The 60,948-nt window shown below is 41.3% G+C and overlaps 2 protein-coding genes across 2 annotated transcripts; both read left to right on the forward strand.

The window, feature by feature from the left end:
- Positions 1-6,904: 6,904 nt before the first annotated feature.
- LOC127583233 (uncharacterized) lies at positions 6,905-8,471 on the forward strand. The gene is made up of 3 exons (XM_052039003.1): positions 6,905-7,030; positions 7,751-8,399; positions 8,456-8,471. Exons 2-3 carry the CDS (start codon positions 7,798-7,800, stop codon positions 8,469-8,471), a joined length of 618 nt encoding a protein of 205 aa, XP_051894963.1. The 5' UTR covers positions 6,905-7,030; positions 7,751-7,797.
- Positions 8,472-8,594: 123 nt separating this feature from the next.
- Positions 8,595-60,717, forward strand: LOC127583471 (tetratricopeptide repeat protein 34-like). The gene is made up of 7 exons (XM_052039502.1): positions 8,595-9,470; positions 11,823-12,048; positions 30,135-30,327; positions 37,154-37,320; positions 45,647-45,917; positions 47,260-47,474; positions 59,068-60,717. The coding sequence occupies exons 1-7, from the start codon at positions 8,704-8,706 to the stop codon at positions 59,587-59,589; spliced, it is 2,361 nt and encodes a 786-aa protein (XP_051895462.1). The 5' UTR covers positions 8,595-8,703; the 3' UTR covers positions 59,590-60,717.
- Positions 60,718-60,948: the final 231 nt, after the last annotated feature.

A 60,948-nucleotide genomic window follows, 5' to 3' on the forward strand; every position in this document is an offset into this window, starting at 1 on the left:
CACCTCATCTCAATTCTAAAGGGATGTCCTTCTATTGAGGTTGTGCCCTCTGGTGCTGGACTCTCCCACTACTGGAAACATCCTCTCCACATCCACTCTATCCAAGCCTTTCAATATTTGGTAGGTTTCAATGAGATTCCCTCCTCATGCTTCTAAACTCGAGTACAGGCCCAGGCTCATCAAATGATCCTCCTACATTAACCCTTTCATCCCAGGATTGTTGTTGTAAACCTCCTCTGGACCTTCTCCAATGCCAGCACATCCTCTCTTCAATATGCGGCCCAAAACTGCTCACTACTCCAGATGCCTTGTAAAGCCTCAGCATTACATCCTTGCTTTTATAATCTAGTCCTCTCGAAATGAATGCTAACATTGCATTTGCCTTCCTTAGTACCAACTCAACCTGCAAGTTAACCTTCAGGGTATCCTGCACTAGGACTCTCAAGTCCCTTTGCACCTCTGACTTCTGAATTTTCTCCGTTTAAAAAATATCTATTCCTTCTGCCAAAGTGCATGACCATACACTTCCCTACGCTGTAGTGCACCTACCACTTCTTTGCCCATTCTCCCAACCTGTCCAAGTCCTTCTTCGGATTCCCTACTTCCTCAACACTACCTGCCTCTCCACCTATCTTTGTATCAACCACAGACTTGGCCACAAAACCATTAATTTTGTCATCAAGATCATTAACGTGAAAAGTAGCGGACCCAACACCGACCCCTGAGGAACACCACTAGTCACCAGTAGTCAACCAGAAAAAGCCCCCTTTATTCCCACTCTACCTTCTGACAGTCAGCCAACCTTCTTTCCACACTAGTATGTTTCCTTTAATGCCATGGGCTCCTATCTTGTTTAGCAGCCTAATGTGCAGCACCTTGTCATAGGCCTTCTGAAAATCCAAGTAAACAACATTCACTGACTCTCCTTTATCTATCCTGTTTGTTACTTCCTCAAAGAATTTGAACAAATTTGTCAGGCAAGATCTCCCCTTAAGGAAACCATACTGATTTTGGTCTATTTTATCATGAGCTTCCAAGTACCCCGAAACCTCATCCTTAATAATGGACTCTAACATCTTACCAACCACTGAAGTCAGGCTAACCGGCCTATGATTTCCTGTCTTTTGCCTCCCTCCCTTCTTAAACATTTGCGATTTTTTTTTCCAGTCCTCTGGAACAATTCCTGACTCCAGTGATTCTTGAAAGATCACTACTACTCACTTCTACTTGTGAATGACATGGCCTACTTAATGTAGCCTGTTGCATGTGTCATGGGCTCAATGCTCAGATGTTGGCCTGGGAAAGGATATTGACATCACTTGGCTTATTCTTCCAGTGAGGATTATGTAAAGTGTGGTGGTACCCTTCCAGTGCCTGCTGTAGGTAATCAATGTCTCAGAAGTGTATAGGAAGATACGGATTCTCTACTATCTTTTCAGGCAATGAGTTGCAGAGCTCCATCAACTTCAGGGTGAATTTCTTCCACCCCACCAGATGTATTCTCTTCTGCCTAACCCTTCTACCAATTACTTTAAATCAATGATTCAGTTTCTACCCCTCCCATGAGAAATGAGTCCTTCATATTTACTCCACCTAGTCTCCAATCTTGTGTACCTCAAATTAAGTCACTGCTCAGCTTCCTTAATTCCAATGAAAACAATACTTATCCAATCATTCCCCAGAGTGACTATTTTACAGCCACTCCTCTGTATTGTGGCCAGTGCAAGCACATCTTTCTCTGTATTGGCTAAATGGGAAAGTACCCCTCATGCCTTCCGTTTCTGCTTTAAAACTTCTCCCATTTTGCTGAAACCTGGTGAGCCTCCTCAAGTGAAAGTTATGCTTTGATCTTTACTTCCTCAGTGGGTTACTACTGGCTCTCCTCACTTTGCTTTTGGTCATTTAAATCAATTGACTGATCAGAATTTGCTACGTCTAACAGGGTGGAAGCTTTTTATCATAAGCAAGCTCACTTTGGAGACATGAGACTACAGATGCTGGAATCTGGAGCAAGAAACAATCTGCTGGAGGAACTCAGTGGGTCGAGCAGCATCTCTGGGAGGAGGAAAAGGTCCCGTGCAGGGTTTGACTCTTGCTCCTTTAAGCTTCCTTCCATGACCACTTTTTCTGTTTCTATGTAGACTTTGCTACTTCACTTTCCTCCTTCAAAAACCTCTCTCTTAAAATCTGAATCCCCTTAGTCCCAATACAAAGTAAAATATAGTTCCAATTCTGAGTTTAACTGCACACTCACTCAGAGCAATGGAGGTTAATCCAATCTGAAAGTCCTTGTCATCATCTGTTATGTTTGTCTAAGTTGGAGCAGTGGTAGGGGTGGGTTCATCAGTGAATTTGCTAACATAAAAATTCCAATTGCATTTAAAATCAGATGATTTCATTCAATCATTTGTTTTCTGCAGTATCAGTGTATATGACTGAGAATAATCTTTTAGCAGATGAGCTCTCTCCTTGCCAATCGTTCTGCAAACAATAAATTCTTTGCATGTGAAGCATCCTGACAACTTTCATTTACAGTAAATAAAATATTCTATGTAACTTTAGGAGCCATCTGTTTCTTATAGAGCTTATCTAGTACTATCTCAGACAGGTCTGCTATGCTTATGGACATTGTGTTCATTTACTGTACAAGTTAATGTACAGAATATGTGTGAAATTACTGCTCTATTAAAAGTTAATTAAATCTGTCTATGCTAAACTGCACACTTCTGGCATATTGTAGTTATTTGTGTTAAAATTTGCATTAAAAGGGAATGATTAGAGTAATTAAGCAGAGATGAACGTTGAACGAAACACTTTACATTTTCATACAAGCCTCTCACTCCATTGGGGTCCATTGTGTGGTTCTGAAGAAATTGTCAATATAATTGAGTGTTTGAGGAACTGAGCACTTGGCTTAATGATTTACAATTTCCCCCACAACCCTTTTGCTAGCCACCATCACAATGGAAAAACAAAAGCATCTTCACGTTTATTTGTAGCATTATCATCTGCAAAGTTGATAAGATTTAAAGTAATCAGAGGTGCAGCATTTTCATGTGTTGGGTTTCAGATTAGAATAGAGATGAACAAACTCTACCACACAAGCTAAATTTGCCCAAATAGGAACTTTTATTTTAGCCTGTTAAAGGGGAAACAGGCAATCCACCACATACAAGATCCAAGATACTGTGAACAATGGAATAGACACTTTGCAATCTCCGGTACTGTGGAGATTGTTGACGGAAGGTTGAGAAATGGGAGGGTTCAGGCAGACCAGGTTGAGGAGTAACCAAAGGCAATGACAACTGGGATGGGTCTGAAGTGGGTGTGGTCAGAAACAATGTCAAAATGGAAAAGGGCATCATCCTGGAGGGGAATGGATGCTTCTCACTCAGGGCTGCAATCCACGTGGGGTTGTACTTTTTAACTAATTTGGAAGCAGACTTTGGTCCTCTAGTTAAGGTCTGCTTCAGTGTCCTTGTGGAGTTTAACCATGTTGTAGGATTTTGTGCAAATGATGTCAAACTAGTGTTATACACTATTTGGTATCACAATGTGTGTCCAATGGCCTTCATGCATGCAGAAGTACCAGCAATAATTTCGGTCCCAATTTGAAAATGGCTCCCTAAATCCAAAAGGTTGGGCACCTCAGGATTAGAGATCTAAACATTGTCACATTGGCTGATTCTGCTAGTTGTTAGATTCTTTGTTAGCACTTGAAGAACAGGCCAGAGTTCTTAGTGTGCTAGGTAAGTAAGCAAAGAGGGCCTTGGGTTAACAGAAGCCTCCTCATTTTTTTTTAAAAAACTGAATCTTTGCATGTAGTTTTGGCAACATGATTAGATAGCAACTAAATTCAAATATCTATAAACTGCTTGTATTGCTTTATTTTCTCTTGTCACCTCAAGGGCCTTGTTATCAAATTAATTGTGAAAACCACCCTAACAGTATGTCTCTATCTGAACTCCACCTCCTGGCAGCATGGGGGTGCAGCAGTTAAAGCTGCTGTATCACAGCTCTGGGGACTCGCATTTGATCCTGACATGAGCTGTTTTGGAGCTTTCACATTCTTAAGACCACATAGTTTTCCTTTGGGTGCATCAGTTTCCTCCTACATTCCCAGCTGGCTACTATAAATTGCCCTTTGGTGAAGGCAAATGGCAATAGAACAAAAGGAGTAAATTGATGGGCATATGATAGACAATAAATTGCAGGGTTAGACAGGAATAAGACGAAGGGGAATTGGATTGATGGAATTTTTCTTCTTGGAGCTGACATTAACTTGATGGGCCAAATGGCAGCCTCCTGTACTGTAATGTGTGTAACCAAGTATACACCATCATGTGCCTTGTATGATAGAGAGCACAGATATCTCCACTAATGTGTATACCATTACATCGCCTTGCTGGATAAGACTGACCTGGGATAACCCTTCAAGAAACAACATCATGGGCCCAATATATCTCACATAGCTGTATAAAGTTAACTAAAGCACTTTAACCTTTTCTGCCCAAATTGTCTCCAGGTGTTTGGTACCTTTTTTAAGCACACATGAAAATGCCTAGGTTTATTTCCTGGAATCCTAACTTGAAACTTCATTAGTCGGAGCTTGCAAATGTCAGAGGTTGACAAGAGGTGACCGGACTTGGAGGAATACAAGTCTGATTAGTTGAAAGTGATGCCGGAGGTGACTTTATATTTCTTGTTTGAAGAAGTCCATTGCCAAGGGCATTTGATGGTACACTTGTCAGCTCCTAATATATGAACCTATTACAGAGACAATTGGAAACAGGTTCCAATCATGCCTAATGTACAGATGCATGAAGATGATGTAGGACTTGGTTACTGGGAGGAGCAGTTGATCTCCTTCACTGGAGGCGTACACACAGTATATGTACCCCCATGTAGTCAGTGATTATTCATGGCCCATAGACAATACAATGGAATTAGGTAATCTGATCAGAGATGTGATTTACAAAACATTCGGCAATCTTTTTAAAGATGGAGAAAGACTGGAAGGTTGGTGTACCACTCTCAGCATGTACTGTAGTAATGGAATTCTCAGTGTGACAAATATCATCCACTTGTCACAGGAAATTTGACCAAATTACTTTTTCTGGCTTTTCCAACATGAACAAAGAGCAGCAGGAATAGGCCACGCACCCCTTCCAATCTGCTCGGTCATTCACTATAGTTGTAGTAGATCTGATCTTGGCCTTGACTCCATCTTCCAGCCTGAGTCCCATAATTCTGGATTCCTTTATAATCCACCTTTCCCAGTCTTGAACACAGCACAGCACTCAGCCTTTAATATCGCTCTGCAGTAGGAAGTTTTCAAAAGGTTCACAACTATTTGAGAGTTCTTCATTTCATCTTAAACGGGCAACTGTTTATCCTATGACAATGCCCCTTGGTTCTAGATTTTCCTACTGGGGAAGTTAGTGCACTGCTTCGATATTGTCTAATTCATTCAGAATCTTGTGCATCTCAATAAAGATCACCTTTCATTGTATGTAATGTCACAGCTTCTAAAGGATCAACATTTGCATTTTGCTGCATTTTTAATATTTATAAGCTTGTGATGTTTTCATATATACTTATTTACTCTCAAATTTAATTCCACCTATATCAATTTTTCACACATTCTTTGTCTAACATTAAGTTGGCTACCACATTTATTAGGAAAACAATTTAGAAAAGAGCAGTTTCATAAATTAGCAAGGATATTGATTTTAGTTTGTAATCATAGAGCTGGAATACATTCAAGATTCATGTTCCAAAAGTGGCATAAAATTCATTGAAGTTTTAGAAATATGCTTGCTAAGGGATTAATAAACTAGACTAGTTGAGGTTTGTGTTCAGCAAATTTTGGGGATCTTGCGCTAGAGAATTAAGCAAGTTCCTGTCCAGAAAAGTAGAGCAAAATTAAGTGGCAATAAAACCACGTGCATCGACAGATCATCACCTTCACCTAAATGATCCAAGAATATTTCATTTCCTGCTGTGGATGTTGAATAGTTTGAGACAAGAAACTAAAAATGTTGTAAATGCTCAATAGGTCAGGCAGCAGCTGAGGAGAGAGAAACAAATTAATGTTTCCAGTCAATGGCCTTTACTAGAACTGGGGAAAATGAGAAAACATGTTAAGTTGTGGAGAAGGGTGGTGTGAACAAAGGGAATGTCTGTGCAGACCAAGAGTATTCAAACGACAGTTTCAAGAGAGGGTGGTAGGAGTTTATTTTGGCCGCTCTGTCTGGACACACGATGAATGAACAGATGCAGAACACAAAAGTTGCTGGAAACCTTAAAAGAAACACTGTTTGAATATAAAATCATCATCCTGTAGTGGATTGTCTTTTCACAGATGCTACCTGACCTGCTTCAATGCTTGTTGTTTTTGCTTCATTTAGTACGCTGACGTTGGTTCTTTATCTTCCCAGCTGATATTTAAGATATTTCGAAGACAGCGTTGATGGAACTTTTCAAGTGCCTTCAGATGTCGTCAGTATGTTGTCCAAGTTTCTGATACATACAGGAGCGTTGGGATCACCATTGCTTTGTACACTAACATTTTAGTGGCTGTTTGGATGTCCTCGACCTCAAGGGATAGCCATGACAACATGACCTGCTGTGTCAATCAATGCCTTCATGGACTACCTAGGGATGGCCAATAGACTTTGCTAGCTTCAAACCTATAATCAAGATTTTAAAAACAAAAACCTCTACAGCTGCTACAGATGTCCATGATAACATTTGTAGAAGTTGCCTTTGTGCCCAGTCCTTGTGGAGACAAAGGCCATCTTCACAAAGAGGACACCCTCCATGGTGTGGCATACACTCCCGACTAGGAAATATCACAGGTCCTTTTGTTGTTGGATCTAAATCCTCCGTATCCAACAGCATTCTGGGATTAGCTTCACCGGAAGGGCGATAGCTGTTCAAAGTGGTATCTCTCTACTACTATCTAATGGGCAATATGTGCTAGCCTTATCTATGAAAGTATGTGATTGAGATCAAACCTCCTATCCTGGTATGTATTCAAACCAGTAGCAAAACTTGTTTAATTAGTTAATAAGTAACTTAACGATTAAAACTTTGGTTACCTTTAAAGTGGTCCAGCTTCATTTAGGGGCCTTTCTGATGGTTATGTCTTTTTTTTAAAATCTCCAATATCTGACATACAAAAATGGTTGCGTCTCCCACTCTAGCCAGTAATTTTGCTAGTTATCAGCTCCAAATAAACTACCTCCTCCCTACGTTAACATTCGATATACGGCTATTTCCTATTCTCTCAATATCCCAACAGTTGTCACACAACAGCATTTTCAGAATATTTTTCGTCACTCGCCTCCCTCCCAAATCCATCCCAAGAAACTTCGCCAACAGAAGTGCGGGTGTTATGATGCCCACGAGTCTAGCAGATATTGCTTCTGCATAATAATAGGTTCCTGAATCGGATTATAATATTAATCGAATTGGGGCGATGGTAAACTCACTGGAGCTTGTAGGAGACAGACTGTAGAACCTACCCAAAACTACTCAATTGGGAGTAAAATGAGACCCAATGCAAAACTATTTTGCCGAATGGTACTGCTAAGAAAGTGGCCATGACGATCGCCAAATAGATTACCTTGATAAATGTTCGCGATACGACGGAAGAAATTTAGTTGTGTTGACCCCTGGTTTGAAATGGCCCTGATGATTAGTTAGACAAATGTAATTTGTAGAATTTCGATGTTTTTTTCCCCAGACGTGGCCTTATTCAGCGGTGGGAGATGCCAGCTCGGAATCACCGTGATGTCTGAACAACAGCTGCCCGACCGACTCTGCACTGACGGTGACCGGCACCTGGCGGGCGGCAATCCAACCAAAGCCGCCGCCTGTTACAGCGCGGCTTTCAGTCGGGATGCCGAGGCGGCAGTCCGCCACGTACAGTCTCTGGGGGACGTCGGCCTGGCCAGCATCGTGGCCGTCCTGGAGGGCTGGTGCGCCGGCCACACGTGGGTGCCGCTCCAGGTTGGGGTCGAGCCGGCTGGCGAGGCTCCCGTGAGCGCCGGGATGGCCGCCGGCTTCCTCTTGCTGTTGGACCCCAGTAACCTGATAGCCTCGGTGCTGAGAGTGGACACGCTGCTAAGGAGCGGGCAGCACGACGAGGCTGTGAGCCGCTGCAACGCCCTGCTCAACGCGCACCCGAAGCACGCGTTGGGCCTGCTGCTAACCCGGGCCCTGGCCTGGGTCCTGTCCGACAGGCACTCGGGCAACGGCGTGGTGGACTACCTGCAGGCCTTCGCCAAGCGCCGGGAAGAAACCGTGGCGTTCGTGACCACCAGGCAGACGGCCGACCTGCCACGCATCGTCGACGCCTTCAACCACTACGTGTCTCAGCACCAAAAGAGCGCGCAAGGCGACCGCGCCCACGACCGCTTGCTCGGCGACTGCCGCCGTTTCATGGCAGCCGTGGCGGCCTCTGACGGCGACGCCCCTCGCGCGCGCATCGCGCGCCCCCGTGACGGCGACGCCCCTCGCGCGCGCATCGCGCGCCCCCGTGACGGCGACGCCCCTCGCACGCGCGCCGTGCGCCGGATGGAGGGGTGGCGGGTGGAAGAAAGCGCGGGAGGTGACGGGCCAGTGTCCGGCCTCGCCGGCTCCAGCCCCCAGTACCGGACCTCCGGCCTCATCAGCCGGGCCACCGCCCACTTCGTCATGGGCAATCACCTGAGGCAGGTCATTCATGACCTGGCCTTGGCCTTCGAGAACAACCCGGTACTCGCCAGGAAACACTTCGAGCGGCTCTTCTCTCCGCCCGCCGCCCTTCTCGAGCAGACCAAACGCTTCATCGAGGCCCAACTCGCCGACTACCGGGAGACGGTGCGCCGCCGGCCTGACCTCCGATCGGACGCCGGCGCCGACCTCCTCCTGCCCGTCCTCGAAGCCCTGCAGCTGCAGATCCACGTCGACGCCCAGGCCAGCCGTGACACACGGATCCGACTGGCCGACTGCAGGCTTCTGACTGGGGACGTCCGCGGCTCCCTCGCACTCTGCCGGAGTTTGGCCTCGTCCGATGGGGCCGCCTACCCCAACACCATCCTGGCCCTCCGCGCCATCTGCCACCTACATGCTGGCGATCATGGGCAGGCTCTCGCCGACTTCCAGGCCATCGTGGAGCACGAGTTGCCGCACCCGGACAGCTGCGTTCGGGCCATGTGTGGCCGCGGCCTGCTGAGGTTGCTGGACGGTAAGCCCTATCTCGCCACTTTGGACTATATCACTGCTAGTAGGCTGCGGCTGGACGAGACTGCGTTCTTCGTCAAGGCCTACGTGCCGTGGAACCAGCGGGGCCTCTTGTACAAGGTGCTTCAGGAGGAAGGGGAGAAGATGGTGCGGAAGAAGCTGTGCTGTCCATCCTCTGGTGCCAAGCTCCGTAGGAAGGCGGCAGAGTCGGGAGACCAAGGCTGGTCCAACAAAGAAAGGTCTGGTCCCTCAGTTGAAACAAACTCATTGCATTAAAACCAGCGTAGGTTAACTGGATTTCTTTTGGAAATTAACCTTTTTGGGGTGCAAGTTCAGAGTAATTTTGGACAGGATATGGCAAGTTAAGATTAGTCCAGTAAATTGTTCAATAATTGATATACATTTGTGAGTAGCCGATCCTTGTCAGTTGTTTGCCAATCCGAAAATGACTGACTTATTCCCGTTTCCTATCGAGTCCTCGTTCAATACTAATATATTGCTTCCAATCTAATATGTTCACGATCTATTATAGCACCTTACCAGTGTGATCAAAATGCTTTTTATACATACCGAAGTCGGGCTTCCCTTCATGCTAGTTTGCATTCTCGAGTCTGGGATTGGGGATGGATGACTTCCATTCAGGATTTTTTTGGATTCTGAGGTAGCTGATGAGACAAACATAGGAACCACAGACTCCCCCACATATGGGTCAGGTGATAGCTGTCTGAGCAGGTGGGTAGCATGTGAGATGGTCTCCTTTTGCCAATTACTTGGGGGACTCGGGGTGGGGGAGTGCTGTGTATTTCCAATGTAATGACCTTGGGATTCTCAATACCATGCCAACTGCTTTGAGTGATTGTGGACTAGGGATTTCCAAGTGGGAATGTGGCAATACTTTAAGGAGGCTTGAGCATGTCATTGAATCTTTTCCTCTGTAACCTTTCTGTAACAGACCTCAGAATGGAATTCTGTTTCAGAAGGTGGTGATGGGCATGCAAATAGCATGGCCTGCACAGTGGTGCTTATTGACCAACGGGGATATAATTGCCAGGGATGTTAGCCTGGGGGAGGTCACTATCAGTTAACTTTTCCCTTCCAGTGAATTTGGAGGATTTTGCAGAGACAGTGTTGGTGTTGTTTTCCCAGTGCCATGAGGCGCTTGCTACATGTGGTCCAGATTCTCAGACCATGTAAGAAAGCAGCGATCTCTTGTGCCCAGTAGACCATAAGTTATGTTGTCATAGTCATAGCATGGAAACCTGGCTTTTTGGCCCACTGTGTCCATTTTGATAACTAAGCACCTGGTGCACTAGTTCTATTTATGCTCTGAAATGCCCATCAACTGACACCCACGGTAATAATTCTTCTGCACCCATCTATACCAAAGGGCAACTTGCAATAGCCAATTAAACAGCCAGCCAGTTTGTCTTTGGCATATGGGAGGAAAGTGGAGCACCCGGGGTAAACTTGCATGGTTAAATAGAGAACGTGCAAACTCCCCACAGATAGCACTGGAAGTTTGGATGAAATCTAGATCTCCAGAGCTGTGATGCAGCAGCACTAAGCGGTTCACCACTGTCAGGTCAGAGGTCCTAATCTTCATTTATTTTTCTTTTAACAGAGGATTCATTAGGTTACTGCACAAGGGTAGGGTGCATAGCATTGACAACATTGTATATTAGCATGGACAGCAGAATAGTTAACTAACTGAAATCTAAATTGGGGTTAATGGGTCATTTTTGGATTGGCAGTCAGCAACTAGTAGGGTGCCATAGGAATCCATACTGAGAGTCAACTATTTACAACATGTATTAATGATTTGGATGAAGGGACCGACTGTATTGTGATCAGAGTTGCTGATGATACAAAGGACCACCTCACTCCTCCGATTCCTTTGTACCACAAGACTTAGGAGTCACTGCACTTTAACAAATTGCTTCTTCATTTTTTTTCGTTCTTCCAAAGCGGATAATCTCTCAATTTCCTCTTATGTTCCATACCACAACTTACCTACTCACTTTACCACTATGTATCTCTTTGTAGGCTCTGTGCCCTTCTCGCAACTTGCTAACCTACCTATCTTTGTATCATGAGCAATATTCTTGGACCCTTGATCCAAGTCATTAATATAGATTGGTTTTGTTTTTCTCCCTTTGCAGGATAAGAAGTTGGACAGTATGGGCATTTGACATTGGGTTCTTGGATCTTGAATAAAGTACGTAGTATACTAAATCTCTGAAGGCATGTACAGAGTCTCCTTTATATGTATGATTATCTCCTGAGGAATTATTACTTGACGTAGACAGTACTGTCATGTCTTCCAAGCATTAAGTCTTGGCTGCTGAGAAAGCACTGAATATGTGCTGCTAATTATTTACTATCCCTTTAAGGGAAGAAATTTACAGGATTGTTTCTGTGAAGATCTTATTTGTTCTCGCAGCTAGTTGGGGTTAATACTCAAATATTCAGTCTTCTGAACTTGATCCAAGGCTAGTAAATGTAAGGGCACATTGCAAAAAAAACTAACATGGTATTTGAGGTTTAAAGGAGAATAACTGATTAAAAGCAAACACATTTTCCTTTTTCCCTAGAGACGCATTGGGTGTTCATTACTTGGCCTTGCTGCTGTTAGAACTGGACCCAACAGATGAGGTTTCCCGAATTTTATACGCAGATGCTCTTTACCAACTAGGCCGAACGGAAGAGGCACATAAAACATTGCTGGTATCATTTGGCAAGAACCCTTGGTGTTCTTCAGTGTTGGCTCGGCTCACCCTACTTCAGTTGAAGAAAGGCTGTTTATATGAATCCAACCAGGTACAATACTTGATGCACAGGTTCCTAGATATTAGAACAATTGAAAGGTAATTGCCTTGGCCTTGTGTCTTCTTTGTACCTACATTGTTGATGGAGTTGTGCCTTGATCTCTGAACGTTCACTCTCTTGCTCACAACATGTTCTGCAGCCAGTCGGAGGCAACGTGCCTTCTTGGATGCACTTACCCGCAACTGCAAAAACTCCTGCAGTTCAAGTCATCAACATGAGGTTTTTAGTGGGAGAAGAATGAATGGAATTGTGGAATGAGATCTCAAACTTGCCTTAAAATCATTTGAAAATGTATGTGATTAAAAATTTTTTGATTTTCTTTGGTTAAACCAGGAGCTGGAGGGAGAACCTGAGGAGTGATGGAGTAATTCTTACTAAAGAATAAGATCAATGTAGTAGTGAGAAATTGTATTAGCTTGGAAGATCATCATCTAGAATCAGTTGGGTGCAGATGAAAAATAGCAAGTGAATGGAGCCATTGTAGGATTGTCAGACCCACAGCAACCTTAAATTAGGAAATCTGTATAGAGAATTAATGGGAGCTTATAAGAAAGGGACTGCAATGATTGGCTAATTAACAGCAGCCAATAAGAAGAAGGTAGGGTTAAATGGAGCAGCCATTGCTGGAGTGGACCAGTGTTAGAGTGGGAAACTGAGGCTCTGGCTCAAAAGGCTTCAGTGAGAGGAGGCGGAGGCTAAGGCAAGTCTCTGGTAAGTTTCTTTCTTCCTTTGATTTTTCCTTTAGTGCCAAGCTAGAGTAGTTAGAATGGCTCCAGGGCCAGTGGTGTGTTCGTCTTGTGAGATGTGGGAGTTCTGGGAGACTTCCAGTCTCCCTGATAGCTACATCTGCACGAGGTGCATCCAGCAGTAGCTCCTTACAGACAGTGTTAGGGAACTGGAGCTGCAGCTGGACTGCCTTCGGATCCAACGGGAGAATGAGGAGCTCATAGATGAGAGCCACAGGGAGGCAGTCACTCCTAAGTTGCAGGAGGCAGTTAGCTGGGTGACTGTCAGGAGAAGGAAGGAGAGTAGGCAGGTAGTGCAGAGTACACTTGTGGTGGTACCCCTGAATAACAGGTATACCGCTTTGGATACTGTTGGGGGGGGTGACCTACCGGGGAAAGCTGCAGTGACCAACGAGAGGGGGAGAAGCGAGCGGTAGTGATAGGAGATTCAATGGTAAGTGGGGCAGACAGGAGATTCCGTAGACGTGAAAGACACTCCCGGATGGTATGTTGCCTCCCAGTGCCAGGGTCAGGGATGTCTCTGATCAGGTCCACAGCATTCTGAAGGGGGAGGGCGAACAGCCAGAAGTCGTGGTACGTATTGGTACCAATGACTTAAGTAGGAAAAGAGATGAGGTCCTGAAGAGGGAATATAGGGAGCTAGGTAGCAAGCTGAAAAGCAGGACCTCAAGGGTAGTAATCTCTGGATTGCTGCCTGTGCCACGTGCCAGTGAGGGTAAAAATAGGTTGACTTGGCAGATGTATGCGTAGCTGAGGAGTTGGGGCAGGGTTTCAGATTTGTGGATCATTGGGATTTCTTCTGGGGACGGTATGATCTTTACAAAAGGGACAGTTATACCTGAACTGGAGGGGGACCAATATTCTTGTGGGCAAGTTTGCTAGAGCTGTTGGGGAGAGTTTAAACTAGTTTGGCAGGGGGATAGGAACCTGAGTGATGTTAGAGGTTGGTGCATTTAGTGTACAGGTAGATGCAGCATGTAGAGAGACAATGAGGAAGGATAGGCAGTTGAAAGGGCAAAATTGCAGTCAGTTGGATAAGCTGAGTTGTGTCTACTTTAATGTGAGAAGTACCAAGGAACAACGATGATTAACTTAGAGCATGGGTAAGTACATGGACTACGATGTTGTGGCCATTATAGAGAGTTAGCTGTCACAAGGGCAGGAATGGCTGCTGGATATTCTGGGGTTTAGACGTTTCAAAATGGATGGGGAGGGAGGTAAAAGAGATGGGGGAGTGGCTTTGCTGATCAGGGACGGTATCACAGCTGTATAAAGGGAGGATGTCCTGGAGGGATTAGCAGAGACACTGAGGAGCAGATTGGGAGAGAGATTTTGGAAAGGTGCAAAAATAACAGGGTTGTTGTCATGGGTGATTTCAACTTCCCTAATATTGATCGGCACCTCCTTAGTGTAAAGGGGAAAGATGGGCCAGTGTTTGTTAGGAGTTTCCAGGAAGGATTCCTGACACGATATGTGGACAGGCTGATGAGAGGAGGGGCCAGACTGGACCTGGTACTAGGCAATGAGCCTGATCAGGTTTCAGATCACTCAGTGGGTGAGCATTTTGGAGACAGTGACCAGTCGACCTTTACCATAGCCTTGGAGAGGGATAGGAGCAGACAATATGGGAAAGTATTTAATTAGGGAAGGGGGAATTATGATGCTATTGGGCAGGAACTTGGGAGCATAAATTGGGAACAGATGTTCTTGGGGAAGTGCACAGTGGAAATGTGGAGCTTGTTTAGGGAGTACTGGCATGGGGTTCTGATAAGTTTGTCCCATTGAGGCAGGGTAAGGATGGCAGAGTGAAGGAACCATGGTTGACAAGAGACATAGAATAGCTTGTCAAGAGAAGGAAGGAAGCTTACCTAAGGTTTAGAAAGTAAGGATCGGATAGGGCTCTGGAGAGTTACAAGGTAGCCAAGCAAGAGCTTAAGGATGGATTTAGGAGAGCTAGATGGGGACATGGGAAGGCCTTGGTGAGTAGGATTAAGGACACCCCCAAGGTGTTCCCCACGTATGTGAAGAATAGGAGGATGATGAGTGAGAGTAGGACTGATCAGGGATAAGAGGAAAAGTGCCTGGAGTCGGAAGAGGTAGGGGAGGTCCTTAATGAATACTTTGCTTCAGTATTCACCAGTGAGAGAGACCCTGACGTTTGTGAAGATGGCGTACAACAGGCTGATGTGCTAGAGCATGAAGAAAGAGGATGTGCTAGAACTTCTGAAAAACATTGGGATAGATAAGTCAAGGGGGCCAGACGGGATATATTCAAGGTTATGATGGGAAGCGAGGGAAGAAATTGCTGTGCCTTTGGCAATGATCTTTGCATCCTCACTGGCCACAGGAGTAGTGCCAGATGATTGGAGGGTGGCAAATGCTGTTCCTTTGTTCAAGGAAGGGAGTATGGATAACCCCGGGAATTATAGACCAATGAGTCTTGCTTCAGTAGTGGGCAAATTACTGGAGAAGATTCTTAGAGACAGGATTTATGAGCACTTGGAGAAGCATAGGCTGGTTAGGGACAATCAGCATGGCTTTGTGAGGGGCACGTTGTGCCTTGCAAGCCTGATTGAATTCTTTGAGGATGTGACAAAGCACATTGATGAAGGTGGAGCAGTGGATGTGGTGTACGTGGATTTTAGTAAGGCATTTCATGAGGTTCCTCATGGAAGGCTCATTCAGAAAGTCAGGAGGCATGGGATCCAGGGAAACTTGGCTGTGTGGATTCGGAATTGGCTTGCCCGTAGAAGGCAGAGGGTGGTTGCAGATGGAGCACATTCTGCCTAGACGTCAGTGTTGTGGATAGTGTAGAAGATTGCTGTAGGTTACATCAGGGCAGTGATAGGATGCAGAGCTGGGCTGAGAAGTGGCAGTTCAACCCGGAGAAGTGTGAAGTGATACACTTTGGAAGATTGAATTTGAAAGCAGAATACAAGGTTAATGACAGGACCCTTAGCAGTGTGGAGGAACAGAGGGATCTTAGGGTCCACGTCCATAGATCCCTCAAGGTTGCCGCGCAAGTCAATAGGGTTGTTAAGAAGGCATATGGTGTGTTGGGCTTCGTTAGCTGGGGTATTGACTTCAAGAGCTGTGAGGTAATGTTGCAGCTCTACAAAACTGGTCAGACCACACTTGGTGTCTTGTGTTCAGTTCTGGTCGCCTCATTATAAGAAGGATATGGAAGCTTTAGAGAGAGTACAGAGGAGATTTACTAGGATGTTGCCTGGATTGGAGAGCATGTCTTATGAGGATAGTTTGAGTGAGCTAGGGCTTTTCTCTTTGGAGTGAAGGACGATTAGAGGTGACTTGATAGAGGTATATAAGAGGGATAGATTGAGTGGACAGTCAGAGACTTTTTCCCAGGGCAAAAATGGCTAATGCGAGTGGACATAATTTTAAGGTGATTGGAAAAAGGTATGGGGGGCAGATGTCAGAGGTAAGTTTTCTTTACAGAGTCGTGGGTGCGTGGAACACACTGCCGGCAGGGGTGGTGGAGGCAGATACATTAGGGACATTTAAGAGACTCTTGGGCACATGAATGATAGAAAAATGGAGGGCTTTGTGGGAGGGAAGGGTTAGATAGGTCTTAGAGTACGATGAAATGTCGGCACAACATCGTGGGCTGAAGGGCCTGTACTGTGCTGTAATGTTCTATGATCATGGGTGACTTTAATCTTCATTAGTTTAAACAAGTTTGTTGAGTGCATTTGGGAAAGTTTCACAAAATATTATTGAAATAAACCTACTAAAACAGGCTTTTTGAGATTTGACCATGTGTAAATCTAGGGTGGTGAGATTATAGCATGATAGAATTTCACATTCAATTTGAGAAGCTTTGCTCTGAAACTGGTATCTAGTAGTTAAAGACAGGTTTGGTTGAAGTGAATTGAGGAAATGGATTACAAGATGGTTTTGACTTCCATTGAGAAATTAAAATGGAGAAGGATGATCCACCCATAGTTGAATTGTAAGAAGAAATACACAACGTTGCAAAAGTTAGTAGTAGGCAGAAGTTTGGGAAAAGTTTAGAAACTAACAAAGGACGACCTTCAAAAAAAAAAGTAGATTGAGAGTAAACCAGCAAGAAATATGAAAATGGATGAGAGCTTCTGCAGTTATAAATGGAAGAGAACAGTTAAGTGAATGTTGGTTTCTTAGAGGAGGAAACTAGAGAGTTGATGGGAAATATTGTGATCTCTATGTAGTAGAAAGCATCCAAAGAATAGTAGAAAATCAGGAGAAGGGTTGTAAAAGGGAGAGAGGAACTTGTTAGCAATAAATGCAAATTAATTGAACTGAAGGTCGACAGTTCTGGACCTGATGGTTTATACCTTGGATTCTCAAGAGTAGGGGCTTCGTGAATGATAAATGCATTGATTATGATTTTTCCAGTTTTCTAGTTAGAGAAAGGTCCCAGTGGACTGAAAAGTTGTAAATGTAACACTCTTATTCAAGAAAGGAGAGAGACAGAGAGCAGGAAACTACAGACAAGTTGGCTGACATCTGTTGTTGGGGGAAAATGCTGGAATTCATTATTAAGGAAGTAGTAGCAGAATGTTTAGAAACATAGTTTTATGAAAGGGAAATTGTGTTTGACAAGTTTATTAGAATTCGTTGAGGATGTACCAGCCAGGGTGGATAAAGGGGAATGTCAAAAGGCAATTACTTAAACTAAAGTTAAAGAAGGGGAAAAATGACATCAGTGGAGGAAAAAAATTGTTAACTTCATTATTTAGTCCCTGGTTGTGCAGTGTATTGAGAAAGTGAGATACTGTTCTTTGAGCTTATTTCGGGTATCGTAGGATCAGAGAGCGAGTGGGACAGAAAATTAAAGTGGCAGGAGACTGAAAGCTCGTAGCTTTCTTTGCAGACTGAATGGAAGTGTTTTGCAAACCATCACCCAGTCTGCCTGGTTTCCTCACTGAATGCAATAAACTAAATTGGAAGAAGTGCAAGTGATTTCCTTCTCCATCTGGAAGGATTGTTTGAGTCACTGGATAGTGCAAAGGGAAAAGGTAAAAAGGCAGGGTTTTTACCTCCCATTGCTGTTTGGGAAAAGTTCCACGAGAAGGGTGTGGTTGGTGGAGATGGAAGAGTGGATCAGGGAGTTAAGAAGGGAATTGTCACTTTGGAATGCTGAAAAGAGGAGGGAGGGAAAGAGGTATCTGATGATGGAATCTATTTGAAGTTGGTGGAAATTAGAGGATGATCCATTAGATGTGGAGGACAAATTGGGGGTGAGAGCAGAAGAGTGGGAAATAGAGAAGATACAATTGAGAGCAATGGCACAGCAGGAAATTATGGATGGCTTAGCCTGACATTTGATATTGGGGAAAATGCTGGAATTCATTATTAAGGAAGTAGCTGCCTCACAGTTCCAGTGGTTTGGGTTTGATCCTAACTTACTTTGTTCATAGATTCATAGTCATACAGCATGGAAGTGGGCCCCTCGGCCCACCAATTTACTCTGACTATCAAGCACCCATTTTATTCTGCTCACATTCTCATCTTCCCCCAAAATTCTACCGCTCGTCTACACTCGGGGACAATTGACCTATCAACTTGTGTGTCTTTGCGATATGACAGAAAACCAGGTGACATAGAAGAAACCTATAGCCACAGGGAGAACATGCAAACTTCACACACAGTCCTGAAGGTTAGGATTGAACCCTAATTGCTGGAGCTGTGAGGGAGATGGCTGTGCTGTCTATGTGAAGTTTCTAGGTGATCATGCGAGTTATCTCCAAGTGCTTTGGTTTTCTCTCATAGCTCAAAGACCTGCTAGTTGGTAGGTTAGTTGGCTACAGTAAATTGCCCCTAGTGTAGGTGGGCTGTAGGAGAATCAGGAGAGAATTAATGGACATTTGAGAGAGAATGAGTTTCCAGGAAATAAATGGGAGGAGGGGGAGGAACTGGCATAGATTCTGGGCCAAATAGTCTCCTTGTATGTCATTCTGAAATGTGGAAAAATAATGAACAATGGTAAGTGGTAGGCCACTTAAGGAAAAAGGAAAGCAGAAAGAAATGCAAAAGCACTGATGTGGAAAGACACAGAAACTGGCAGAATGGAATGAAGTCTTTACAGGAAGCAGTGTAGCAGGATGTGCATTGAAGTCAGCTGTGGGAATTGGGCCTATAATCAACGTTGGTAACATTTCTTGATAGGGAAGAGTCAGAAATGTTAGTGAAAGTGGGAGAAGGGTGGAAATTTGCAGCAAGGTAATGGAGTACTATAGAGGGAAATGTGAGGTTATTGGAGAGAGACTAAAGAATGCTGCTGTACATAAGGATCTGGGTATTCTAACACATTAAGTTAGAAAATACAACAATTAGGAAGGCAAATGAAGGTCAAAGGGTATGGAGTATAAAAGGATGGAATTTCTTGCTGCACTCGTTGGCGAGACTGAACCTGGAGTGTAGTGTACAGTTTTTTTTAATTTAAGGTAGGATATACATGTATTGGAAACAATTCAAAGAAGGTTCATTAGGTTAGTTCCTGGTATGAAGGGGAATGGATAGATAACCCTTTAGATTGGGCCTATACTAAGTGAGCTCAGAAGAATCTGGCCATCTTAACATAGAACACTACAGCACAGTACAGGCCCTTCAGACCACAATGTTGTGCCGACATTTTATCCTGCTCTAAGATCTATCTAACCCTTCCCTCCCACATAGCCCCCCCATTTCTCTATCATTCATGTGTCTATCTAAGAGTCTCTTAAATGTCCCTAATGTATCTGCCCCCACAACCTCTGCAGGCAGTGCGTTCCACACACCCACCACTCCCTGTGGGGGAAAAAAACACTTACTCCTGACATCTCCCTTATACCTTCCTCCAGTCACCTTAAAATTATGTCCCCTCTTGTTAGCCATTCTCGACCTGGGAAAAAGTCTTTGACTGTCCACTCGATCTATGCCTCTTATCATCTTGTACACCTCTATCAAGTCACCTCTAATCGTCCTTCACTCCAAAGAGAAAAGCCCTAGCTCACTCAACCTATCCTCATGAGACATGCTCTCCAATCCAGGCAACATCATGGTAAATCTCATCTGCACTCTCTAAAGATTCCACATCCTTCCTATAATGAGGCAACCAGAACTGAACACAATACTCCAAGTGTGGTCTAACCAGAGTTCTATAGAGCTGCAACATTACCTCACGGCTCTTGAAGTCAGTACCCCGACTAATGAAGGCCAACACTCCATATGGCTTCTTAACAACCCTATTGACCTGCGTGGCAACCTTGAGGGATCTCTGGACCCAGATCCCAAGATCCTTCTGTTCCTCCACACTGCTAAGAGTCTTGCCATTAACCTTGTCTTCTTGAAACACTTAAGGTTGAGGCATCTTGATAGGGTTGAGGCTGAAGAAATGTTTCTCCCTGAGTGTCTGAAGGGAAAGGTAGAGGGAGTAATCTACAACTAGGGGTCATAGTTTCAAAATAAGGGGTAATCAATTTAAGATGGAGCTGATGAGGACTTACTTCTGAAGGTTGTGAATATTTGGAGTTGTTGCTCCAGAAAGTTGTCATTGAACCAAGGCAGAAATTTTTCGGCAAGTGAAGTTGAGAATTATGGAGTTGAGGCCAAGACCTTTTTGAATAATGGAAAAGGCTCAAGGGAGCATATGACCTACCCATGTTAGGAGCTGATGTACCCAACTAGGAGGGTTGTGTGCTTATTTTAATCAAACATTTGGTTGGATTTGTGCTGTTCCAGTCCAGCTCAGTCCTCTATCGTGACAGGATAATTTGCTTAATCTTACTGTATTAACTACTTTTTCCACAAGTGCATGGAAAAATTAATTACTTGGCTGGAGTTGAGTTCTGATCGGCCTTGGTTGAGTCGGGCTGTAATCAGTTCTAACTTTATCCTTTGATAGTTTCTGTTTTTGTTAATTCTCTGGCCACAAGGTGGCAGCAAATCTCTGGTAATTTCTTCAAGCAGTCAAATATTGGCACAGATTTTGCAGACATTGGTCTGACATCCGTACTTGAATCCTAAGTTCTCTCCTCCCTTGGGCATATTTAGCTGAACTTGGATGGCTGATTTAATTTCTCCAAGTCCTGGAGTGTGTGTAGTGGCAGGTCATTCAATGGAATGGGCAGGTAGAATAAGCTTTGCCAGTGAAAGTCCTTTTAGATGGTTAAAAGCTGACAGACTCCACCCCACCCCTCTAGTTTATTGCTGTTGCAGCTGCCAAGGTGTTTTAGTTTTTCAAATGTCTTGCTAATTACTCTTGTTTGCTTGATGAAGGTACTCTCATTTTATTGTTGATTTGGAGTCACTGATGGTGAAGGAATGGTGATCTATTTCCAAGTCTGGTTGTGTCCAGCTTGGAGAGGAAACTAGAAGGTGGACTTCTCATGCATCTACTATGGTTATTCTTGGTAAAGGCTGCAATTTTGGGAAGTGCTGATAGAGGAGCCTTGGTGAGTAACTAGTGCATTTTGTAAATGGTACGCATTGCAGTTGTCGTGTGTTGGAGGGAGTGAATGTTTAGTAAGGGCGAACGTAGAACACTACAGCACAGTACAGGCCCTTTGACCCACAATGTTGTGCTGACATTTTATCCTGCTCTAAGATCTGTCTAACCCTTCCCTCCCACATAGCCCCCCTTTTTTTTATCATTCGTGTGTCTATCTAAGTGTCTTAAGTGTCCCGAATGTCTCTGCCCCCACTACCTCTGCAGGCAGTGCATTCCACTCCCTGTGTAAAAAAAAACTTACCTCTGACATCCCCCTTATACCTACCTTCCAATCACCTTAAAATTATGTCCCCTCGTGTTAGCCATTGTTTGGTTTGGTTCATTTCAATGGGCTGTTTTATTCTGGATGGTGTCACGTTTCTTGAGTGCTAGAGCAGTTTCCTTGTGCTGAAAGGTATGGTTCTGTGATTTTGCACATGTAAGACTATTACTTGAATTGCTTGTGCAAGCACACAGAACTTGAGTACCCTTTCCCAGATGTTTACAGGATGACTCTGCAAAGTTCACTAGGCTGGGAGTGATGTTACTGCAAGTTTAGTGTTTAGGTTGTTGCTGGGTGGTCATATTTTTCTTTGAACTTGCTGTGATTTAACATAGCAGCTTTGCAGCTCAGTGGTTTGCTAAGTAATTTTTAAAGTGTCAGCCATTTTACTGTGGGCCTGGAATTCCATAGTGGCTAGACTGGATAAGGATGTAATATATACTTTCCTGAAGGACATTAGTGAACCAGATGTTTTTATGGCAATTAACAGTTTTATGATGCTTCAAATTCTAGTTTATTTAATTAAGTGAACTTAAATTCCCTGAGGTAGGATTATGCACCTGATAAATTTGACCTACTTCTGGGTTCTTCCAGAATGCTGCGCAATGTACTGGCATCCTGTTCTTCTATCCTCCATGTACCGAATCATCATTTCTGTACCAAACTATACATTTCATCCACTTCATCAAATTGCTCTGCAATCTAACTGCTCTCTGTCTGCAGCAATAATGCAGAGATGAAGATGGATGACAGCTTCAAGTTCCTAGGTGTAAATATCACCAACAATTTGTCCTGATCCAGCCATGTGGACACTATGGCCAAGAAAGCACACCAATGCTTCTGCTTCCTCAGAAGGCTAAAGAAGTTCAGCATGTCCCCAATGACTTTCATTAATTTTTACAGATACAACACAGAAAGCATCCTATCTGGATGTATCACAGCTTGGAAAAGCAACTGCCCCGACCAAGACGTCAAGAAATTGCAGAGAGTTGTCCATCACCCAAAACAGCCTCCCCTCCATTGACTCTGTCTACACTTCCTGCTGCCTTAGGAAGGCAGCCAACGTAATCAAGGACCCCTCCCACCCTGGTCATTCTCTCTTCTCCCCCTCCCATCAGGCAGAAAATACAAAAGTTTGAGAATACATTCCACCAAGCTCAAGGACACCTTCTGTCCCACTGTTATCAGATTCTTGAATGGACCTTTCTTGCACTAAAAGGTGAACTCTCTTGACCTCTCAGTCTATCTTGTCATGGCTCTTGCACTTTATTTGTCAATCTGCACTGCACTTTCTCTGTAACTGCAACACTATTCTGCATTCTATTCCTTTTTGTACTACTTTGAGGTACTTGTGCGTGGAATGATCTGTCTGGGTGGCATATAAACAAACATTTTACTTTATCCTGTTACATGTGACAATAAACCAATTACCAATTTTGCTGTAGTTAATCCTTTAAAGATCAGGACTGTACCTCATGAAAATATTGTGTGCTTTTATATCGTTTTCATGACAATTCTAGTGCTTTGTCATTGGAGTGATTCTATAACTCAGCATAGAAGCAGGCCTTTCAGCCCACTGTGTCAGTTGTGTCAAATTTGTTCTAACATTAGTGGCTTACTACTGACAACTGGCAATTAGCTTTATTTGTACTTTTAATTGCAAAGACAAATTATAAACACCCACAGCTTGCACTGTGTACTACTGGTCAAGATATGAGGTGATCAGTATAAGTCAGGCTCATAGCTTCCCTTTGTTCTCTGAATCTGAGATCCAAAGTTCCTCTCTACTGAGTGTTGATCCAAGGTTCTTGCTGCAATCCCAGGTTCCCATGTCATTCCAAGGATCAGTAAGGAGTTGAATCCTATTTCCAGGACCCATCTTTATCTTGTTCCTTTGTTCTCTTCCAATGAAGTAGTATTACTTCGGTATTCTAGTTCACATCTGACTTAATTCGTCCATCCTTGTCCATTGAAGCTGGACTATTAGTTGCTACACTTCCAGCTCCATTTTCCACTTCACCGGCTGTGTAGCATGCTAGTTATTGGTGCTGAGCCAATCAGGCACAGAGGAACGTGGAATTGATTGTTCCTGATGGTTTCCCTGCATGGGTCTCGTGACTAAGTCTCACCACGTAGGTATTTTATTGTCTTCATTTAGTTATTTTATCATCGTAACATCTAGCTCTTCTGCCTGTTGTTGAGGCCTTGCAGGCCATGGGTGATGTTTCAGAGTGGACCTATTGTTTCATATCTCCCCATAAACAGATGGTTGCTGTCATAAGTTTTCAGTTTATTAGCCCTTTGAGACCTTGAGTTCCAATAATAGAGAATTGGAGGATAATGAGAATGTTGTTTTGCAGCCTCATTCCTTTTATCTAATTAAGTTCCAGTTTCAGTCTGTAGTTTTGTTTTGTAATTTAACTGCCATTGATGGCTTCTCAAACAGTTCTTGATTTATAATTTTATAATCAATCAATATTGGGAGACTTACTCCTACAACTATGTTCTAATCAGTATCTTTGTATTTTTTTGGCATTCTCAGAGATCTTCATGGATGATTAACCATCCTTTTATGTAACAAATGCTTGTTCAAACTGAAAACACTGTCCATTCTTCTGTTCCAGGCTACTTGTTTTTAAACCCTTTGACTACTTCACTGTGGCAGTTATCAAGCACCTATCTATAATAATCCCATTTTCCAGCCCTCAGCAAGGAGCCTTTTATGCCATGATGGTTCAAGTGCTTGTCTAAATATTTCTTAAAGTAAATATTATAGGAGTTCAGGACTTAGAGCGGGAGAATTGAAAAGAGGTGAGTCTCGTTGCTTGCTTGTGAGTTTCACTCGCAGGAATATGAGGTAAGTCACCTAATTGTTAATTAATAGGTGATTGGCTAATTATCAGTAGCTAATAAAAAGAGGTTAGAGTCAAGTGGAGCAGCCATTTTGGAAGGGGCTGCTGTCTAGTCTAAGTGCTGCTGGTTGTCTAAGTATGGGCTTTGGTGCATGCCAGGCTTTGGTGAGGAGGGCGAGCAACACTAAGGTGAGGGTACATTCTTGTTCTCTTTTGTTTTTCTCTTTATTTTCCCTCAAAGCTTTTCAGTCATGGCAGGTGAGCTCAGATCGTGTCATGCTCCTACTGCGCAATGTGCAAACTCGGAGTCTGCCAGTGTTCCCGATGACTACATGTGCAGGAAGTGTTCAACTGCAGCTGCTGACAGACTGCATGACAGCACTGGAGCTGCACATGGATTCACTTTGGAGCATCGCGATGCTGAGAATGTTGTGGATAGCACATTTAGTGAGTTGGTCACACCGCAGTTTAAGGATCTAGGGAAAGATAGGGAATGTGTGACCAACAGGCAGAGCAGTAGCTAGAAGGTAGTGCAGGAGTCCCCTGCAGTCATCTCCCTCCAAAACAGGTATACCACTTTGGACGCTGTTGGACTCATCAGGGGAAGGTAGCAGTAGCCAGAATTATGGCACCATGAGTTGCTGTGCTGCACAGGAGGGCAGGAAAAAGAGTGGCAGGGCTATAGTGGTAGGGGATTCCATGGTAAGGGAAATAGATGGAAGCTTCTGTGGCTGCAAAGGGGATTCCCAGTTGGTGTGTTGCCTCCCAGGTGCAGGGGTCAGAGATGTCTCTGAGTGGCTGCAGGGCATTCTGGAAGGGGAGGGTGAACAGCCAGTTGTCATGGTCCATTTGGTCCATGGTCCAATGATATAGGGGGGAAAAAAGCAAGATGAAGTCCTACAAGCAGAATTTAGGGAGCTAGGAGATAGATTAAAAAGTAGGACCTCCAAGGTGGTAATCTCAGGATTGTTACCTGTGCCATGTGCTAGTCAGAGTAGGAATAGCAGCATAGTTAGGATGAATATATGGCTTGAGTAGTGGTGCAGGAGGGAGGGTTTCAGATTCCTGGGGCATTGGAACCGGTTCTGGGGGAGGTGGGACCAGTACAAACTGGACGATCTACACCTGGGCAGGACTGGGATCAATATCCTAGGGGGCTGTTGGGGAGGGTTTAAATTAATATGGTAGGGGGATGGGAATCCATGCAGAAAGACAGAGGGAAGAAAAGCAGAGACCAGAGCAAAAGTTAGAAAAGAGAAAAATAAGAGTGGAGTACAGAAAAGTTAAACACAAAGGACACAAAGGTTACTGGATTCTAAAAGGATATTGAGTGTAAGGGCACTTTATCTGAATGCCCGTAGTATTCAAAACAAAGTTAGTGAACTTGTGGCACAAGTCAGTACAAAGGGGTATGATTTAGTGACCATTACAGAAACGTGGTTGCAGGGCGGAGATGAGTGGGAGTTAAATATCCAAGGGTATTAGGTGATATGGAAGGATAGGTAAGGGAGGTGGGGTAGTACTCTTAATTAAGAATGAGATCAGGGCGATAGTGAGAGACGATGTACGATCTAGGGAGCAGAATGTTGAGTCTATCTGGGTAGAGATTAGGAATAGTAAAGGGAAAAAATTAGTGGTGGGAGTTGTTTATAGGCCATCAAATAATAACATCACAGTGGCACAGGCAATAAACTAAGAGATATTTGATGCATGTAAGACTGGAACGGCAGTTCTCATGGGGGACTTTAACTTGCACATTGCGCAAATCAAGTTGGTCAAGGCCGTCTTGAGGAGGACTTCATAGAGTGCTTCCGTGATAGGTTTCTTGATCAGCATGTTAGTGAACGTACAAGGGAGAAATGCTATGTTGGATCTGGTCCTGTGCAATGAGACAGGTAAAATAAATGATCTTGTAGTTAGGGATCCTCCTAGAAAGAGTGATCACAGTATGATTGAATTTCTCATACAAATGGAGGGTGCAATAGTTTGATCTAAAACCAATGTATTATGCCTAAACAAGGGAGACTACAACGGGATGAGGGAGGAGTTGGCTAGCATAGACTGGAAACACAGGATATGGTGGGACAGTTGAGGAACAGTGGAAGACTTTCAAAGAGATTTTTCACAGTGCTCAACAGAAGTATATCCCAGTTGAAAGCAAGAACAGTAAGGGTGGGGAGAGCCAGCTTTGGATAACTAAGGAGATAAAAGAAGGCATCAAGCTAAAAGCACATGCATACAAAGTCGCCAAGAGTAGTGGGAAACTGGAAGATTGGGAAAACTTTCAAAAGCAACAAAGAACTACTAAGCAAGCAATAAGGAAAGAGAAGATAGATTATGAAAATAAACTAGCACGAAATATAAAAACAGATAGTAAAAGTTTTTGTAATTATAAAGCTGAAAAGGGTAGCTAAAGTGAATGTAGGTCCCTCGGAAAATGAGAAGGAGGAATTAATATTGGGTAATGTGGAAATGGCTGAGGCCTTGAACAACTAATTTGTGTCTGTCTTCATGATGGAGGACATGTCTAACATGCCAAAGAGAGATGTTATGGATGCATTAGGAAGTGAGACCCACGATACAATCGCTGTCACTAAAGAGGTAATGATGAGCAAGCTAGTGGGCCTAAAGGTAGACAAGTCCCCTGGCCTTGATGGGATGCATCCCAGGGTGCTGAAAGAAATGGCGGAAGTTATAGTAGAGGCATTTATGATAATTTACCAAAATTCTCTGGAGTCTGGGCAGGTCCCAGTGGATTGGAAAACAGCGAATATCATGCCACTAGTTAAAAAAGGATGTAGGCAAAAGGCAGGTAACTATAGGTCAGTTAGCTTAATGTTTGTAGTTGGGGAGAATGCTTGAAGCTATCATTAAGGAAGAAATAGACATCTGGATAGAAGTGGTTCCACCAGGCAGATGCAGCATGGATTCAGGAAGGGCAGGTCCTGTTTGACAAACTTATTGCAGTTTTTTGAGGATATAATGAGCGCAGTATAAAGGGAAGAACCTATAGAGGGCAATCAGTGGTGAATGTGGTGCCACGGATCGGTGCTGGGCCTGCAACTGTTCACAATGTGCATTAACGATTTGGAAGGGGGGGGACTGAGTATAGAGTATCTAAGTTTTCCTATGACACTAAATTGAGTGGAAAAGCAAATTGTGTAGCGGATGTGGAGAGTCTGCAGAGAGATATAGATGGGTTAAGTGGGCAAGGGTCTGGCAGATGGAGTACAATGTTGGTAAATGTGAGGTCATCCATTTTAGAAGGAAAAATAGAAGATCAGATTATTATTTAAATGGTGAAAGATTGCAGCATGTTGTTGTGCAGAGGGACTTGGGAGTGCTTGTGCATGGATTGGCAAAGGTTGGTTTGCAGGTGCAACAGGTTATCAAGAAGGCAAATGAAATTTCCTTCATTGCTGGAAAGATTGAATTTAAGAGCAGGGAGGTTATGCTGCAACTGTACAGGGTACTGGTGAGGCTGCATCTGGAGTACTGCATGCAGTTCTAGTCTCCTTACTTGAGAAAAGATGTACAAGCTTTGAAGGCAGTGCAGAGGAGGTTCAACAAATTGATTCTGGAGATGAAGGGGTTAGCCTCTGAGGAGAGAGTGAGTTGCCTGGGACTATACTTGCTGGAATTCAGAAGAATGAGAGGGGATCTTATAGAAACATGACTATGAAAGGAATAGATAAGATGCAGTAAGGTTATTTCCACTGGTAGGTGAGATTAGAACTAGGGGACAAAGCCTCAAAATTAGAGGGAATAGATTTAGGACAGATGAGGAGAAACTGCTTTTCCCCCTGAGAGTAGTGAATCTGTGGAATTCTCTGCCCAGGGAAGCAGTGGAGGCTACCTCATTAAATATATATAAGACACGTAGATTTTTGCCAAGTAGGGGAATTAAGGGTTATGGGGAAAAGGCAGGTAGGTGATTTGAGTCCATGGCCAGATCAGCCATGATCTTACTGAATGGCGGAGCAGGCTTGGCGGACCAGATGGCCTACTTTGATCCAATTTCCTGTGTTCTTGAATGTTTAGAATGTACCTGCCTCCACCATCACCTCAGTGTGTTCCAGGTTTCAGCTTCTCTTACGATGAAAAGTTTCTCCCTCAAATCCCCCTCTAAATCTACTACTTAAAACTATGCAGTTTGATTATAGACATCTTTGTTAAAGGAAAAAAAAGTTTCCCCATTAACCCTATCAATGGCTCTCATGATTTTGTGTACTTCAGTCAGGTTCTCCCCCGCCCCCCCCCCCCCCCCCCACCTTTTTAGTTTTTTCTACTCTGAGAAAAATAAATTTTGCCTATCCAATCTCCTCATAGCTGAAATGCTCCATCACAGGCAACATCATGGTGAACCTCTTGTGGAATTACATGCCTGATCTTGCCACGGCCTGTATCTAAAACTTCAAATCAACACACACCAACCTGTGGTTTTTCTGGGATGTGCTGTTTCCTCATGTCAAATAATAATGAAATTTTGGTATGTTTTGTAGATGTGAAAAATCTAGTGTGGCCTGTATTGTTATATTCTATTACCACAAAGGCAGTCTGATTTCATAACCCCTGTCAGAGCTCTTGCCAGATCAGAGTTGTTGGGTTCTTGGTCAGCTATTTTGACTCATCACTTGTAAACATCCAGCCTGAGTGATGTTTTTCTTTAAAAAATCTCATGAAGCTCTGTTTGCCAGAAGAAATATTTGACTGCCAATTATACATAGATTGTTTTGAGTATCCACTGTCTGCAGCCCGCATCAGATGACGTAGGTAAAGACAAATAAGGTTCCTTTTACTCTGCACCAATAAAATAATTCAACCCCAACATTTAGAGTTCCATTCTGCACCACTGAGGTGTTTCTTCCACATTGCACCAGTGCCCATTGGTGCCTTCCTGCAAATTTGTCCTCATTCTTAATAGAAATTAAAACTTGTGCTTGCTGGCTGCAAGGGCTTAATACATTTGTATTTAATCACACTTCAAATGGTGCCAGGGTCCTTTTGTGTCCACCTGTATTTTAATTTTGGTTTTAAATTGACGATAGATTAACTTAACAGTTTTGCCCTTTTTATTTGAAAAGGAACATGGAAATAGGATTTCAGGGTTAGATTTTTCAATGATCAAGTTCCTGTCCAAGGATTGATCATGTGTAGATTCAATCTCTGGTATTTTTTTTAATGCATATTTCAAATTTTGAGATTCCATCTGAATGAAAGAACATCATCAGATATATACCTTTTTTGAGGAAGAATTGGATAGGGATTTTTGTCAAAAGTGAAGGGTGCAAAACACCGATTGCTTCATTGCAATCAGTTTTCACAGCGTTTATTGTGTCAGCTGTTTGATTTTTTTTTAAACTATTCTTTAGCTCATTGGGATAGGATATGAACTCGAGGCTAAATGTGAGATTGTAAATATCTTTATGAATTATTTGCATAACTGTATTAAAATCTTGAGGCAGATATGTAAATGATAGAGAAAGGACAAACAACAAGGCCCCTCTTCCTCATGTGTTTCACCAATTCAATAAAGTTGGGGCTGTATCTGAAGGAAAGACAGTGGGGTACAAGGGACAATGAGATTAAAATAATTCCTAGGCATTGGGACTAGCAAGATAGTTCATAATGATCTTTTCAGATCCTGAAAAGGTGCTGTTTTGGTAAAGGTGTATGAATTAGTCTCCATCCAGTCCTTGAGGTCTGTGTTTATTTTATTTTTCTAGCTAATAAAGAAAATTCTTGAGATTGGAGATACCTCCTGTCTTCTGCCCATAATGGACATCTTTAAAGCAGAAGATCGAGACCTACTGCAGCAACATTGTTATTCCAGTGCCATGTCAATCCTACAAAATAAAGAAGGTGATACATATGTAAAGGAAGCAGTGGCCTATCTGTCTTTGGCTATCATAACATCAGGTTAGTGGCAGCTGTATGATGTTTGTTTTTAAAAAGAACAAAACTTTGTTGTAACCAAGTCCCAATCTAAGTATGACTGAGGGGGCCAGTGTATGGCAATGGGGACAAAAATTCATTAATCCAAGAATTCTTTAGGATTTTAAAGCAGAGTGGAAACTTAATGATCCAAAATGCAGGTAGTTCAACCAGTCCAATAACTGTTGAGTCTTAAGTGACCAGTTTATCTAGTAGCCTACTTGAAAGTATGGCATCTGTGCTATTTTTTAATCTTGGTCACTGTAAATTGGTGTAATAATGCATTTTGAAAATATTAGCACTGAAGTGACCATTCATCCCCTTGATTAACCACTGTTCAGTTGGTTCAAGATTGAATTATCTAAAGCTAATCAAGAGTTACTGACTCGAGGGACTGAGTAAAAGTTGGACAGGCTAGGATGACTTTTCCATGGAGTGTAGTGTTGACCCTTACCTTGGTCAACCAACTTAGGTTAGGTGAATAACCACACATTCCAATTAATTCAAACTACTCAAGTTTAATGTATCAACTTATGATATCAAATGCAAATATCCATCTAATTCCTGAATACTACTGTTCCTTTTGGACCAATACTCGCCCAAACTCACTTTCACCAAAATAGAGGATATCCTGTTGGCCAACCAACTGATCCTCCTCCTTGGCCCAGGCACAAGTTGGTTCCACCCCAGCCCCCAGAGTCCTTGCTTGTTAGTCTTCTGAGACCTTGCTCTACCTCTGAAAACCTTCATTATTATACTTATCAGTTCTGCACCGTTCTACTTTGATTCTGTTGGCTCTGACACATTGGACCATCCTGTGTCCACCCCCCTCATTGGCTCTGGCCCAAGGCTACAGGTGGCACCCCCTCATCGCATACCTCCAATGTCATTTCTTCATTTTTGCTGAATTAGACCATTTCACACTAATTAAAGCCAGTTCAAGTCAGACACTGGACTCTGGTCACTCCAGTTCACAGACACAGACTACTCCTCTTATAAGCCTGTTTATGGTCAGAAGACGGGAGGTTCTCCCTATTTCAGTGAAAGTGAGTTCGGGTGAGTATTGGTCCTGTATACAGAATGAGCTGTCATTCTGGAAGTGATTGAGACAGGTATAAAAACAAGTTTTAAAAGACAAACTGGCCAGGTACATTATATAGGAATGGTTTAGAAGATGGGCCAAATGCAGGCAAATGGGACTAGCCTGGATGGGCATCATGGTCAACATGAAACAGTTTGGCCAAAGGGCCTGTTTCCATGCTGTATGACTCTATTTGTCCCAGATTCCACAGCCTTGAAGGGGTATGGAATTCTTAATTTTTATCACCCTTATTGCGGAAAGTGTGCTTCCTTATTTCCCTTCTGAATGGCTTAGCTACTGGTTTAAGAAATATGCTGCCATTTTTTTTATTCCTTCCATGAGTGGAATTTGAAATTCATTTAGAGATGTAAACTGCTTAACTAACTCCAAGAACACAATTTATTGAAAGAATTACCAAGAACTCCATTCAGTATTTTAAAAATTAACCATGTACGAAATAATGCCACCAACCCTGGAAGGGCTCAGCTTAATTTCCTGGTTTTTGAGTCTGGTGCTTTAAGCTTGGGGCTGTGGTTGCCATTGGAGCCCTCTGCTCAGGAAGAGAAATTACCAAGAGCTCATACAGCTAAATAATTTCCCAGGGTTCCTCTTAGAAAGTTTATGCATGCATATTTTGGGCAAGGACAAAGTGGAATGTTTTCTTGTTCTCTTCTATCCATAATGTAGTACTTACTAGGGTTCTACGTGTAGGCTGACTCCAATGTGTTTTCAAATTTCCTGTATCATATCCCATACCTATTAGTTTGACGAGTTTAGGCCTTGGATTTTTTGGCAGTCTGTTAGCTTTGAGTAATAGGTTTTGTTCCAAATAATCTTTCATGCTATTTAAGATTACGTTTATAGGTAGTTAATGTAGTATTCGATGTCAAAACTTGTCAGTGAATTAGGATGCACTGCTGAAAAGCCTATCCATACATTTGTCACCTCCCAGCCTTTTCCATTATCTTTCCAACATCAGAAATTTAACTTGAAAAAGCAATGCTGTCCACACATCCACTTGTTGTCGCTGTCCTTGTCAATTTCTACTGAAACCCCCATTCTTCATTGGCTTAAACTTTTCAAATTCATTCAAAAAATTTGCACCTTCAGGAGTGGAGGTAGATTCCATGTCTGCAAGAGTGGGAAAAAAATTCTCCTTCCCAAATGTATTGCCTCATTTGCTTAAGTGAGAGCAGAAACGTTGCAAGATACAATATGAACATATGGAAAATTTCTACTCGGAGCAACTATATGATTTAATGGAGAGTACTTGGAGTGACTCTTCTCTATTATTATTGGACACAAAGATCTGCTTTCCAGCTCTCCAAAGCAAAAAGAGCATTGATCTGTAAACAAGAGTTTGGGAATGCACGTGATTTTTTAACCAATGTTTTCCTATTTGCTTTGTTCCATTCAGGACATTGCCCTTGAAAATGTTTGTCTGAAGCTTTCTTTACAGGCTATTGGTGTCCTATGGGAGTTGTATTTTAATTTAAACTCTAATTCAGTCATTTGATAGTTATTTTAAATCATGTTCAGGTAACATTTTTGACCCTTAACATCACTTTATTGTTATAACCCATGCTAATGCTACATTCAAGGTGTGAGTTTCTTTACAGGAACTATTTACTCAGCATCTCCCAGACCCTTGATCTATACCACCAAGAACAATCTTGAGTGTGTAATGAGGCATGCGATTTCAGAGTCAAGTGGCAATGACAAACCTACCATCCAGGAAATCTGGAAGAGGGGCAATATCAAGATGGCCGTTGATAAATTTGGTACTTCGTATGGACGTGGGGTGAGGGATGATGGGCAGAAGAAGCCAGGTGGGGGAGAGGGAGGGCTCCCTCCTGCCCCACACTACCTGCCTCCATTTGCTTTTTTTTTCTGTCTTTGACTGCTTCTAACTGTCTTTGTCTCCCAATTCCACCCCTCCCACATCTGGCTCCTTCTGCCCATCATCCCTCACCCCTTGGTCCACCTATCACCTACCAGGTCCTGTCTCATTCCTTCCCCTCTCCTCTTTATACCAACTATCTTCTCTAAATCCTGTTGCAGCGTCTCAACCCAGATCATTGACAATTTCTTCCTCCCTCCTCTCTCTCTCCCCCCCCCCCCCCAACAAACACAGATCTGCTCAACCCTTTGAATTCCTCCAGTAGTTTGTTTTTCTCTGCAGGCAGTTCTGGCATTGTGACACAGCTGATAGAGCTGCTGCCTCGTAGCTCAAGCAATCTGGGTACAATTGAGACCTTTGGTGCAGCCAAAGTGAAGTTTGCATGTTCTTCCTGTGACTGTGTCGGAGTACCTTGGGTGCTCTGATTTCTTCCCAAATATCATAAGTGTGTGGGTTTGTAGGTTAATTGGCTTTTGTAAATTTTCCCCATAATGTAGACAAAAATGATTAGTTGCTAGAATCGGGGGGGGGGGGGGAGGGGGGAGGTGTTGATGGGAATGTAGTGAGAATAAAATGAAATTAATGTAGGATAAGTGCAAATAGGTGCTTGCTGGTTGGCATAGACTCAGTGGACCAAAGGGCCTGTTTCCATGTTGTGTGACCCTATGACAAATAATTCAAGAATGTATTAATTCATTTGGTTAGTTATATTAGATCCACTGCAAATGAAGGGAATAGTGGCTATGGAAGAGTACCATTTTGCCATTATCTTTTTTGGAAAGTAAAAGCAACCAAGTAAGTCTTGTCCTCAAAAATGCTCCAGGCAGTGTCTGGACTGAGATTGTTTCTTTACAAGAACTATTTACTCAGCATCTCCCAGACCCTTGATCTATACCACCAAGAACAAGAGCAGCAAATGCATGGAAGCTCTGCCACCTGATTTCTCTCCCAAAACATAGACTGACTTGGAATTGTATCGCTTATCCTCAATCTCTAGAATTCCCGATCCAACAATGATGTGGGAATGTAAAATGTAAAAATGTTGGGAAGGTTTAAAAATATTTTTAAAATAGTAAGAAACTGGTAAATGTTGATATACGGGGGAATCTGGGTTTGCAGGTTAATGAAATATGAAGTTAACATGCAGGTACAGTAAGCAGTTAGGGAGGAAAATTATATGTTGGCCTTCATGCAGGGCATTTGGATGATGAGTAAAGAAGTCTTACTGCAGTTGTACAGTAGGACCACACCTAGAGTACTATGTTCAATTTGGCTCTCCATTAACCTATACTTACTTGCCTTGACTGTCAATGTAAATTGACTAGATTGATTCCAGGGATGACAGGGTTGAGCAATAAAGAGAAATTAAGTAAGATTGGCTTATTCTCAGTGGAGTTCAGAAGAATAAGAGATGATCTCATTGAAGTGGAAGGATACTGAGAAATGATTTCCCTGAAATGGAGAGGGTAGAACTAGGGCACAATGTCACAGAATGATGGGTCAGCCATTTAGGATCATGAAGAGTAGAAATTTGAGGTTCTAAATCTTCATAATTCTGTACCTCAGAAAACTGTTAATGCTTAGCCATTGAGTACATTCAAACCCTTAGGAAATTGAAAGATGTTCAAATTCACCATGTTATTGAATGGGCAGGGAGAAGAGAAGCCTCAAGGGGCCCCTGTGGTTGGTCAGTCTCTCGGTCTCTGACTTGTATTAAACACATTCTTGCAGCGAGCTCCAATTTGCAGGTATAAAATAATATGCACATTTAACAGCCTAGTTGTCTTGCATGGTAGTAGTAAGAAATGTGTTCTGAGCAAAGTGAATACAAATTACATAAGAACTCTGAAGTGGGTGGTTGAATGCAGCTGGTTGAACTACAATTAGTGAATTACAGACTGTTCCACTGGGCTGTGGATAAGAAGCATTTCAACATTGTCAGCAATAGCAGACTCGATTTTAAACTGCTGAAATCTGCATTAATGTGCAGTACTGGCATCAAAATAATTCACTAGCCTTGGCATACTACTTGATCAATCATTGATATTTTAAAATGAGGCCTCCCATGGAGTGGCAGGGATACTTGCTGTATCGGATAACAGTTGCGAATTTTAGGTAGAAATGGATCTGGCAAGTTGGCTTTTAATTTATTCTAATGAGCATTGAAGAAGGGAATGGAGACCTAGAAGTCTGAAAACAGTTGGTGAGGGTGGACTAAATTAAAGGGGAATCACTAGAGGCTAGACAGGAGGAACAGTGTTAAAGGGTTTGGGGGATAACTTGAGAGGTTAGAGATAAGGTTGAGCCAGGCTGTGCAGGGTTTTGAACGTGAGGATAATTACTTTAAGATTGAAGCATTGATATACTGGGAGCTTTTTCTGGTCACTGAACATGGGGATCCTGGGTGAATGTGTCAGGATCTGGAGAGCAAAATTATGGAGGGTGGAAGGTGAGGGGCTACCCTGGGAAGCATGGAAATAGTTGGGTCACTATCCTTATTGCTTTAATCAGAACAATAAATTACCCTCTCTTTTGTGACTGGGCCACAATCTAATTACTGGCTGTACGTAGCATTTGAATTGAAAGCATTTAATCAAAACAAAACGGAAGTCAATATTACGGAAATGGAGTTGTTCTCTTATCTGCCAATGCCAATGATTATGGCCTTGTTTAAATCTGAGTAACTTTTCACAGCTGGCTAATGAGAGAAATGCTTTCGTCTTCTGAAATGCATCTCAGCTGTCCTGGATGCTTCCAAACACTAATAAATTAGCTGCATTTAATTATGGAAGTATAAGATGAGCATTTTTTTAAGGCTATGGGCTTGACGAACATAATGTTAGTTTAAGAATATGATTGATTATTTATATTCATAATAGATACCGTGTTGCTAAAATGAAGATTTAGAAGTTGCCATTCTGAGATGTGCTAAACGTGCTAATCAGTTGCAAAAGTGAGATAATGTGGCAGTCTGGGTGTGTCATACCTCGTAGTGGTTGTTAGTTGATAAACAACAATTGAAGTTGCATCTAGAATGCTACATCAGATTAAACAGAAGCATTACAAGATATCACATGTTCAAAATTTACTGGTAGCTTGTTCTCCAATATAACAGTGGAAGTGAAAACCTTAGTCCCTAGTTTTATAATGTGCCTTTTTGTTGAACCTTTGAATTAACTCCATATACTTTAAGGAACAACAAAACCTCAAAAAAAAAAGCAGTGTATTGGAAAGAATTGAGAGCAAAGCAAAATGGAGCCCAAGATTCAAACACCATGTCCTGTTTACAAATTGAATAAAAACTCTAAATTATTGCCACTGCAAAAGGAATATTTGAAAGGTTGTGTGACCCTATCCTTTCTGAAAGCTGTAGATGTAATCAAGTCATTTAGCAAATACCCAAAGATGAGGCAGGGACAAAATATGAAAAGTGTGAATGGGCTTCAATGATTCTCTCCTATTAGAATTAAAATCAGTGCAAGATTCAGTGATTATTTTGGTGGATATTTGAAGGTTGCAAGGTGGTTCAAAGAGAGCAGTATTCTTGCCAAAATTCATCTGGCAACTTATTCCATTTTTAAAAAAATTGTGTTTTTTCTACTACTTTAAATATCCATGTTCCCACAATTGCACTATGAATGCCACATATATTATCCTCAGATTGCTTGGCACCAAAACGTTTTTGATGTCCTCTTCTAAGCTGCAGCCACTACAATAATAAATTCTGGCCTTGCTTGTAATGTCTGTATTCTAACTTTTTTAACAACAAGTACTATTCTTTAACATTTGATCTTGTGAATCTCTGAAATGTTCTAAATTTATTATTCTAGGGGGCATTGATGAGGCCTCATTACTCACTAGAGCTCGGTGCTATGCACATCTTAATCAGAAGAAAACAGCAATCTTTGACTTTGGCACCATTTTAAAGGCAAACCCATCACATGTGCGTGCACGATGTGGACGTGCCTTCATGTATGTGGTCCTGAATAAGCGAAAGGTAATTTGCATTCTCTAGTGGCTGTAATTATTGAGAACATATACAACAGCTTGTGTTTCCTAAGATTTGTGCAGTAATTCCTTAGACTCACTTTGAAAATACAATCTTGATATGCAGATATAACACTTCATATCTGTTGTAAAGGATTCCTTTTGTACCGTATTTCTGAGGACATTCTTTAAAGCAAATTAATTAATTAAGGCTCCAGGCATAAATTTTGTGCTTGTTCTGACTATTCCACTATCCTTTAAGTATCTTGCTTGTACTTTCTTTCATTTGCTATTTAAGATATCTGGATCATGTCTACAATCTTACATATTCAATTGAAAATAGTTTTAATTGTATGATCTGTCTTCATACCTGGAAAATTTTCAGAACTTACAAGCATTTATTTTTAGCCATTGCTGTTATAATCACAACTTTTTTTTGGCTTAGGAGAAAGATAATTGCATGCTATACTCAGGGACTGATCTTCTCAGATTATGTTTTGCTTGTGCACATAATAGTATATACTTCAGGAATATCACAAACTGCATGTACATTCACTATCTGATATGCACCAATTTCTTAACTTGGCCAACCAACAACTGCTGGTGCTTGCTTTAAATCAGAAGGGTTGTATAATGCTTGAAATAAACTGATCCACATCAAACACACTTTTTAAAAAGTGTTTTTTCAGCTGGGGGTTTGTTTTTCTCCAGTTGCAGCAGTCAGAGCAGCAGAGGGGAGAAGCTAGCAGTTTTTTTTAAAGTTATGTGATTGGCTAAGTGTGTGGCAACTCGACCAATAAAAGGAAGGTAGGGTAAAGTGGAGGGGCCGTTGTGACAGTGGGCCAGTGTAGGAGAGGGAATTCTGAAGCTTCAGCTCAAGAGGCTTCAGTGAGGAAGCACAGGTAAGTAGCAGGTAAGAACAGGTTTTTTATAGTAGTTAAGTAAAAATACATCAAATTATAACTAATTAAATAAAGTAGGGATGCAGGATCAGATGATTTGGGAGCTGGTGGACCCCTTTGGTTCCCGGTGACCACAAGTGCTGGTTGCTCGATGAACTCTGGTTCAAAGTTGATCTGGAATGTGAGCTTCAGACACTGCAATGCATCAGGGAGGGGGAAAGTTACCTGGATGTTTCAGGATCTAGTCACACCCATTAGATTAACTACTTCAAATTCGGTCTGTGGTCAGGGACAAGAGGGTGTGACTGAGAGTGAGGCTGGTAGGGAGATCAAGATGTAGTGCTGGAGGAGCCTCAGCCCTTGAGCTTGTCCAACAGGTCTGAGATTCTTGCTCCCTGTGCGGATGAGACTGGGACTAGGAAGGATGAGCAACTGAACAGTGGCACCATAGTTCAGGGAGCCATTCAAGAGGGAGCAGAGGGGAGAAATGCAGTTGTGATTGATTGGGGATAGTATAGTTAAGGGAGTAGATGCATTTCTCTGTCTCAAGGATCGAGAGACCTGAAGGCTGTGTTGCCTACCTAGTGTCTGGGTTTGGGCCATCTCATCTGGTAGAGGAATTTGAAATGGGAGGGGAAAGATCCAGTTGTTGTGGTCCATGTGGGTACCAGTGACATGGGTCAAACAAGGGAAGAGGTTCTGCTGAGGGAATTTAAGCAGCTAGGGACTATATTACTTTTTGGTTCTGATTTTTAACTATCTCTGGATTACTACCTGAGCCACGTGCAAATTGGCTCAGGGTAAATAAGATCAGAGTTTATTGCATGGCTCAAAGTTGGGAGAAGTGGGTTTGAATTTGTGGGGCATTGGCAGCAGTATTGGGGAAGGAGGGAGCTGTTCTGATGGGACAAGCTCCACCTGAACCATGCTGGGACCAGGGTCCTAGCGAATTGCATAACTAGGGCTGTAGATAGGGCTTTAAACTAAACTGTAGGGGGATGGGTTCAACAGATTGGAAAAGTATGGATAAAGTAAAAGGGATGGAAAGTGCTGGAGAAGTTACTGAAGTCTCCAGAATAAAGAATAAGACAAAGTTTAGAAAGTGATAAGAATTTAACTTCAGGCAACATGGAGACAAGTTTGAGAAGAAGGGTGGTGAACACAGGACCGAATGTGTTATATTTGAATGCACACAGTATATGAAATCAGGTAGATGAGCTCATAGCGCATTTAGAAATTGGCAGATATGACACTGTGAGCATCACAGTCATGGTTGAAAGAACGTCACAGCTGGGAGCTAAACATCCAAGGACCTGCATCCTATCGTAAAGACAGGCAGGTGGGCAGAGGGGGTGGGGTGACTGTTGGTAAAAAGTGAAATCAAATCCTTGGGAAGTAGTGACAAGATTAGAAGATGTAGAATCCTTGTGGGTAGAGTTAAGAAACTGAAAGGATTAAAAACCCTGATGGGAATTATATGCAGGCCTCCAAATGGTAGCCAGGATGGGTACAAATTACAACAGGAGATAGAAAAGGCATGTAAAAAGATCAATGTTACGGTAGTCATGGGGAATTTCAATATGTAGGTATATTGGGAAAATCAGATTGGTACTAGGTTCCAAGAGAAGGAATTTGTAGAATGCCTACAAGATGGCTTTTTAGAGCAGCTTGTGATTGAGCCCACTAGGGAAAGGGCAATTCTGGATTTGGTGTTGTGCAATAAACCAGATTTGATTAGGGTTCTTTTACCTTAAGCTCCCTTAGGAGGCAGTGATCATAATATGACAGAATTCACTCTGCAGTTTGAGAGGGAGAAACCAAAATTGGATGTATCGGTATTACAGTTGAGTAAAGGTAACTACAGAGGCATGAGAAAGGAGCTGGCCAAAGTTGATTGGAAGGGGACCCTAGCAGGGATGACGGTAGAGCAGCAATGGCAGGAGTTTCTGGGAGTAATTCATAAGACATAGGATCAGTTCATCCCAAAGAAGAAGAGGCATTCTAAAGGGAAGATGAGTCATCTGTGGCTGTTGAGGGAAGTCAAAGACAGCATAAAAGCAAAAGTGAGGGCATACAATGTTGCAAAAATTTGTGGGAAGCTGGAGGATTGGGAAGCTGGAGGATTGGGAAGCTTTTAAAAACCAACAGAAGGCAACTAAAAAAGCATTAAGGGGAGAAAAGATGAAATATGAAGGCAAGCTATCCAATAATATAAAAGGATACTAAAAGTTTTTCAGATATATAGAGAGTAAAAGAGAAGCAAGAGTGGACATTGGACCACTGGAAAATGATGCTGGAGAGATAGTAATGGGGGAACAAATAAATGGCGAACAAACTGAATAAGTATTTTGCATCAGTCTTCACTATGGAAAACACCAGCAACATGCCAGAAATTCGAGAGAGTCAGGGCAGAAGTGAGTGTAGTTGCTATTACTAAGGAGAAATGCTTGGGAAACAAAAGTGTGAAGGCAGAAAAGTCACCTGGACTGGATGGACTACACCCCAAGGTTCTGAAAGAGGTAGCTGAAGAGATTATGGAGGCATTAATGATCTTTCAAGAATCACCAGAGTCAGGAATGGTTCCGGAGGACTGGAAAATCGCAAATGTCACTCCACCCTTTAAGAAGAGAGGTAAAAGATGAAATTATAGGCCAGTTAGCCTGACTTCAGTGGTTGGTAAGATGTTACAATCCATTATTAAGGATGAGGTTTTGGGGTACTTGGAAGCTCATGAAAAAATAGGCCAAGGTCAGCATGGTTTCCTTGAGGGGAGATCGTGCCTGACAAATCTGTTGGAATTCTTTGAGGAAGTAACAGGCAGGATAGACAAAGGAGAGTCAGTGGATGTTGTTTACTTGGATTTTCAGAAGGCCTTTGACAAGGTGCTGCACATGAGGCTGCTAAACAAGATAGGAGCCCATTGTATTGCAGGAAAGGTACTAGCATGGATAGAAGATTGGCTGACTGGCAGAAGGCAAAGAGTAGGAATAAAGGGCACCTTTTCTAGTTGACTGCCAATGACGAGTGGTTTTCTGCAGGGATCGGTGTTGGGTCTGCTACTTTTCGTGTTATATGTTGACGATCTGGATGATGGAATTGAGGGCTTTCACCATGTTTGCAGATGATACAAAGATTGGTGGAGGGGCAGGTAGTGTTGAGGAAGTAGGGAATCTGCAGAAGAAGTTGAACAGGTTGGGAGTATGGGCAAAGAACTGGCAGATGGAATGCAGCGTAGGGAAGTAAATGTCATGCACTTTGGTAGAAGGAATAGAGGTGAAGATTTTTCTAAACGGAGAGTGAATTTGGAAATCGGAGGTGCAAAAGGACTTGGGAGTCCTAGTGCAGGATTCTTCTCTAAAGGTTAACTTGCAGGTTGAGACAATAGTAAGGAAGGCAAATGAAATGTTAGTATTAATTTCAAGAGGACTAGAATATAAAAGCAAAGATGTTGAGGCTTTATAACGCATTGGTTAGACCACATTTGGAGTATTGTGAGCAGTTTTGGGCACCATATCTAAGGAAGGATGTGCTGCCATTGGAGAGGGTCCAGAGGAGGTTTACAAGAATGATCCCAGGAATGAAAAGGTTAATGTATGAGGAGCATTTGTTAGCTCTGGGCCTGTACCTGCTGGAGTTCAGAAGGATGAGGGTGGATCTCATTGAATTATTGAAAGGTGTGGATGGAGTATATGTGAAGAGGATGTTTCCAGTAGTGACAGAATCTAGGACCAGAGAGCACAGCCTCAGAATAGGAGGAGGCCCCTTTAGAACTGAGATGAGAAGGAATTTCTTTAGCTAGAAGGTGGTGAATCTGTGGAATTCATTGCCACAGACGGCTGTGGAGATCAAGTCATTTGGGTATATTTAAAGCAGAGGTTGATAGGTTCTTGATTGGTAAGGGGGTCAGAGGTTACAGGGAGAAGGCAGGAGAATGGGGTCGAGGGGAAAAACAGGCCATGATCAAATGGCAGAGTAGACTCAATGGGTTGAATGGCCTAATTCTGCTCCATGTCTTATGGTCTGGTAATACAAAGATTTCTGTTAAGGCTCCAGCAATTTCCTGCCTTGCCTCCCTCAGTATCCTGGGATAGGTTGCATTGAGCCCTGGTAACATTCACCTTAATGTTTTTGAAAACACCCAACATCTCTTCTTCCTCCTCCTCCATATCAACATACCTTAGAATATCAACATACCCTTCCCTGATCACACCAGCATCCTTGGTGAATGCCAATGGGAAGTACTCATTTAGGACCTCATCCACTTTCTCTGGCTCCACGTATTTATTCCCCCCTTTGTCCTTAAGTGGACCTACCCTTTCCCTAGTTAACCTCTTGCTCCTATATATGCATAAAATGCCTTGAGATTCTCCTTACTCCTATCTGCCAATTCTTGGCCCCTTTTTAGCCCCCACCCCCCCCAATTGCTTGTTTAAGTTCTTTCTACTCCCTTTGTCCAATTTCAGCTTCCTAAACCTTGCATATGATTCCTTTTTCTGTTTGACTAAACTTGCAATATCCCTTGTTATCCAAGGTTCCTGAACTCTTGCATATCAGATGTGGATTTGCCCTCAAATAGCTGCTTCCAGTCTGCTTTCTCCAGTTCCTGTCTAATGCTGTTACAATTTGCCTTGCCCCAGTTTAGCACTTCCACCTGAGGACCAATCTTATCCTTATCCATAACCTTATTAAAACTTTTGGAATTAGTTTTAAGAGTTTAGTTTAAATTAGTTCCCAAAATGCTCCCCCACTCACATTTGACCAGGCTTGTTCCCCAATACATTCCCCTAGTATGGTACCTTCTCTGGTTGGAATATCTACGTATTGTTTCAAGAAACTCTCCTGGATGCACGTAATAAATTCTGCCCCATCTCAGCTCCTGGCAATAAGAGACCCAGTTAATATTGGGAAAGTTAAAATCACCCACTACAGTAACCCTGTTGTTTTTGCTTCTTTACATGATCTGCATACATATTTCCTGCTGGCTACTGTGAGGCCTATAGTGTAATGCTATCATGACTGTATGTCTCTGGTGATTTATAAACAGACTGTTGATAGAATCTATTGGCATGCATGACAGCTGTAAGTCCCCACATGTACAATTTCTTGATCATAAAAATCGAAGCCATGATATTATTAGAGCAAAATACTGCAGATGTTGGACATCAAAAACGCAAGCAAAAAATGCTAAAAATGCCTGACAAGTCGAGCAGAATCAGTGGTGAGAGAAATGGAGTTGCCTTCTGGGTCACAGACACTCCAAAGACGGGAACACAGGCGACCTCTGCATTACAGCTGTTCATATAAAGGAAATTCACCTTTACAAAAATCGAAAATCATTACCTAGAAATTTGAGATACAGAATAAAATTCGCTCATTGTATTTGTGTTGCAGAGAAAAAAATAAACATTTTTTCTCAACTCATGTTTTGATGCACGCACAAAGAAGTGGCTTCATGCTACGGAAAATCACAATAAGGACTGTTTTCTAGAAACGCAATCCCCTTATTGTGAGAAGATAACAATGTTTTCATTGTTATGTTTCAATTTGTTTCTGTATCATATTGTTCAAAATGCTGTTTTTGTATCATATTGTTCAAAATGCTTTCTTCTAATGTAATTGTTATCTTGGCAACTTTGGTTTGCACCCTGTCACAGCCATTCCCTTGATTATTCCCCCTGCTCCCTGCAATTTAAAGCACATGTATCTTTTCATTTTCCAGTTTTGATGGAGGGTGCTTGACTCAAAAAATCATCTGTTTTTCTCTGCACTGGTGTTGACCTGATTTGTTGCTAGCATTGTGTTTTTTGTTGCCCATCTTGTTGTATAACAAAAAATTGCCACTGTGCTTATTAAAACAAATTGTTGCTTTAACACAACTTTAGGGAGAATAGGAATTAGTCTTTATTGTCCAAGACTGCAAATCTTGATGCAGCATGCACTGTACAATTCAGTGTTATTCTTAGATCTTCAAGTGTCGGTGTATTGATTTCATATTTTCTTACCATATAAGAGGTCATTCAGGCCATTTAATCTGTGCTCGCTTTCATAGCAATTTCATCAATTCATTCCCCACCTGTTCCCTATTATCTACTCACATGCATGCCCATTAATAGCCCCCTCCCTCTTTTTTTTCCCCCATCACCCACCTGCACTCAGCAATTCACAGTAGCCAATTTAACAAACTGCATGTCTTTGAGAGATGGGGTGCAGTCATAAGGAAGACGCCCACCCACCCCTTGGTGCGCCCATGCACGCCCACCCCCAGGCACTCGCGCACACGACCACCCACCCCCACATGTGCACACTCTATTGAATCTGGGTCACTGGAGCTGTGACGGAGTTTCACCACATACTATGACACCTGTTGAAGTTCGGACATGATTACTCTGAACTAATTTCTACTTCAGTCACTAATTATTCCTTAATAATTTAAACCTTTTGTGAGGTGAAAATAGTTGAGTTGCTGTGACAAATGTTTCAAAACCCAGACTATAGTCAGACTGAATGAGAGAAACGTAACCCTGTTAAAGATATTGGTTCTACATTGAGACAATGTAGTAGAGTGACATTTTGGTGGTTTCTTAACCTTTCTTGAGCTCCTTAATTTGAAAAGAATAACTGAGATGGACATGGCCTAGTTTGGTTGAACAATCTTGTTTATTATAGTTGGAAATGAATGCTTTATCCTTCATGTCACTTTCCTCCCTGGCTTGTGGCAGTACACTCAATATACCAATATTAATGGCTAATAATAAATTAGTATACCAGGTACTGACACAAGGCTTGGTCATTGCTTTATATTTTACAGGATGAGTCACACGGATGAAAAACAGTGTGTTTTACATGTGCTGTTTTAAAATGTGGCCAATAAAGCTTCTAAAACTAACCAGTGTACTAGTCTCTGAGATAGTTGAGTTTTTGTCCTGTTTGCCCATCTGTGCTGTGCTTGCTGATTTTCCTTAGTTCCCAATTTAACAAAGCCTGTTTTCATCCTTGTTTTTCAAATAGGTTCATGGCTTTGTTCCATCTTACCCTGCAACTTCTTCCAGCTCTTTCATCGTCCAAGCTGTCTGTACTGTTCCACTTATGGCCTTTTGCACAACATCAATTTTAGTTGTCTCCATTAGTGGTCATGGTTTCAGCTACCTAGGCCCTGTGTTCTGTAAGTCCTTCAGTAAACTACTTCACTTTTATTCCTGGCCTCCTTTAGTATCATCAAGCCTATCTCTGACAAAGCTTTTGGTCCTAATATCTCCTTTATATGGTTCAGTATCAAGCTTTGTTTAAACATGAGGAACATTTGCTTCCATAAATCTAATGTACAAACGTAAGTTGTAACAACACTGACACATTAATTATGTGAACTCTTATAGTTTTCATTTCCTAAGCTCTTGAATATAGTGAACCCACCATCTTTTTTTCTCAAACCATTAGGAAGCAATACAAGACATTGCAGCAGCCCTACAGACAGATCAAAAGTTGGCACTCCAAGAAATTTCATCTCTAAAGCAGGAAGCTCAAGATCTGATTTGCTGCTGGCTGCGTGATCATTGTGTTAATGCACTAACTGAAATCTTAGATGCCAAAGAAAAGATTTTCACTGAAGAACACGTTGATCTTCCTGTAATTGGTCAATCACTACTCTTGATCGATGGGAAATATTCAACCTGGCACATCCTGTACATTGATATATTGATTGCAAAAGGTAATAATTCTTTACTCTGTTCTAGGTACTGATAATCGAGATTACTTTGTATAAAGCCAAACTAAGACTGAGCAAGAAACCAATTAGAATCATTGAAATGTATAGCACAGAAACACACTCTGTTGGCCCATCTCATCCATGATGCCTATCCCATTTGCCCATGTTTCATCAGTGTCCCTTTTACCTTTCCTATCCAGATACTATCCAAATGCCAATTAAACATTGTAATAGTTCTTGCTTCCACCATCTCTGGCAGCTGGTTCCAGATATTCATCACCCTCTGTGTGGAAAAGTGTACCCCTCAGATCACCTTTAACTTTCTGTCCTCTCACATTAAATCTGTGCCCTCTAGTTTCTAGACTCCCCTGCCCTGGGAAAATTCTGACTAGCCTGTTTATGCCCCTCATAATTTTATAAACCTCTAAGGTCACCAATCAGCCTTGTACATTATAGTGAGAATAAACCCAGCCTATCCTATCTCTCCTTTCAAGTAAAGCCCTCCAATCCAGGCAACATCCTGGTGAATTTCTTCTGACCTCTGCTACCTCATCTATCCTGTAGTGTGGCGACCAGAACTGTTCACAATGTTTTAAAGTGCGGTCTTACCGATGTTTTGTACAACTGAAATGTGACATCCCAACTCTTGTACTCGATGCCTGTGTCACCACTTTCATGGAACTATGGATGTTTCCCTAGAGTCTCTCTACATCAGCGCTACTAAGGTCACTGCCATTTACCCTATATATCCTAACAGAATTTGACTTCCCAAGTGCATGACCTCACATTTGTCTGAATTAAATTCCATCTGCCAGTGCTCTGCCCAACTTTCTATCTGATCTTTGTCCTGCTGCATGCTTAGACAACCTTCTTTTCTATTTACGTCTCCACCAATTTTCCTGTTGTCTGCAAACTTACTAATCATGAGAGAACTGCTTCAGACTTTAATGAATTTTCCTCATTTTGAAGAAAACTTTGCTTAAGTATGAGGTTTTGTTCCATAAATTATCACAAAAGAATTTAAGCTGTTCAAGTATCGGTATTTTCACGTCAGTCTAAATTATACCCCCAAGTTTGAGAACAAAGTTCAAGAGGTGAGAAAATTAAAGCAAGCTGATACAGTGGTATACAAATTCAAATTTATAGCTAATTGACCACAAGAACTTATTTAGAACTTGAAATATCTGTATAGTTTAAGCTATTTTTTCTGGAATTAAAGCTTTCAAGATTGTCCTCGATTGGATTGCTGCCTCTCTAAATGGTGATTTAAAATGCCCTGTCATGATGTAAATTATAATCACAGATGCTGGAAATGACCGTTCATCCAAATATCTCCTTCCTGCAGAAATGTACGATGATGCCTTAAAACATCTGCAGGAGAATTTTGAGCAACCTCCTAATGATGTTGCTGCCGTGTCCAGGTATGCGCTGATTCAGATGAAGATGAAGAATGCACAACTTGCTGTTGAAAATCTGAGCATCCTTGCTGAAAAGGATAACAAAGACTTAGAATTTCTGTTAAAATTCCTGGATAACAAACAACTTCAGACTGTAGTTAAGGTAATGTTTTTACTTGGGAAAACAAGTGTATAGACTTGAAGAGTTGAATACTGTCTCCTAACGGTGTGGCAAAGAGAATCCCATATACAAAGCAGCATAAGCAAAGCAGGTTTTGGTAGCTATTAAATCAATATCAGTTTGGTTCAACTTAACATTATTAATAAATAATCATTATTGTCTAACTTGGCAGTGAGAAATTTGAAATGCAATTCCTAGTTGATCAAGTGTTACTTAAATTGATTAACTCTACTTACCTAGTTGAGATTCATTCCACTGTAAATGCCTTTTGCCCTCCATTTTCCAACACCTGATGATGGACTCTACGTGGTATGAGGTTTACACTGTTGATCAGATTTCTAAATTTGATATCTAATTTTAACTTGCATGGTTCATGTCCATCCCTGCATGTTCTAGTGATAATTAGTCAGCAAGATATTTTGGTAATCTAGTTACAAAGTTTTTCCTTTTATCCCTTTAGCCTGCCCTTGGTTCTGATTCAGTTCAGTCCAATGAATATCAGATATGGGTAGTCTCAATCAAGTTAATTATACTGAATGATGTATTAGAACTGATGGGATGAATTGTTCGGCCTTGCTATGGTTTCAAGATTATAAGTATGGGCGCAATTCCAGATAGAACATTTCTTGTAATGAGAAGTTGTCATTAAGTGTGATATTCCTTCTCAATAGCAAAAAAAAGTGCAGAATTCCTTTGGATATGGTGATCATTTGGAGGATGCATATCCATAATGAACAATCCAAAAATTGGACTATAACTTCCATGTAATCTGTATGCGTATGAAGAGGTTGTGAAGACTTGCTTTTAGGGGAAAATCTTAAATTAGAATCTTAGAAACCTTCATCACAGAAATGAACCCTTACGGCCCACCTCCTCCATGCCAATGGTGATGCCTATCTGCACTAATCCCATTTGCGCATGTTAGGCCCGTATCCCTCTACTTGCTTCCTACCCAAGTACTTGTCCAGATTCCTTTTAAATGATGTAATAATACATTGCCTCCATTACCTCCTCTGGCAGTTTGTTCAACATATTCACCAGACTCTGTGTGAATAAATTACCCCTCAGATCGCCTTTAAATTTATCCCCTCTCACTTTAAACCTGTGCCCTCCATTTCTTGACTCCCTGCCTTGGAAAAAGGTTCTGACTATCCTATCTATGCCCCTCATAATTTTGTAAACCTCTTTCAGGTCACCCCTCAACCTCCTACATTCCAGTGAGAGTAAACCCAGTCTATCCAATCTTTCTGTATAACTACAGCCCTCCAACCCAGGAAATATCCTGGTGAATCTTCTGTTGCTACCACATCCTTCCTGTAGTGTGGTGATCAGAACTGTACACAATGCTCTAAAGTGCAGTCTAACCGATGTTGTACAGCTGCAATATGACATCCCAAATCTTATGCTCAGTGCCTCGGTCTATGAGGGCATGCATACCAAATGCCTTTTTCACTGCCCTATCACCTGTGTCACCACTTTCAGGGAGTTATGGACTTGCACTCCAAGATCTCTCTATACATTAATGCTCCTGAGGTCCCTGCCATTTACTGTGTATGTCCTGTTAGTATCTGACTTCCCAAAGTGCATTCCCTCCCACTTGTCTGGATTAATTTCCACCTGTCATCACTTCACCCAACTTTCCAGCTGATCTGTGTCCCACTGTATCATTAAGTAACCTTCTTCATTATCTACAACTCCACAAATTTTTGTGTTATCAGCAAACTTGCTAATCATACCCCCTATATTATCTAAATCATTTTTATGTATTGTTATATTATAGGTCCCAGCAGCAATATCTGCAGTACATAACTTGAATATTGTTGCTGATTTCAGTGATAAGATTTTAAATACACGTGATGAAGCATCTTGTTCAACTTGCACATGAGCAAATAATTAAGTTTACTAGTTAAGCGAGGAAACTGGAGAGTTTTTTGGTTGTAGTTTTGTTAGTGTTAAAAAGATATTTTCAGAGAAGATCAGCCACTTTCTAATTTAGGATGAAAATGTGATGTGTACTTGAAATTGGAAGACATGGCCTCAAGCTTATGGCAAATGACTGAAAGTGTTTGGATGACCATGTCACAGCATGTGGGAGATAAATAATTGAAAGCCACAGAGTCTCTGGCCCCTATTGCTTCCTGTTAAGTCTACCTGGAGGAAAAAGTAAGCTTCATTTTGTAATGCCAATAACTATTGTGGAGGATTATATTGTCCCAATTATTGTAGATGTTATTTAATTTTTTCATAATTCTGTTTAAACTCGAGCTGGTTCAGTTGTACAGTGCTCATTGCATGTATTCTGGATCATTTGAAATATCTAATCAACTACTGCTTTATAAGTTGTGGATTCTGTTAGTGTTGGATGCTGTACACCTCAAGGTTTCAGTGACATGAAACAGTAGCATAATGAGCAATGTTTAATTCCCCTCTTTCTCTTCACCCAATATTCTCCAATCTCATGACTCAGCTACCAAGACCATATCCAAAAATAACTCATTATTCTCTTTCTTTTCCTTGCTTCCTCTTTCAGAGGATATAATTTTCCATTGAAATAAAAAGTATTGAAAAATTAGTAGATATCTCCATTGTACCAGATGAATTAAGATGAGAACATACTGTACTCAGCTGTTGCTATGTTATTTCTTTTCATTGATTTACAGTCTTGGGTCCCTCGAGTATCATGATTAATATGTAAAGATGAATTCTTGTCACTCTGTTTAATACCTTTTCTGTATTTTTTTTAATCAGTAGTATCAAGGCTGCATTCAGTAGACTCCATTTTTCAGAGTTGCCATATGTGAGGTCCATGCTCCAGAGAAAAATTAGAATTTAATCAACCTAAGTGTCTGCCTCAAAACACTTGCTATTTCACATTGCATCGGGTGTAATCTGTTATATTAATCCTTTCAACACATTAAAGAAAGTCACTGTTATTGTATCTGTACCTGTTTACACCAGTCTCCCTTTCGATTAGTTCAACCTTGTGTAGAGAATTCGAAGAATCCATTTAATATCCGTTATTTTGAATATTTGGCATCCCCGTTGTTGAAAGATTTCTATTCATTGAGCTGGATAACAATATAGTACTCTAAAATTAATGCAGACCTTCCTCCCACAATGGTAAACTATTGAAAACCTCAGAAGAGGAAAGAGAAAGATGTAAGTAGAAAAAAAGATCAAAAGGTAAAAAGCACAGGAAAAAGGAGAAAATGGAGGAAATGTTCTGAGATATTTTAAGATGTCTTTCTACTGTTCCTTATTAAAGAGATATTTAGAAAATCATAAAGCGGTCAAGTCATGGTTTTATGAAAGGGAAATCATGCATGACTGATTTGTCAAAGTTCTTTTTGAGAATATAACAAAGACTGGATAAAGGGGAACAGAATGGTACAGGACAGGAACAGGCCCATTGGTCCACAATGTCTGTGCCAACCCATCTGCCTGCACGTGGTCTATATCTCTCCATTTCCTGCCTGTTCATGTTCCTGTCTAAATGCCTGTGGAACATCACTATGGTATCTGCTTCCACAACCTTTCCTGGCAATGTGTTCCAGACACCAAGCATTCTCTGTATAATAAAAACAAACTTCTCTTGCAAATCTCTTTCAAACTTTACCCCTCTACCTGAAACCTATGCCCTCTAATATTTGTAATTTCCACCCTGGGGAAAAAGATTCTGGCTGTCTACTTTTGTGCTTCTCATAATTTTTTGTACACTTCTCTCCGGCCCCTCAGCCTCCAACACGCCAGAGAAAAAAATCCAAGTTTGTCCATTTTCTCCTTATCGCTAATACTCTCTAATCCAGGCAACATCCTGGTGAATCTCTTATGCACCCTCTCCAAAGCCTCCACATCCTTTCTGTAATGGCGCAATTAGAACTTCACACAATACTCTAAATGTGGCCTAACCAAAGTTTTAAAAGCTGCAACATGACCTTCCAACTTTCATATTCAGTGCCCTGACCAATGAAGGCAAGTATGCTGTACGCCGTCTTTCCCACCCTATCTACTTGTGTTGCCACTTCCAGGGAGCTATGGACTTGCACTCCAAGATTCCTCTGTATAGCATTGCTCTTAAGGGTCCTGCCACTTACTGTATATTTTCCTCATGCATTTGACCTCATTGTCCAGATTAAACTCCATCTGCTATTTTTCCACCCATGTTTCCAAATTATCTATATCCGCTGTATCTTTTGATAACCTTGCTCACTATCCACAACTCTGGCAATTTTCGTGTTGTTTGCAAACATACTAATCAGTCCATCTACATTTTCTCCCAAATCATTTATATGTATTACAAACAACCAAGGTCCTAGCACTGATCCCTGCAGAACACCACTGGTCACAGACTTCTAATGAGAATACCCTCTGCTCAACCACTGCCTTCTGTTTTCTATGGCTAAGCCAATTTTGAATCCAATCTACCAAGTCTCCATGGATCCCATGTACCTTAATCTTCTGGATCAGCATATCATAAGGGATCTTGTTGAATACTAAATTCCATGTATACAACATCTACTGCCCTACCTTCAATCATTTTTGTCACCTTCTCAAAAAAACTCCAATCAAGTTTGTAAGACATGATCTCCCCTGCACAAAGCCATGGTGACTATCCTCAATAATTCCTTGCTTTTCCAGATTTGTCTAATCCTATCCTGAAGAAACTTCTTCAATAATTTCCCTGTCACTGATGTCAGGCTTCCTGGATTATCCCTATTAACCTTCTTAAAGGAACAGTAATGGCTGTTTCTCTGTCCTCTGGGACATTGCCTATGGCTAAAGAGGATACAAACATTGCCTATGGCTAAGGAGGATATAAACTGTCAAATACCAGTAACACAGTGTACATGGTATTCCATAAGCCATTTGATGAGGTGCTGCATAAAAGTTTATTGCACAGGACAAGTATACATTGAGTTGGGGTTGAATATATGTGTATGGCTAACAGAAAACATTGAGTCAGGTGTTCAATTTTGCAATCATTAATTCATTGGGTGTTGGGAGCTCCTATTTACAGTCTCTGGAAATAACTTGGATGAACGGAGCAACTGTACAGTATCCAAATATGCTGATGCTACAAAAATGTGCTACAAAGATATGAGGAGGGTGTAGAGGGTTACAGGTAAGTGAGTAATTGATAAGTTGTCAGATGGAGTACAATGTGGGGGAAATGTGAGGTTTTCCACATTGGAAGGAAGAATGTAAAATCAATTTTTATTTAAATGGAGTGAGGCTACAAAATGTTGCAGTACAGAGGGATTTTGGAGGTCCTGGTGTATGACATACAGGCAAAGTAAGCATTTAAGAAGAATATGGAATGTTGCCTTTTATTACAGGGAGTATGGAGTGTCAAAGTAGAGAAATTTTAATGCATCTTTACAGGGTGCTGGTGGGATGTTACCTGAAGTATAGTATACAGTTTTAGTCTTCTTATTTAAGGAAGGACATACTTTCATTGGAGGCATTGCAGAAAATGTATGCTAGGTTGAGAATCCTGGGATGAAGGTATTGATTTTATGAAGAGAGATTAAGCAGATTGGGTATGCACTCATTCAAGTGTAGGAAGGTAAGAGATCATCTTATTGAAACATGTAGGTTTGAGGGGAATTGACAGGTTGGATGCTGAGAATATTTTTTCTAAAGGGTATAGTTTCAGAATAAAGGATTAAGACTGAGATGAGAAGTTAGTTCTTATGTCAGAGGGTTGTGAGGAACTAATTGACCTCTTGCTCTTTTTTTTGTGTTCTTTCATTTTTCTTGGAGAGGGGCTAAGTTTAACATTTATGAAACTAAGCAAACTGCCTGCTGACACCATCAGCTGAACCAATTACCAACAACCAGTTAAATAACCACACTAGTATGCTCTCCATGAGCAAGACTGATGAAACTGAATAATCTTTTGAGGGATATTGATGATTTGACATATTAAACCAAGCAAAGGAACTTCCTGCCACCTGTGCACGTTGGAGACAGAGGAAAATGGAGACAGCAATAATGGCAAAAAAAGCTTTAATTTAATCATGTCAGTCATGTTGACTTTTTTACATTTTGCCACAGAGGAAAACATCCTTTGTTTCCAGAATTTCTTTCTTCTTTGTTAAAGAGGAATCCTATCCATTCCAAAAGTAAGATTGCATAATGGAAATATTGCCACATTGCCAATCATGAATGTCTTCCAGGAGTTCTTTCTGTAAACATTTTCTTCTTTATCACAAAAAACAGGCCTTGAATTAGGTTGACTAAATAACAGCTTCAAATAATATTAAATCCGCTAACTTCCAGAAAACTCTTCCAGACTGTATTGACAAGAAATCTCATTTTATTTTGCACATTGTTCTATCGTGACATTGAGCATGAACACAAAAGCCATGTGGCCAGCTCTAGTCATGAAGTCTGAAGCTGGTGCTTTAACCTTAAAATGAATTGCTTTTTTTTTGTGCTCTCATTGCAATGCTTTCTGTTAACAACTTGTAATAAACAGAAATAATGAAAAGTGCATTATCTGGCATAGTAGCTCAGTGCCTTAATGGAAAAGCTGGCATAGATTTGTTTTCAATAACTGGTAACTCTTTAAGAGCTATGTTCTATTATTAGATTGCAGCAATTGCTTCTGCTGTTCCACTACTGTTGAAACTGTATTAAACTACATTCTAGGTTTCCCTTTCCTTTACAGCTGGGAATGCAGTTTTTAAGTAGTTGTTTCAGTGATGATATTGATTACTTTCTATTTTGTTGAGGGAACATGGGCCAGGAGATGAAAATGAACAATCTATTCATCAAAGGGAAGCTGCTATGCCCACAATGTGTTACAAGTCAAGAATGTTGTGTTTGAGTCAATTGGGCCCATGCCCAATTGTGAATTGAATTTACTTTGCTTTTTATTGTCCTTAAATGTTCCTCAAGACTGGGGGAGGTGGGGAGGGGGTGGTGGGAGGAAGGTAGGGAAGAAGTCGATTTATTTAACTCCTTAACTTTGATGCTTAAACTGTAGATAGCTGATGTCAGAGTTGCCCGATAAGCTGCTCACACTCCACTGGTGTCATCAGTTGAAGTTTGTTAACCCAGGGCTAAGCCATTACCAAAAAACTAGATAATATTTATCTTAGCAAAACAAAAATATTTTTAAAAAACCTGGAATATTCTTCAACCATAATTGCCTAAACCAACTTGATTTCTGTTTCTTAAACAATGTAAGATGTTTATATGGAGAATGAGTCCATATAGGAATGGTAGTCTTGTAGATGTTAAACACTGCTAAGACTGAAGGAAGATTGGATTTTAAGCCAACTCAAGATTATTTCAATATTTTTTAATATTGGGAAACAATTATTATCCTTAAAATATTTCTAATGGCTTAAAATGCTGAGGTGAAATGATTTATTAAGGAACTGACACAGGAGAGCTGACTTTGACACCATAGAATATCTGCCAATGATTTTGGTATCAGTGTTTTAATGCTGGTGAGTGCTGACTTTCCCCATGGACCATCAATCATGAAAATTGAACCCACAATCTCTTGTTCTCAATAGGAAGCTAAGCTGGTGCAGAGGATAGACATGAGAATTGAGACTCTAATATCAGAACCGTATTGCTAACTTGCAGTTGTGGACAGCTCATTGTCAGCTGTTGCAAGTCATCTATATGCAATATTTTTCTCTCTCCATAAACAACCTAACCTGCCGAGCATGTCCTATGGCCTTGCATTTCACAACTTTTAAGTCCCTTTGTTTGTATTCTCAACCTCTTAACCTTTTTATAGTATTTATTACTTTTCTCTCTCCCTAACTGCTCCCATTAATCTGTTGACTGGATGGCTCCACAACAACCTTGGCCTTGCTCCTTCAGGGGTATTTCCATTGTCCTAATCCATTCTGCGTGCCACATTTGCTGCAACTTAAAACTAATTTGTTTTCTCACTTTCCCAATTCTGACAAAGGGCCTTTGACCTGAAACATGAACTGTTTCTTTCTCCACAGCAGAGAAATTTTCTATTTTTATTTCAGATTTCTAATATCTGCAGGTTTTTTGATTTTTCAAATTGTCAGCTTGACTTTTTCGCTTGGAGTGTGCAATTATGTGGAATCATTACTGCCATCCAAATTCAGTTGTAACACATTGGCTATAATCGTGAGTTGTAATTCATTGTTTATAAACAGTGGTCTATTCTAATAAGAGTCAATTTGACCTCCATCTCTTTCAGTATCATGCAGACTTGTATTTATCACTGACTGTCCATCATGGGACAGTAAGCTTCAGAATTCCTCCTGCCCAGAAGCAATAAATTACCCATCAGTCAAGTCCACTGTCATCCCAGGATTTCTCATTATCGACAGACACAAGAGACCACAGATGCTGGAATCTGAAGCAATAATCAATCAGCTGGAGGAACTCAGCAGGTTGAGCAGCATCTCAATGCAGGAATTTGACCTGAAACATCGATGATTTCTTTCCTTCCATAGATGCTGCTTAACCTGCTGAGTTCCTCCAGCAGATTTGTTTGTGTCACGATACCTAAATTGCCTGCTTTGCACTCATACATACAGGTGCTCAGCTGCTTGCTTGCTCTTCATATCCATGCTCTGCCACCCGTGAAAATGTGGATGGCAGTGCTTCTTTGCCTTCAGCAAATCACACAATACGTTTAATTTTATTAAATTGACTCCAATACTGAATTGATAAAAGTTTATGGAAAGTACAAAAATCACAATCCACACAAATCTGCAAGTATGTTTGCTGTGACTCCCCATTTGATTCCTTGCAGTGTTTCATTCGTCTTGCATCATAACAATCCTTACCCAAGTTACAGTCATACAAAATGTTGGTTAGTCCACATTTGGAGTATTGTGTGCAGTTCTGGTCACCACACAATAGAGAAGGACGTGATTAAGCTAGAGGGGATGCATAAAGGACTCTCCGGATTGGAGTGCTTGAGTTATCAGGAGAGATTGGATAAGCTGGAACTGTTTTCCCTGGAGCAAAGGAGGTTGAGAGGTGACATAATAGAGGTATATAAAATTATGAGAGGCATGGATAGGGCACATAGCCAGTGTCTGTTTCCCATGATAGGGGTGTCTAAAAATAGAGTGCATAGGTTTAAGGTTAGAGGGAGGAGGTCAAAGGGGATGAGAAGGTTCTGAGGGATAAATATTTTACACAAAGAGTAGCATTTGAAATGAGGTGCCAAAGGAGATAGTGGAGACAGGAACAGTAACAAACATTGAAGACGAAGCTTGACAGATACCTGAATGAGCAGGGCATAGACGTTTATGGAAGTAATCCAGGCAAGTGAGATTAGTATAGATAGGCATGATGGTTGGCTTAGATGCAATGGGCTGAAGGGTCTGTTTCTGTCCTATACAATTCTGTGATTCCAGCAGATGTATAAAGCAACATCCTCATCCACTCAAATACAAACATTGAAACAGTGATCATCCTTCATCAACTTCTCTGATCAGCCATTATCCAGACTTGAATCGTGTCTTTTTTGCTGGCTTTGGTCATAGTGTAAATTTGGAGAAAAGGCTAAATATTGAAGATGTTCTCAAGGCATACGTGAAAACAGCCTCACAGGAGATTATCACTCTTGATCTTCCTAAGTGGACTGAGAATGCTGAGAGAATCGCAGCATCTTGAAACATAAATGATAGAAACAGTGTGGACTAAATAATGTTCTAGGCCACCCCATCCACTCAAAAAAAAAGTCCAAGTCACAGCAGGAGACCTCAGATCAGCCTTTTCAGCAGCTGCTGAAATATTCCTTGACAGTTCATAAAGAATTTCTGATGAAAATTTATGATCTGGAGTGCACAGCCTGAATGCCTTTTGGGAACAGAATTGGTTGTAACTTTTAAAAGGGAATTAGATAAATACTTCGGGGAAATAGCGTGAGAATAATCCTCATTGGAGTGCACTTTAATCAAGATTTTTAATCTATCCTGTGGTATTTAAATTTATTGTCATTCTAATCTTGCACTGAACTCTTGTCATTTCATTATTATTGATGCTGCTGTTATTTATTTTAAAATTTGAGGCACCAATTGTTTACATATTGCTGAAGGACGTAAAGACAGATTGCTACTCAGAGAAAAATAAACAAGCGACACTGAAAGAATTATAAACTCTTCCTTGTTTGGAGAAATTTAATCTTTATTCTCTTCAATTGTTAAACATAATAATATCCTTTGGCAGGAAGATGCACATTTGTTGAATTGTTTGGCCCCTGAATACTAATTACTGCTGTGCTATTCCTGATGTGGTAATGGACTGTGGTTTAACTGTAACCTTATATAAATATTGTAGTAGAGCAGCAGCTGGTTGCTTTGTGATTTAGAATGTGTATAAACGCCTTCTAAGATTGGTGGTGTTAGCCATGTTCCTATATATTCAATTTTGTGCTTGTAGTATAATGGATAATAAGTGTACCTACGTATGTTTCCCTGCTCTTCTGTTGTCCTAGGGGGAACAAGTAGGATAGATCTCTGGAAGACTGTTACTGTAATACTGTTCTCTAAGATTTTGTGCTTCGTTGATCATTATCAGCATTCATTTAGATGAATTACTAGCTTTATTAATAGAGCAACTGTTTGCCGTTCTAATTACCCAGGAATTTTGGGAGTTGAGTAGAGCCATAGTCTTCTTTTGAAACAAACCAGCAATTCTGTCAATTTTTTTTCTTCTCACTGAGACCCAAACAAAATTCTAATTTGGCAAGAATGTAAAATCACAATCTTCATATTCTCTTCATTTTAAATTCTGCTTGAATTAAATGGTGCTATGTAGTGGCAGACTGTACCATCATGATGAGTGAAACCTGTTAAGAGCATTCATGTAGGTTTCTGCCAGCTATCTACAGTATAAAACTATATCAATGGAGAGGTTGACATTGTGATCATCCCACAATAGCATGGAAAAGGGAGGGTGTAGGAATACGTTTGTAGAATTCCAAAGGAAAGGCTGCAGGAATAAATAATAATTTTGCTCTGTTTGGAGGAAGGTTTGCAACAAAAGGATAAGGTAATTGTGGATCTTTGGAAAATGCAAGAGGATTGCATTCTGCATGTTCTAAAATCTGTAACTCTGCAGATGAGTTTTCTTTTCCTCTTGTATCTATTAAACAAGCAGTAAGAATAGAAGTGCCTTGCTATTTCTAGTACAGGCAAGGAAAGGTCAGGGATAAGACATTTGACAATTTTCCACCTCGTTGGCTTATTGCACAGCGTTCCTGCTCCAAACACAGATAAACTAGCCATTTATTGCATTGCTGTCTTGGGATACTGAGCATGAATGCTTGACTACATCATTCTCTGCTATATTTCAAAGTGATTTATGGCACAGAAGGGATTTTGAGATATCTAAGACATACAATGCTAAATAAATTTTTTTGGTTATTTGATCACCTGTGTTTCAAATGTGGCAAGCAGAATGACTACCAGATCTTTTCATCCATTACAGGAGCTACTTTAGTACATCTTCAGGGTGAAAGGACAGTATGCCTCTTTTATTTTCCCTCCTGCCTGTCAATAAATTATCTTTTGTGGGAAAGTAATGGTGCTCTATTTGCCATTTTCTTTTATAGATAGCTTCACAGGAGGCCATGGCCTTGGCTAAAGGGAATCAACAGGAGAAAGCACTGAAATACTACACACTAGCTGTCCTTGCAAGTAAAAATAAAGCCAAATATATTCGTCTACGTGCAATATGTCTGACCAGACTGAAGCAGTATGAGAGGGCACTAAAGGACCTACATGAGGTCATCAAAAGAAGCACCAACAGAAACTCCTCAGACCTGGTAGAAGATTATTGCTCCATGGGACATATCCAGCTCCTTGCATTGAGGGATGAAGAGGCTTGTAAGAACTATATAAAGGCCTTGCAGTTAGATGAGTCTTTGGCATTAACCAACATCTCCAGTAGGCCAGGACAGTTTAACTTGTCTCAACACTTCCAGCGAAGTGCTCTCTGCTACTTTGAACAGCAGCTTTATGAAGAAGCTTGGAAGTTAACAGAATATGGACTGATAATTCATGAAAGTAACACTGAATTAAAGAAACTGAGAACTAGGATTAAGCGAGAGGCATCAGGGTGTATTGTTCATTAGTTTTGTATATTATTCAATCCTTAAGAAAAGATGTGGACCAAGTGCCTTTATGGCGGCAGACTGCACCGCCATGACAGAGGCAGAGGTCAAGATTGGAATTACAGAAATTACATTTAAGGTGTCAAGTGCAGATTGAGCTGGAACTGACGGTATTAAAGAATCAGTACTGTGAATATGATCTGAGGAAGCAGAAATCTTTAAAGGACAGTGCCTTTATGTAAAGTACCAGATCAGAATTTTCTTTCAGCAAACTCACTGAATTAAATTTTCCTTCGAACTGCTTCAGATGGTGTGTCTAAATATTGTTTGATGCTGCACATCTGGTGAAATTATGGGAGTAGAATGCCAAGGAAATTTTCCATGTTTCATTGCAGTTGAACTTTAAGATGTTTTAATCTCCATTCACAGAAGGTGGGGTATGATTTGAAGTTAAATGTTTATAGAAATTACTACCCTAAATGGCTAGTGGACTAGAGAAAACTGTTTCTGCCCTTCAGCAGGCTAGCTGCTTTACATATCTTTGGGCTTTACATATCTATTGACCTGTTAAATTTTTGATAAAAAGCTTTGCAAAATATTTGGTCCAAATGGTCTCGATCCGACACGTTGACTGTCAATTTCCATCCATAGATGCTGCCTGGCCCACTGTTCCTCCGGCATTTTGTGTGTTGCTCAAATATTACTTGGGGATTTTTTAATTTGGTAATTTTATTTTTTCCTCTTGGGTTAAAATGCTTGATGTACACTTTTTAAAGAGCTGTGTTGATATGACTGAAAGCATGATTTAGTGGCACTCAAACAAGTCAGTGAAAGAGTATAGACAGGACTATAAATTGATGAGTAACGTTGATATTTGGAGATTAAAACTGTTTCCTTCCTGTACATTTTGGTCCTTTGTATTGGACACTTAATAATCCAACACAGGCACTCTTTCGCTGGCCTCTTTCAGCATAGGGGAAGAAAATTTTGAATATTGCTAATACGTATATATAAATGTTTATCATAAGTACCACAAACTGCATATTTAATTTATTTTAATTAAGTTATAATAATTTTACAAGATTTGTAATTGGATTTTTGAAATCCAACAAAAGCAATAAGAATAAATATGACTTGATATACCAAACTAACTGCTGGGAAACAAGTTACTAGTACAAATAGTCTAAGTGCAAAATTGATGTGCTAACATGGCTATTGATTAATCCTGTGTTAGATTTTTAAATAAAACAACTCCTTATCATAAAATACACTAAGTTCTTTTCCATGTTTCTCCTGATAGTTTCACTAACCTTAAGTATCTGCTTCTTCCAGATGTGCCAAAAGCATCAGTAAATTTTACCATGTTGCTGTTCTTGATTT

The sequence above is a fragment of the Pristis pectinata genome, chromosome 26 (genome assembly GCF_009764475.1).
Source record: "Pristis pectinata isolate sPriPec2 chromosome 26, sPriPec2.1.pri, whole genome shotgun sequence".
Taxonomy (NCBI): domain Eukaryota; kingdom Metazoa; phylum Chordata; class Chondrichthyes; order Rhinopristiformes; family Pristidae; genus Pristis; species Pristis pectinata.

Coding starts and splice junctions, on each gene's coding strand:
- LOC127583233 (XM_052039003.1), top strand. CDS start 7,798: ATGTCTGAACAACAGCTGCCCGACCGACTCTGCACTGACGGTGACCGG.
- LOC127583471 (XM_052039502.1), top strand. CDS start 8,704: ATGGGCAATCACCTGAGGCAGGTCATTCATGACCTGGCCTTGGCCTTC. Junction 37,321..45,646: donor TGGTCCTGAATAAGCGAAAG/GTAATTTGCATT, acceptor TCAAACCATTAG/GAAGCAATACAAGACATTGC. Junction 45,918..47,259: donor TGATATATTGATTGCAAAAG/GTAATAATTCTT, acceptor TCCTTCCTGCAG/AAATGTACGATGATGCCTTA.